Source organism: Mus caroli, unplaced genomic scaffold (assembly GCF_978045245.1).
Source record: "Mus caroli unplaced genomic scaffold, Mus_caroli_1 scaffold_8, whole genome shotgun sequence".
NCBI classification, from domain to species: Eukaryota; Metazoa; Chordata; class Mammalia; order Rodentia; family Muridae; genus Mus; species Mus caroli.
In genome coordinates, this window is record NW_028227263.1 from 43,165,412 (window position 1) to 43,237,500 (window position 72,089).

General features: G+C 40.0%; 3 protein-coding genes across 3 annotated transcripts; 1 reads left to right on the top strand and 2 right to left on the bottom strand.

Annotated features, from left to right (window-relative positions):
• Window positions 1-32,144: 32,144 nt before the first annotated feature.
• On the top strand, window positions 32,145-37,017 carry LOC110298882 (ubiquitin carboxyl-terminal hydrolase 17-like protein A). The gene is made up of 4 exons (XM_021168408.2): window positions 32,145-32,172; window positions 33,674-33,680; window positions 34,621-34,724; window positions 35,522-37,017. Exons 1-4 carry the CDS (start codon window positions 32,145-32,147, stop codon window positions 37,015-37,017), a joined length of 1,635 nt encoding a protein of 544 aa, XP_021024067.2.
• A 24,149-nt stretch (window positions 37,018-61,166) lies between these two features.
• Window positions 61,167-62,102, bottom strand: LOC110298487 (olfactory receptor 52E2-like). Its single transcript, XM_021167777.2, has one exon. It carries the CDS (start codon window positions 62,100-62,102, stop codon window positions 61,167-61,169), a length of 936 nt encoding a protein of 311 aa, XP_021023436.1.
• Window positions 62,103-69,023: 6,921 nt separating this feature from the next.
• On the bottom strand, window positions 69,024-70,007 carry LOC110299414 (olfactory receptor 52D1-like). Its single transcript, XM_021169100.1, has one exon. It carries the CDS (start codon window positions 70,005-70,007, stop codon window positions 69,024-69,026), a length of 984 nt encoding a protein of 327 aa, XP_021024759.1.
• Between the last annotated feature and the right edge of the window lie 2,082 nt (window positions 70,008-72,089).

The following is a 72,089-nucleotide window of genomic DNA, read 5'->3' on the forward strand; positions in this document are numbered from 1 at the left end:
CTTTGATGGCAGCAGTGGCGCTGAGGTTCTGGCTTCTGCAGGCACGGCAGAAGCAGAGGCTGTCTGTGCCCCGAGTTGTGAGATGCTGGTGAGGCGAGTGCGGCGGCCTGCCGGTTCCGCCTGGCGCCCTGGACTAGCCATGAAGCCTGCCACAGCTGGGGAGGGGCCAACTGTGGCCGCCGTCCCTCCTTTGGCTTCGCCCTGGAATCTGCCCGCACTCCCTTGTGTCTGCGCGCCCGCCGTGGGGCGCACAGAGAAGTTCCCCCGCCCTGCCGCGCAGGCGCCTTGCGTTTCCAAAGCTCGGGAGGCCGCCGTTGCCTCCGGCCAAGAGAGCTCCGTGGATGCCTGTGTGTGTGGGGTGGCGGACGCCGCCGCCTCAGGGGGCTCAAGCCATGCCGGAAAATAAGTGGTTAAATTGCCCCTCATTTGGCTCCTCCCGGGGTCTGCGCACAGGTGCCCGCCCACACTCCCTCCCTTGTGTCCGCCGCTCGAGCCGCCGCTGCTGCCCCCACCGCAGCCGCTGCCGCCCCGACCGGCGGCGGGGCCGTTTCACAGGAGGAGGCTGCTGTCTGCGCTCCGCCAGGCCCACCGCCGCCTCCGGGCCATGCGGGAGGACAGTACGGAGAGTAACAAGTGGTCCCCCTCCCTGCCAGTGTTTGTTTGCCACTCCCACATTTCGCCGTGGCGCGCGGCGGAGACTCGGCGTTTGGCTCCTCCCTGTCCATTCGCCGTTACTGAGAAAATCCTGGTTAGTTTCTTTTCCTCCGCTGACTAGTATGCTTGAGTTCAGCGGGTTGCCGCGTCTGATCTGAGGACGCCACAAGGTTCCCTGGTTGCTTCTCATTTCCCTGTCCCCTGTATCCTGTCTCTTGCTAACTGTTAATAGAAAAAATTGTGTTCATTTTGAAATATCAGTGGTCTGGTGTAGCTAGATGTGAAAACTGCACTCCCTTCTCTGCCCCATGTGTTTTCTCTTCTCAGGCACTGCCCTGAGTTGCTGGCAGTAAGTCTGTTCTGGGCTCCGGTGAGGGAGACATACAAGGTAAGGAGCACCTATGGGTCTAACTGCCAGGCTCTGATGAGGTCTCGTCTCTGTGGGACTATAAAGTGCCCCGACAATCTGACCTAACAGTAAAAAGAGGTGAACTATGAAAAAAGTTAAGTGACAGAATATAGATGTAATAATTAGATAACATTCAAAGTAAGCAAAGACAAGAAAGAGATATATATAGATAGAGAGATAAATGACAAAGACTAGAACTTAGCAAAGTGACACTTGCTAATAATACTAGCACTTAGAGATGATCTGTAAGAAATAGGGAGCCAGAAAATTTTCAAAAAAGATAAGAAAAATGAAATGCTGGTCACAAACGTCAGGGAGACTAGAAAACTTAGTACCTGGCAACAAAAAAAAAAAGAAAGCTTTTGGCTAAGGATCAGAGTGTTTGCTGTTGAAAAAGAAGAGCACTGGGTGAGAGACTGTCCTAACAAAAAGAAGAGGAGCCCCCCCTCCCCAAGACAAAACCCTTCACCTGCTCGTGGCTAAAAGTAAGGAAATAGCAGAAGGGGTGCTAACACAGAAGCTGAGTCCTTAAAAGAGACCGGTGGTCTACCTGTTGAAGCAGCTAAAAAGAGACTGTGTTTTCATATTCCTCCACTGACCAATGCAAAGCAAGTTTAAAAGGTCCCTGGACACTACAGGTCTTTGCAGACTGTGGATTCCAGGTTTTGCTGCGTTAAAAAGATAAACAGCCCTTCGTATAAGAAATAAAGAACAACCTTGGATGGCCTTAGATGCTATTGAGACTGCCCTAATGTTGTCCCCAACTTTGGGACTCCTAAATGTGACTGAGAACAAAAGTATTGCCAAAGAGGTTCTTACTCAGAAATTGGGACCCTAAAAGACCAGTGGCACTTGAAAAATTAGACCTGGTGACTGAGGGATGGCCTGCTTGTCTGCACATAGTGGCTTCTGGTCAGGGACACATGATTCAATTGTTTCCCTGGCTGATGGACACATTATTAGAGCTTTTTGTTGACAGAACAAGTGACCTTCGCTTCCCCTGCTAACCTGCTGAGTCTTCACCTACTCATCACTGACATTTTGGCAGAAGGAACTTCGGCTCAGAAGGCTGAACTCTTGGCGCTAACCCAAGCCCTGCGGTTGGCTGAAGGCAGAGACATCAAAGACAAAGAAGAAATTCTGGCCCTCCTAGAAGCTCCTGAATGAACTGGGTGAGTTGGGGTACCGGGTATCGGCTAAGAAAGCTCAGCTATGTCTCAAAGCGGTGGCTCACCGAAGCCAAGAAAAAGACTGTGATGCTGATCCCAACCCCCACCACCCCGCGCCAAGTACGTGAGTTTCTGGGAACGGTGGGCTTTTACAGACTCTGGACTAAAGAAAAAGTCCCATTCACCTGGACTGAGGAACACCAAAAAAGCCTTTGACAGCATAAAGGCAGCCTTGCTTGCAGCCCCCGCTCTGGCTTTGCCAGATCTGACTAAGCCTTTTACCCTACACGGATGGCAGTAGCCTCATGGTTAAAGGTAAGCGGAAGGCAGGGACAGCAGTGCAGCAGTGGACAAAAAGCAGGTGATCTAGGCCAGCAGCCTCCCTAAAGAGACTTCAGCCCAGAAAGCTGAATTTGTGGTTTTGATACAAGCTTTATAAATGACACTGACAGCAGGTATGCTTTTGCCACTGTATGGAACAATATGCAGACAAAGAAAGCTGTTGACATCTGCAGAAAAAGACGTTCTCAATATGGATAAATGATACTGCTCACATAGTCATCAAGAAGACTATTAAAGGAAATTTTTTCCAAGGTTCAGAGTGCCAAAAGCAATAGTTGCCCAGGTAAGTCAGGGTGTGGCCAAGCATTTAGAGGTCAAATAAAAATTACATTGTGTGTATAGACCTCAGAGCTCAGGATAGATAAAAATTAGTTTAAAACTCTAAGACAGACCTTGACAAAATTAATCGTGGAGACTGGCATGGACTTGGTGTTCCTTCCCTATGCCCTATTTCTTGATTCAGTTTTACTCTGTTTAAGATCCTTTATGAGACTCCTATGCCCATTATAGTCTTAAATGATGTGTTTAAACCTATGCTGTTATAATAATGATTTGTATGCTAAGTTAAAAGGCTTGCAGGTGGTCTGGTCACAACTGGAAAGAATTGGACTGAGTACGCGGACGACATCGCGCCAGGGATCCCAACAGCCGAGACAGTGAACGAGCTGGGTGCCCCAAGGACATCTCACCAGTTCCAGCCAGAGATCTGATCTACGTGCACCTGCGTCATGCCCAGACCCTAACTAAATTAGTTATTGAGACTGGCGGTAAAGACTGGGTGACCCTCCTTCCCTTTGCGCTTCTCAGAGTCCGAAACACACCTGGACGTTTTACTTCTTTGACTGAGTCTAGCAGGATATTGGATCCCTGTGTTGACTCTTCCTCACCCTCTGCTCTGTTTACCCATTTAAAGGCCTTGGAGGTTGTCAGAACACAGATCTGGGACCAGATCAAAGAAGCTCATGCACCTGGGACTACAGCAGTTCGGTCCTTGTCAGATGACATCGCACCGGCACTCTTGAGCCTCGGTGGAAAGGACCATATCTGGTACGGTTAACAACTCCACGCCTCCCACGTCAAGAAGGCTCCTAGCCAGGGTAGAGGCAACCATGAAGACAACTGGACGGTGGCAACTACTGACAATCCTCTTAAACTTCGCTTGTGTCGTGGGGGCCACCCTAAGCCTAGGGAACGACAACCCTCTTGCCCCGATTCAACAGTCATGGGAAGTGCTTAATGGGGAGGGAAACATTGTATGGGCAATCACTGCAGTACATCCCCCTTGGACTTGGTGGCCTGATCTCACACCTGACATTTGTAAGTTAGTAGCAGGATCTCCCAATTGGGACCTCCCTGACCATACTGATCTTAGTAACCCACCCCCTGAACAGCGGTGTGTTCCAGGTGGAATAGGGAACACGTATGGGTGTTCAGGGCAGTTCTACCGAGCTAATCTTAGAGCTGCACAGTTTTATGTTTGCCCTGGTCAGGGTCAAAACAAAGAGCTTCAACAAAAATGTGGGGGGGCATCAGATTATTTCTGTGGCAAATGGACATGTGAAACGACAGGGGATGCCTACTGGAAGCCTTCCTCTGACTGGGACCTAATCACGGTAAAACGAGGTAGTGGTTATGATAAGCCATATCAAGGAGAAAGAGATCCCCATAAATATCCAAACGATGGCGACCTCCATCCAGATGAGGCCGCCATAGGAGCTTATGGGTGTGCTACTGAAAACAGCCCCCCAGGACCATGCAAAGGTAAATACTGCAACCCCCTACTTATAAAATTCACTGAAAAAGGAAAACAAAATCGTTTAAGTTGGCTTAAAGGAAATAAGTGGGGTTGGCGTGTATCCAGTCCACCGAGAGACCCTGGGTTCATTTTTACAATCAGGCTGACTGTGACAGAACAGGGTCCCCCAATAGTACCAGCTCCCCCACAAGTCCCGGCTGTACCAGCTCCACCAACTCCACAGCCCAGAACAGTGAGACCTTCCCTACCGACCTTAGTTTCCCCACCGCACCTAGATACAGAAAGCCGTCTGGTCAGTCTAGTTCAAGGAGCTTTTTTGGTGTTGAATAGGACTAATCCTAATATGACTCAATCATGTTGGTTATGCTATGCCTCTAGGCCCCCTTATTATGAAGGAATTGCTCAGATCAGGACTTATAATACTACTTCAGATCATTCTCAATGCCTTTGGGGAGAAAACAGAAAGCTGACTCTGGAAGCAGTTTCAGGAAGTGGACTCTGTTTAGGCCAGGCGCCTCAGGATAAACGGCACCTTTGTAATCAGACCCAGAACATCCAGCCTAGCAAAAGTGGTCAGTATCTGGTGCCCCCCATAGACACAGTATGGGCTTGTAATACCGGTCTCACTCCTTGTGTATCTATATCTGTTTTTAATAGTTCCAAAGACTTCTGCATTTTAGTTCAGCTTATTCCTAGACTCCTGTATCATGATGATAGCTCCTTTTTAGATAAGTTTGATCATCGGGTCCGTTGGAGAAGAGAGCCCATTACCTTAACCCTGGCAGTACTTTTGGGATTGGGAGTAGCAGCGGGAGTAGGTACAGGGACCGCTGCCTTAATTCAGACCCCCCAATACTATGAAGAATTACGTACAGCTATGGACATTGATCTTAGAACTATAGAACAGTCTATAACTAAATTAGAAGAATCTTTAACTTCCCTATCTGAAGTAGTGCTGCAAAATAGGAGAGGATTGGACTTATTATTCCTTGAAGAAGGAGGACTTTGTGCTGCCCTAAAAGAAGAATGTTGTTTTTATGTTGATCATTCAGGAGTAATCAAAGACTCTATGGCCAGACTTAGAGAACGCCTAGATATGCGTAAAAGAGAGAGAGAAAGCCAACAAGGATGGTTCGAAAGCTGGTTTAATAAGTCCCCTTGGCTTACCACTCTCCTCTCCTCCATAGCAGGACCCTTAATTACACTTATGCTTTTGCTCACTCTCGGCCCCTGCATTCTTAATAAGTTAGTGGCTTTTATCAGAGAAAGAATAAATGCAGTGCAAGTTATGGTATTAAGGCAACAATATCGGGTCCTTCAGGAAGCCGGTACCCAGCTCTAAGATTAGAGCTTGTCACTAAAAGAAGGGGGGAATGAAAGAAGGAAAGCTGAACTCTCCATGAACTCTTCAGTTCAGGGTCCTCTTACCCCTCCCATCCAGAGACTGTTCCCGGAGCACTCCTGAACTTTTTACCCCAAGGTACCCCCTCCCAATTGGAAACTGCTTCAGGAACATTTTTTAGATAAGGGGTCTCCTGGAAAAAACCTAGTCCTACCCCTCCTAACTGAAGACTATGCCAAGAACATTTTTGAGATAGGGGCCTCCTGGTACTATCCCGGAATGTTCCAATAGATCGAGTACATTGCCAAAATATAGGACACGACCCCTTGGTTATGTAAAGCCCCTTGGCAGAACACCTTGGTGACGTAAAACTTGTACTTTTCCCCTTACCCTTTTTCTATAAAAGCCTGTGAAAATTTGGGCTAGTTGCCGAATCTCCTCTGCACCTTGCTGGCTGCATGAGTTTCGACCCCAGATATCTGGTATATGTGCTTTTTATGTTCTTTCTTGTCATTGCTGTATTAAATCTTACTCTCTATACATCTTAAGTCCGGTCTCAGTGTCTTCTTGGGTGCGCGGCTGTCCCGAGGCTTGAGTAAGTGCCTCCCTTTGGGAGTTTTGGAGTCTTTCAATACCAGGTACCAAAGTTAAATCAGGATCAAGTTAATGATCTAAACAGTCCCATATCTCCTAAAGAAATAGAAGCAGTCATTAATAGCCTCCCAGCCAAAAAAGCCCAGGACCAGATGGGTTTAGTGCACAGTTCTATCAGACCTTCAAAGAAGATCTAATTCCAGTTATGCACAAACTATTCCACAAAAAAAGAAGTAGAAGGTACTCTACCCAACTCATTCTCTGAAGCCACAATTACTCTGTTACCTTAACCACACAAAGATCCAACAAAGATAGAGAACTTCAGACCAATTTCCCTTATGAATATCGATGCAAAAATACTCAATAAAATTCTCACTAACCGAATCCAAGAACACATTAAAACGATCATACATCCTGACCAAGTAGGTTTTATTCCAGGGATGCAGGGATGGTTTAATATACGGAAATCCATCAATGTAATCCATTCTATAAACAAACTCAAAGTCAAAAACCACATGATCATCTCGTTAGATGCTGAGAAAGCATTTGACAAAATCCAACACCCGTTCATGATAAAAGTCTTGAAAAGATCAGGAATTCAAGCCCATACCTAACCATGATAAAAGCAATCTACAGCAAACCAGTAGCCAACATCAAAGTAAATGGTGAGAAGCTGGAAGCAATCCCACTAAAATCAGGGAGTAGACAAGGCTGCCCACTTTCTCCCTACCTATTCAACATTGTACTTGAAGTCCTAGCCAGAGCAATTTGACAACAAAAGGAGATCAAGGGGATACAAATTGGAAAAGAAGTCAAAATATCACGTTTTGCAGATGATATGATAGTATATATAAGTGACCCTAAAAATTCCACCAGAGAAATCCTAAACCTGATAAACAGCTTCGGTGAAGTAGCTGGATATAAAATTAACTCAAACAAGTCAATGGCCTTTCTCTACACAAAGAAGAAACAGGCTGAGAAAGAAATTAGGAAAACAATATCCTTCTCAATAGGCGCAAATAATATAAAATATCTTGGCATGACTCTTACTAAGGAAGTGAAAGATCTGTATGATAAGAACTTCAACTCTCTGAAAAAAGAAATTAAAGAAGATCACAGAAGAAGGAAATATCTCCCATGCTCATGGATTGGCAGGATCAACATTGTAAAAATGGCTATCTTGCCAAAATCAATCTACAGATTCAATGCAATCCCCATCAAAATTCCAAATCAATTCTTCAACGAATTAGAAAGTGCAATCTGCAAATTCATCTGGAATAACTAAAAACCTAGGATAGCAAAAACTCTTCTCAATGATAAAAGAACCTCTGGTGGAATCACCATGCCGGACCTAAAGCTCTACTACAGAGCAATTGTGATAAAAACTGCATGGTACTGGTATAGTGACAGACAAATAGACCAATGGAATAGAATTGAAGACCCAGAAATGAACCCACACACCTATGGTCACTTGATCTTCGACAAGGGAGCTAAAACCATCCAGTGGAAGAAAGACAGCATTTTCAACAAATGGTGCTGGCACAACTGGTGGTTATCACGTAGAAGAATGCGAATTGATCCTTTCCTATCTCCTTGTACTAAGGTCAAATCTAAGTGGATCAAGGAACTCCACATAAAACCAGAGACACTGAAACTTATAGAGGAGAAAGTGGGGGAAACCTCGAAGATATGGGCACAGGAAAAAAATTCCTGAATAGCACAGCAATGGCTTGTGCTGTAAGATCCAGAATTAACAAATGGGACCTCATGAAATTGCAAAGCTTCTGTAAAGCAAAAGAAACCGTCAATAAGACAAAAAGGCCACCAACAGATTGGGAAAGGATCTTTACCTATCCTAAATCAGATAGGGGACTAATATCCAATATATATATAAAGAACTCAAGAATGTAGACTCCAGAAAATCACATAACCCCATTAAAAAATGGGGCTCAGAGCTAAACAAAGAATTCTCACCTGAGGAATACCGAATGGCTGAGAAGCACCTGAAAAAATGTTCAGCATACTTAATCATATGAGAAATGCAAATCAAAACAACCCTGAGATTCCACCTCACACCAGTCAGAATGACTAAGATCAAAATTTCAGGTGACAGCAGATACTGGCGAGGATGTGGAGAAAGAGGAACACTCCTCCATTGTTGGTGGGATTGCAAGCTTGTACAACCACTGTGGAAATCAGTCTGGAGGTTCCTCAGAAAAATGGACATAGTACTACCGGGGGATCCTGAAATACCTCTCGCAGGCATATATCCAGAAGATGTTCCAACTAGTAAGAAATACACATCCTCCACTATGTTCATAACAGCCTTATTTATAATAGCCAGAAGCTGGAAAGAACCCAGATGCCCCTCAACAGAGGAATGGATACAAAAAATGTGGTACATTTACACAATGGACTACTACTCAGCTATTAAAAAGAATGAATATATGAAATTCCTAGGCAAATGGTTGGACCTGGAGGGCATCATCCTGAGTGAGGTAACACAATCCCAAAAGAACTCAAATGATATGTACTCATTGATAAGTGGATATTAGCCCAGAAACTTAGTATACCCAAGATATAAGATAAAATTTGCAAAACACATGAAACTGAGGAAGAACGGAGACCAAAGTGTGGACACTTTGCCCCTTTTTAGAATTCAGAACAAAACACCCATGGAAGGAGTTACAGAGACAAAGTTTGGAGCTGAGACAAAAGGATGGACCATCTAGAGACTGCCATATCCAGGGATCCATCCCATAATCTGCCTCCAAACGATGACACCATTGCATACACTAGCAAGAGTTTGCTGAAAGGACCCAGATATAGCTGTCTCTTGTGAGACTATGCCGGGGCCTAGCAATCACAGAAGTGCATGCTCACAGTCAGCTATTTGATGGACCACAGGGCCCCTAGTAGAGGAGCTAGAGAAAATACCCAAAGAGCTAAAGGGATCTGCAACCCAATAGGTGGAACAACAATATGAACTAACCAGTACCCCCCGGAGCTCGTGTCTCTAGCTGCATATGTATCAGAAGATGGCCTAGTCGGCCATCACTGGAAAGAGAGACCCATTGGACATGCAAACTTTATATGCTCCAGTACAGGGGAACACCAGGGCCAAAAAGTGGGAATGGGTGGGTAGGGAAGTGGGGGTTAGGTATGGGGGACTTTTGGGATAGCATTTGAAATGTAATTGAGGAAAATACCTAATAAAAAAAAAAGAAATTTGTTCTACAAAAATAGTTCTAAATCACTCCTTTAAAAAAAAAAGAAAGAAAGAAATGAATACACATACATAGTATTAGGGACACCATAAAAGTGGTTCTAAGTGGTAAGTTCAAAGCACTAAGTGCCTAGATATTAACATTGACAATTTCTCACTCTAGTAACTGAGCAGTATACCTCAAAGTTCAAAAGAAATATACAGTAAGAAATGATTAAACTCATGCCTTAAATCAATAAAATAGAAACAACAAGAAAACAATACAAACAATCAACGAATAAAAGAGTTGGTTCTTTGAGAAAAATCAATAAGAATAGCAATATTTTCAAAGAATAGTTAATGTCCATACCCTCTAAATTATTCTACAAAATAGAAACAGAAGGAATACTGCCTAAATCATTTTACAAATCTACAGTCACACTGATACCAAAGATAACATAAAGACAAAGCAAAGAAAGAAAATTATGGACCAATTTCTCTTATGAACATAGATACAAAAATATTCAATAAATACTTATGAACACATACCAAAAAGTCCATCTATCACAATCAAGTAGCCCTCATCCCATACACACAAGGATGGTTCAACATATGTAAATCAATAAATACAATCAATTATATAAACAAACTGAAAGAGAAGACACTACCTTAAAAGGGTCCAAATAAATTTATACTTAATCACCCTGAACAAAACTCAACACCAAATAAAAGAGCTCAATGTATAACAAGATACAATAATCCTGATAAAAAAGAAAATAGGGACTAGCTTTGAATTTTTTGGCACAGGAAGAGACATTCTGAACAGAGCATTATTAGCACAGACACTAATATCATCAGTTAATTATTTGGGCATCATGAAAAGGAAAACTTTCTGCATGGCAAAGGGTCATTTGGACTTAGCAGCAGCAGCCTATAGAGTGGTCTTTTTTTTTTTTTTTTTACTACACCAACTACATCTCCAATACAGGACTCATATGAGAAATACATAAGGTACTAAAAAGTTAAATATTGAGAAACAAATGACTCAGTTTTAAAAATTGCATACAGGAGGATATTATTGGACTGTATAAAAAGATTAAAGAATAATAATAATAATTTTTAAAATTCCATACAGATCTAAACAGAAAATTCTCAAAAGAGGAATCTCAAGTGGCTGATAAACACTTAAAGAGATGTGCAACATCCCTAGTCATTAGGGAAATACAAATCAAAAGTACTTTGAGATTTCAACTTACACCCATCAGAATTACAAAAATCAGTAACACAAGTGACAGCTTATGCTCACAAAGATATTGAGGAAAGGGAACCCTCATTCATTGCTGATGGGTATACAAACTTGTACATCCACTGTGGAAATTAGTTTGGCAGTTCCTCAGGAATACAGGAATCAATCTACGTCAAGATCAACTATACCACCTCTAGACAAAGGCTCAAATGACACTTAATCCCACCTCAAAAGCCCTTGCTCAACCATGTTTGTTGATGCTCTACTCACAATAGCCAGAAATTGGAAAAAACCTAATGGCCTTCAACTGAAATGGATTTTTAAAATGTGGTACAGTTACACAATGGAGCATTACCTAGCCATTAAGAAAGAAGAAGAATTGTGAAATCCAGGGAAGTTTATGGAAGTAGAAAAAAAAATCATCCTGTGTGAGGTAAAGCATATCCAGAAAAAAAAAAGACAAATATGGTATATAGTCACCTATGTATGGATATTAGTTGTTCAGTCAATGAAAACCAACCTATAATCCATAGCACCACAGATGCTAGGTGTTTGTTTAGTAAGGGACTAGGCAAGACAGATTGTTCTTCCTAGAAAAGGAATAAAATAGTTATTGATGTATAAAGAAGACTAGATAGAACACGAGAATTAAGTGGACAGAGGTAGAGAAGAGGGAAATGAGGGAGGTAATATGTAGACAGCTACAATTAATAACCTTTTGAAAAGTATTTTGGAAACCTGATACAGTAAAAAAAAAAACCTCTCCCTTTATTTTGAAAATTTTCTATTAAATTATTTTATTTATTTATATTCCAAAAGTTGACCCTTTCCTGGTCCCTCTCCCTGAATTCTTCACCCATCCTCTGCCTTTGAAAGGGTGCTCCCCTACCCTCCCACCAAACCCCATCTCACCTCCACCAGCCTCTCTCTTCCCTAGGGCATCAAATTTCCACAGGACTAAGCACATCCTCTCCCACTGAGGCCAAATAAGCTTTTCCTCTACTATATGGGTGCTTTGGGCCATGAACAAGCCAGCTTATGCACCTTGGGTTTTCTTTCTTTGTTTTTGTTTGTTTGTTTGTTTGTTTGTTTTTCTTTTTCTATTTATTTTTTTATTATGTATTTTCCTCAATTACATTTCCAATGCTATCCCAAAAGTCCCCCATACCCTCCCCCCGACTTCCCTACCCACCCATTCCCATTTTTTTTTTTTTTTTGGCCCTGGTGTTCCCCTGTACTGGGGCATATAAAGTTTGCATGTCCAATGAGCCTCTCTTTCCAGTGATGGCCGACTAGGCCATCTTTTGATACATATGCAGCTAGAGTCAAGAGCTCCAGGGTAATGGTTAGTTCATAATGTTGTTGCACCTACATGGTTGCAGATCTCTTTAGCTCCTTGGATACTTTCTCTAGCTCCTCCATTGGGGGCCCTGTGATCCATCCAATAGCTGACTGTGAGCATCCACTTATGTGTTTGCTAGGCCCCGGCCTAGTCTCACAAGAGACAGCTATATCTGGGTCCTTTCAGCAAACGCTTGCTAGTGTATGCAATGGTGTCATCCTTTGGAGGCTAATTATGGGATGGATCCCTGGATATGGCAGTCTCTAGATGGTCCATCCTTTTGTCTCAGCTCCAAACTTTGTCTCTGTAACTCCTTCCATGGGTGTTTTGTTCTGAATTCTAAAAAGGGGCAAAGTGTCTACACTTTGGTTTTCATTCTTCTTCTGTTTCATGTTGGGTTTTCATTCTTCTTCTGTTTCATGTTGGGGAGGATAGGGGATTTTCGGTGGGGAAACTAGGAAAGGGGATAACATTTGAAATGTAAATAAAGAAAATATCTATTAAAAAAAGAAAAAAACATCTTTAAGGACTTGTAACTCTTTAGCAGTGTTCTTAAAGATGTTTTTCTTTTTTTAATAGATATTTTCTTTATTTACATTTCAAATGTTATCCCGTTTCCTAGTTTCCCCTCCGAAAATCCCCTATCCTCCCCAACTCCTTCCCCTGCTTTCTAACCCACCAACTCCCATTCCTGGTCCCTAGTATTACCCTATACTGGGGCATAGAGCCTTCACAGGACAAAGGACCTCTCCTCCCAGTGATGACTGACTAAGCCATCCTTGGTTACACATACAGCTAGAGTCACAAGTTCCACCATGTGTTTTCTTTGATTGGTGGTATAGTTCCAAGGAGTTCTGGGTGTACTGGTTAGTTCATAATGATGTTCCTACTATGGGGCTCCAGACCCTTCACCTCCCTGGGTACTTTCTCTAGCTCCATCATTGGGTACCTTTTGCTCCATCCAATGGATGACTGTGAGCATCCACTTCTGTATTTGCCAGGCACTGGCAAGGCCCCACATGAGACAGTTACATCAGGCTCCTGTCAGGAGGCTCTTGTTGGCATCTGCCTAGTGTCTGGGTTTGGTGGCTGTTTTTTGGGATGGATCCCCAAGTGGGTCAGTCTCTAGATGGTCCTCAGATGGTCCTCAAAAGAGAAATGGATACAGAAAATGTGGTACATTTACACAATGGAGTACTACTCAGCTATTAAAAACAATGAATTTAAGAAAATTCCTTAGACAAATGGATAGATCTAGAGGATATCATCTTGAGTAAGGTAACCAAATCACAAAAGAACACACATGATATGCACTCACTGATAAGTGGATATTAGCCTAGAAGCTCAGAATCCTTTTTAGAAGGGGAAACCCAATGGCCATGGAAGGAGTTACAGAGACAATGTTCAGAGCAGAGCCTGAAGGAAATACCATCTAGAGACTGCTCCTTGTTTTTTGAATTAGTGTCTGGGAGTTCTGAGGGATCCAAGTTAGTTGACACTATTGTTCTTCCTATGGGATTGGAGTCCCCTTCAGCTCTTTCAGTCCTTCTAATTCTTCCATATTATTCCTCGTCCTCAATATCTTGGCTGCAATTATATGTATTTGTCTCAGTCAGTTTCTGGTAGAGCTTCTAAGATGACATCCATGCCAGGCTGCAGTAGAAGTTTCTTGTTGATTTTCTCAAAATAAATAAATAAATAAAAATTAAAATTAAAAAAAAAAACAAAACAGCTCCTGGTTTGGTAGATTCTTTGAATAGTTCTTTTGTTTCCACTTGGTTGATTTCAGCCTTGAATTTGATTATTTCCTGCTCTCTACTCCTCTTGGGTAAATTTGCTTCCTTTAGTTCCTTTAAGGTGTGCTGTCGAGCTGCTAGTGTATGCTCTCTCTAGTTTCTTTTTGGAGGCCATCAGAGCTATGAGTTTTCCTGTTAGGAATTCTTTCATTGTTTTTCATAAGTTTGGGTATGTTGTGGCTTCATTTTCATTAAACTCTAAAAAGTCTTTAATTTCTTTCTTTATTTCTTCCTTGACCAAGTTATCATTGAGTAGAGTGTTGTTCAGCTTCCACATGAATGTTGGCTTTCTATTATTTATGTTGTTATTGAAGATCAGCCTTAGTCCATGGTGATCTGATAGGATGCATGGGACAATTTCAATATTTTTGTATCTGTTGAGGCTTGTTTTGTGACCAATTATATGGTCAATTTTGGAGAAGGTACCGTGAGGTGCTGAGAAGAAGATACATCCTTTTGTTTTAGGATAAAATGTTCTATAAATATCTGTTAAATCCATTTGTTTCATAACTTCTTTTAGTTCCAGTGTGTCTCCATTTAGTTTTTGTTTCCAGGTTCTGTCCATTGATGAGAATGTGGTGTTGAAGTCTACCACTATTATTATGTGAGGTACAATATGTGCTTTGAATTTTAATAGTTTCCTTAATCAATGTGGATGCCCTTGCATTTAGAGCATAGATATTCAGAATTGAGTTAATCTTGGAAGATTTTACTTTTGTTGAATATGAAGTTCCCCTCCTTGTCTTTTTTATAACTTTGGGTTGGAAGTCAATTTTATTCAATATTAGAATGGCTACTCCAGCTTGTTTCTTTGGACCATTTGCTTGGAAAATTGTTTTCCAGCCTTTTATTCTGAGGTGATGTCTGTTTTTTTCCCTGAGGTGGGTTTCCTGTATGCACCAAAATGTTGGGTCTTGTTTATGTAGCCAGTCTGTTAGTCTATGTCTTTTTATTGAGAAATTGAGTCCATTGATATTAAGAGATATTAAGGAAAATTGATTGTTGCATCCTGTTATTTTTGCTGTTAGAGTTGGGATTCTATTCTTGAGGCTATCTGCTTTTAGGTTTGTTGAAGTATTACTTTCTTGCTTTTTCTAGGCCATAATTTCCCTACCTATGTTGGGTTTTTCCATGTATTATCCTTTGAAGGACTGGATTCATGGAAAGATATTGTGTGAATTTGGTTTTCTCATGGAATACTTTGGTTTCTCCATCTATGTTAATTGTGAGTTTTGCTGGGTATTGTAGCTTGGGCTGGCTTTTTTTGTCCTCTTATGGTCTGTATAACATCTGTCCAGGATCCTCAGGCTTTCATAGTCTCTGGTGAGAAGTCTGGTATAATTCTAATAGTTTTGCGTTTATATATTACTTGACCTTTCCCCTCACTGCTTTTAATATTATCTTTTTTTAGTACATTTGTTGTTCTGATTATTATGTGTTAGGAGGAATTTTTTTCTGGTTTAATCTATTTGGAGTTCTGTAGGCATCTTGAACACGTTCATGGGCATCTCTTTCTTTCGGTTAGGGAAGTTTTTTGTTTTTTTGTTTTTCTTTTATAATTTTGTTAAAGATATTTACTGGCCCTTTAATTTGAAAAATCTTCATTCTCATCTACTCCTATTATCCTTAGGTTTGGTCTTCTCATTGTGTCCTGAATTTCCTGGATGTTTTGAGTTAGGATCTCTTTGCATTTTGCATTTTCTCTGATTGTTCTATCTACGTTTTCTATGGAATCTTCTGCACCAAAGATTCTCTCTTCCATCTCTTGTATCCTGTTGCTGATGCTCACATCTATGGTTCCTGATTTCTTTTCTAGGATTTCTATCTCCAGAGTTGTCTCCTTTGGGTTTTCTTTATTGTTTCTACTTCCATTTTAAATCTTGGATGGTTTTGTTCAATTCCATCACCTGTTTGGTAGTGTTTTCTTTAAGGGATTTTTGTGTTTCCTCTTTAAGAACTTCTACCTGTTTAGCAGTGTTTTCCTTTAATTCTTTGATGGATTTTTAAGGCATTTTTTAAAGATATTTTCTTCATTTACATTTCAAATGCTATCCCCAAAGCCCCCTATACACTGCCCCTGACCTGCTCCCCAACCCACCCACTCCTGCTTACTGGCCCTGCCCTGGCATTCCCCTGTACTGGGGCATATAATCTTTGCAATCCAAGGGCCTCTCCTCCCACTGATAGATGACTAGGCCATCCTCTGCTGCATATGCAACTAGAAACACAGCTCTGGGGTAGTGGTTTGTTCATATTGTTGTTCCTCCTATAGGTACTTTTGAGGGATTTTTGTGCTTCCTCTTTAAGGACTTCTACAGGTTTAATCCTGTTCTCCTATATTTCTTTAAGTGAGTTATAAATTCTCTTCTTAAAATCCTCTACCAGCATAAGGAGATGTGATTTTAAATCCGAATCTTGCTTTTCAGGTGTCTTGGGGTATCCAGGACTCGCTAGGGAGGGCATACTGGGTTCTGATGATGCCGAGTAGTCTTGATTTCTGTTAGTAAGATTCTTGCATTTGCTTTTCACCATCTGGTAATCTCTGGTGTTAAATGTTCTAGCTGTCTCTGGCTGAAGCTTGTTCCTCCTATGAGTCTGTCAGCCTCTGTCAGCACTCCTGGGAGTCCAACTCTCTCCAGAGTTGGTCCCTGTGGTGAGAGTATTCTTTGCAGGCAAGCTCTCCTGTTGCAGGGAAGGTGCACAGGGGTCTAGAGCTCAGACATGCCTCCTGGGTGATGATGAAGGCCAGAAGGGACCCTCTCCAAGAAGCTTTCTTGTTTCTGTGGCCCTTATGCTCTCCTGTGCAAACTGGCCTCTGAGAGACCCTGGATACAAGATGGTGCTCTCACCTGAGTCCTGGGTCAGAGCCCTCTCTGGAGATCAACTCTCCTCAGTGATTCTAAGATCCTGGGTGTGCTAGGGAGCCTGCAGCATGTAAATCCTCTGAGGACCGTGGGACAGTCCACTGAGTTTGCTCCCAAAGTAGAGAGGGGCTGGCACATACCAGATGCTGGTCAAGTGGGTTTCCTGTGTCCCTGTTCCTGCTGGCACAGGCCCCTCTCAGTTGTTTTGGAGCAGATGTTGTGTTCCTCTCACCACTGATTCCAAGATCCTGGGTGTGTTAGGGAACCTGTTGCTCAGAGAGTCCTCCGCGGAACATGGGACCATCCGCCAAGTTCACCTAGTTTGCGGATCTGATGCTGACCAGAATGAGGCAAAAAATCTTTATCAGCCAGATGAGTTAATTTGGAGTATAGCCTCTACTATTTCCTGAGAAGTAACAGTTTTTTCTGTTGATTCTCAAAGCCACCTCCCCCACACCAGAAGGCCAGGCCTTGTATCTGATCATTGCTAATTTACAACTGAATTGAGTGCTTGGGACATCCACACAGACAACCTTAATCCTGTTGCTTTTAACTTTAGACTTTGTATTTTAAACAGATTGGTTACCTTCATACAGGCTTACCTTCAGCAAAGCTCACATATGGCAGTTATTCATAAATTATGAATTCATAAATTATTAAAATATATTTTGAATAAATGCATTGAGTGCATAATGCAGCTTTGGTCTGAATGGGAAAAATGTGTGCTATAAAGGATGGCAGCCAAAAACAGGCCACTGATATTCTATGCCTCTTATGAACCTAAGACAGAGGCATGTGCCAAGAGGCTGGGTTTGTTCATAATAAACTGAGAAAGGCTGTGTTTATACAAATAAGCAAAAGCAAGCTTTGCATGTCCTCTGGGATGAATAAGAGAGAATATAGAATCAGTCCATAGCCAGGCATTGCTGCCAGCCACCATAGTTCCCAGGAAGGACCATGAAGCATACGTAAATTTTATGCCCCAGTCCTGCTTATTTTTAATAAATAAAAAGGGAAGAACTGTGCCCTAACCCCAGCCTTAAATGGGCCGAGTCAGACCTTGTTTTTGCCACAGTCTGCTAGCTCTCCTAGGGTGGACTCTTCCTATCTAGGTGAAGTCTATTGTCCTGCCACAACTGCAGCTTCTTGCAAGAAGCCACTATATGCTGAGCAGCTGAGCTTCTCTTCCTGAGGAGATCCTGGCAAAGTGGGTTTTTCCCCTTTAAACTCAGACTTAGGAATTAAACATTGAGCCTTGATCAGAGAACTTTGTCTTGGCTCATTATTTCTCTTGCTGTCCTTCCCATCCATCCCCAGCTTTCCTTTCAGGAACCCACTTCTCCATGACCACCGGTGGCTACAGTTATTACACATCAAAACATTTCTATCACAAAACATCCAGGAAACTTGGGACACTATGAAAGAAACCAAACCTATGAATAATAGGAATAGAAGAAGAAGAAGATTCCCAGTTCAACGGTTCAGAAAATATCTTCAACAAAACCATAGAAGAAAACTTCCCTAACATAAAAAAAAAAAGATGCCTATAAATGTACAAGATGTACAAGAAACTTACAGAACACCAAATAGATTGGACCAGATTAGAAAACCCTCCTGTCACATACTAATCAAAATAGTAACTGTAACAAAAAGAGACTATTAAAAATTGCAAGGGAAAAATGCCAACATATAAAGGCAGATTTATTAGAATTACAACTGATTTCTCAACAGAGACTCTAAAAGCCAGAAGGTTCTGGACAGATATCTTGTAGATCCTAAAAGACCACAGATGTCCCCCAGACTATTTTACCCAGCAAAACTTTCAATTACCATAGATGGAGAAACACAAAAATTCCATTACAAAATCAGACTTAAACAATATCTTTCTCCTAATCCATTCCTACTCAGGCTACTAGAAGGAAAACTCCAACACGAGGAGGAAAATATGGAGAAAATTCATATTGCTAAGTGCCTCTATGAAGAAATTACAGAGATCTCATATTAGCAACTTAACAGCTGTACTGGCTGGTATTGTGTGTCAACTTGACACAGCTGGAGTCTCACAGAGAAAGGAGCTTCAGTTGGGGAAGTATCCTCATGAGATCCAGCTGTAAGGCATTTTCTCAATTAGTGATCAAGGGAGAAGAGCCCATTGTGGATGGGACCATCCCTGAGTTGGTAGTCTTGGGTTCTATAAGAGAGCAGGCTGAGCAAGCCAGGGGAAGTAAGCCAGTAAGTAACTTCCCTCCATCACCTCTGAATCAGCTCCTGCTTTCTGAGCTCCCAGAAAGCTCCCCTTTGAGTTCCAGTCTTGATTCCATTGGTGATGAGCAGTAACATCAAAGTGTAAGCTGAGTAAACCCTTTACTCCACAATTGCTTCTTGGTCATGACCTTTGTGCAGGAATAGAAACCCTAAGACAACAGCACACTTGAAAGTTGTAGAAAAAACAAGAAAGAAACTCATCTAAGAGTGGTAGACTGAGAAATAGTCAAACTCGGGGCTAAAATAAATTAATTAGAAACAAAGAGTTCAATACAAAGTATTAACAAAGCCATGAACTGGTTCTTTGAGAAAATCAACGAAATAGACAAACTCATAGCCAAACTACCTAAAAGTCGGGGGGGGGGGGGGAGAATTCAAATTAACAAAATCAAAAATGAAAAAGGGAGACATAAAAACAAAAACTGGAGAAATTAAAAATAATCATTACTTCAAAAGCCTGTTCTCCACAAAATTGGAAAATATAAATGAAATGAAAGATTTTTCTAGACAGATAATATTTACCAAAGTTAACTCAAGATCAGGTAAACTACCTAAATCATCTTATAACCTTTTAGGAAATAGTCACTAAAAGACTCACAACCAAAAAAAAAGCCTTTGAAACTTTACCTGATATGAACACTCCTAATACTAATTTACAAAATAGAAACAGAAGTAACAGTGCAAAACTCATTCTATGGGACCACAGTCATCCTGATATGTAAAACACAAAGATTCAACAAAGAAAAAATTTCAGACCAATTTCTCTTATGAATACTGATGCAAAAATATTGATAAAATACTCACAAATCAAATCCAAGAAAACATCAATAACATCATTTCACCATGGTCAAGTAGGCTTCATCCCAGGGATGTGGGGATGGTTCAATATTCAATAATCAATTAACATACACCATATAAAAAACTGAAAGAAAAAAATCATATGTTTATCCCACTAGATGCTGAAAAGCCTTTGACAAAATCCAACACCCCTTCATGTTAAAATTCTTGGGGTGATCAGAGATACAAGGCATATATAACTAACCATAAAGCACCATACAGGAAGGCAATAGCCAACATCAAATAAAGTGAGGAGAAACTTAAAGCAATTACACTGAAATCAGGGATAGATAAGGCTGTACACTTTCCCCATGTCTTTAACATAGAACTTGAATAAGACAAGTAAAGGAGATTAAGGAAAACACCAATTAGAAAGGAAGAAGTCAAAGTATCTCTGTTTGTGAATGATATGACAGCATCCATAGCAATACACAATACTATCAGAGCACTCCTACAGCTGATAGACAACTTTAGTAAAGTGGCTGGATACAAAAACTAACTCAAAGAAATTAGTATCTTTCCTTTATACAAAAATAAACTGGCTGAGAAAGAAATTAGAGAAACAGCACCCTTTGTAATAGCCACAAGTAACCTAAAATATCTTAGTGTAACTCTAACCAAGCAAGTGAAAGACCACTTAGGCAAGAATTTCTAGTCTCTGAAGAAGGAAATTGAAGAAGAAATCAGACGACAGAAAGATTTCCCATACTTATGGATCCATAAGATTAACATAGTGAAAATGGCCATCTTATCAAAAGCAATCTACAGACTCAATGAAATTCCCATCAAAATACCAATACAACCCTCTATAGACCTTGAATGAACAATTTTCACCTTCGTATGGTAAGACAGAAAAAGGCAGGATAGCTAAAACAGTACTGATCAGTAACATAAAGGAACTTCTGGAAGAACCATCATCCCTGACCTCAAGCTATACTACAGAGCAACTGTGGAGAAAACAAAACAAAACCTACATAGCATTGATATAAAAACAGACTGGTTGATCAATGGGATTAAACTGAAGACCCAGAAATAAACCCACACACCTATAGACACTTGATTTTTAACAAAGAAGGCAAAATCATACAATGGAAAAAAAGAAAGTATATTGACCAAATGGTCCTTGTTTAACTGTATGTCTGCATATAAAAGAATTCATATAGATGCATATTTTATCAGTCTGCACAAAACTCAAGTCCAAGTGAATCAAATACCTCAACAGAAAACTGAATACATTGAATCTGATAAAACAGAAAGTGGGAAATAGCCTTGAGTTCATTGGTTCAGAAAACAATTTCTTTAACTTAATACCAGTGGCTCAGGCTCTAAGATAACAGTTGATAAAGTTGATAAACTACAAAGCTTCTGTAATCCAAAGGACACTGTCAATAAAAAAACAAATGGCAGAGTGAGAATCTTTAGTAAACCTACATCTGACAGAGGGCTAATACCCAAAATAAATAAAGAACCCAAGAAGTTAGACACAAACAAATCAAATAATCCAACTTAAAAATGGGGTACAGAGTTAAACAGAATTCTCAACAAAGGAATCTTGTATGGCCAGGAATCACTAAAAGAAAGGTTCGATGTTTTTAGTCATCACGGAAATGCAAATCAAAATGACCCTGAGATTCCATCCTGCACCAATAAGAATGACTAAGTAATTAGTGGAATCACTAAAATGTAGGCTATAATATCAATGCAGAAATGGACTTGTTACCAAGGTAAGGTTAAGCAGGCAAAGAGCAAAAATCTTCCTTTTTCCCTGTCGTTGTCTAGTAGCAGGTGTTGCCTAGATTAGATCTGGATTCAAGATTTGGATTCAAGGTTTGTCTTCTCCCTTCCAGATCCGGATTAAGGTGTGTCTTCCTCAAAGATTCAGATCAGAAGTTTATTCTCCCTCTTCAATTTAAAAAAACAAAAGAAAAACTACAGGTGTGCCCTCCATTTTTTGCTTTTTAGTTATCACCAGATGTAGTCAAATTGACCACCAAGAGTAGCCGTCACAGTCCCCAATAATCTTTGGAAAAAAATTACCCACCTGAAGGGAATGCTGCTTCAGGGTACTTTCTTACTCCACCATGAAAGCTAGTTCAAGAACAGAATTGTGTCCCACACTCTCATGTGAGGTGCTGGCTAACACAAAAATTAACCAGCCTGATTCCATTTTAAGATCAGAAGTGAAGAGGCCAGTTCAGGACCTTTGGAAAATCCCACCAGACCCCTTCTCTCCTGGAAGGGAAAGGTCATAGAGCACTCAGGCGCCCCTCTGGAAGGGAAAGGCTAATTACATTCCTCAGACCACAGGGTGGGTGGGGTGACCATCAGCCCCCTGTGGGTTGGGGAGGCCCAGAGCATGTAGACACATACTGCAGGGTGGACAGACTGTTGGCCACCTAAAGACAATTGTTGGCCACCTCATTCCCTAAAGACCAATCAGTTTAAAAGTCACACTGTTCTATCAATCATATTGTGCCTAATGGATGCTGCTCTGAAAACTGTATAAAACTCAGTGAACAAGCGGCCCACAGTCATTATCTCCCCTTAGAGTGCAGGGCGACTCCCCGCATGCTGGAACAACAAAATTCCTCTTGCTTTAGCATCAATCCTCCACTCCACATTGTTCATTCAGGGGGACTCTGGTAAGTTAGGGCTTGTCAGAGTCTTACAGAAGCTTTTTATAATGTAAAAGAAAGTTTTTCTGTTGGTTATAAAACTTAAGTTTTTATTTCTTGGAATTTGAACTGATATTAACTTTAAGAGGCTGGAGTTAGACTGACTCCATGGCAGGCTGCAAAATGCCAATTCAAGACTAGATCTAAAATTCTGTTTCCCAGAACAGAATAAACCAGTTCCAGAAAAAAACAAAAACAAAACAAAAAACAAAAATCCCATAGTCTAAGGTCAGTCAATCAAGAGCTGCCTAGTCATCTGGCCTGAGGTAAAAATAGTCAGGAAGAGTCAGCAATGGATTCTAGGCTCCCCCTGGAAAATCCCTAGAGCCCTAGCCAATCTCAGAGACACCCATACCCCTGGAAATAAGGCCTATCAATCAGGATAAAAGTTACTTATTCCTCACTGGAATTCCCTTAACTGGCTTTAAATTGAGCCTACAAAGATCACACCTCTGTTCCCATCCTAGTGAATGGTAGACACTTATATGCTGGATTTCTGCAGAGTAAATGCTCTTTGCTTTTGAGTACTTTTAAAGTCTGGGGTATTTTCTTCAGTGCTTCTTGGACCCTTACACCTTGAACCTTTCTGGAGTGCAACTAGATCCCTGTGATCTTCACCCTGACTCCATCTTGACATATGGCAAACCCATAAGACATTCTGCCAAATCATCACTAAATTATTTGCTTTTGTACTTTACTTGCCAAGTTTTAATGTTGCAAATTTCTTTAAAAAAAAAATAAATAAAAACACAGATTTTGCCCTATAAAAAGGGCCTAGAAAGTTTATTCCCTGATGATCTCCTGAGCCCAGGATAAGGAGGAGCCAGCATTCCACTGGCTTTGCTGAGCACAGAAGTAAAGCTTCTTAAATTCAACCTAAATAAAAAAGAAAAAGAAAGAAAGAAATGAGTCCATGGTGGAATCATTCATTGAGTGGGGTTAACAATATGAGGAAAAGTCTTGAATGGCAGGTTTGACATCATTTCTTTATTTTATGTGATTTTGTAAATTAGTTACAAGGAAAACCCAACCTTAAGGCAGACAGAGAAATGGAGCTGAATATATGAAAAAGGGAATATATTGTCCAATATGTGACCTAACAATTTCTGGGTATCACTTTTTGCAGTCATGATTTTCATACATCACATTATTTTTTACTGATTTTCCATAGAAAATCTCAGTTTGCTATACCACACTTTTATCCTTAGAAACTAAAAGACTAAATCTTTTCAGTTCAGAATTCATCTTAAATAATCTGACCTAAGGTTGAACTCATGTTAACTAACAGGCTGGTATCTAGCACCAGTTTCCAGGCTACTTTTCAACAAGACCTATGTCTAACACCAGTCCCCAGGTTACCCCTCAACAAAGCCTGGGTCTAGCACCAGTCTCCAGGTTATTTCCCAACACATCTGTACCCCTAGGATTCAAGCCAGTTCATGGCAGTTCACTTCCTAACAACCACCAATCAGAAGGAAAGCAGAAGTTAAGATTACAGTTTGCCTCCCACCACCAGCCAATTATATTAAAGGCCATAATGCCCCTCCCACCTCCAATCAAATGTATATCAGGCTAGACACCCCTTTCTTGCCTCCATAAATGTTTGCCTAAAACTGGGCTCAGGGTTCCACCTTCCTGCTGTGGCAGGGTTGGCAGGGAGTCTAAGCTCCTGCTTGAATAGAGACCTATGCTGATGCTATTGCTTCAGAATTGGCTCCTTGGTGGTCTTTTGGGGGTCACAGATGTTTCCTGGCACAACAAAACAAACTACCATTGAAAAGGAAACAGAATGTGAAACTGGAGAGATTTTTTAAGTGGAAAATTTCATTTCAAATCCAACAAAAATTATATACCAGTGTTCAGAATATCCTAGAGGAACTGATTAGATACAAGGAAGAGGGAAAGTAAGTAGATTGCTACCCACTGTATGTGCCATTGGATGACTGTGTTTAAATCAGACCCATCATCAGAGGCCACAACAGGAAGGCCACAGGCTTGGCTTTCTTCTCACCCTGTGTGTCTTGCTAGAAGGTGGCAATCTGCAGAACTAGCCACAGACACCAGAACTCTCACATCATCTCCCACTTGCTTCACACTACACCCCACGTGGTTTTACAAGTCTTCTGAAATGCTATGTGAGCAATGATCAATACCTTAGACTGAAAGTATTAATAAGATATTGTCAGGAGTCATCATAAGACAAGCTAATAACTAGCAGGTGATCTTCCTGAGATGACCCCCTTAGATTAAAATCTAAGATGGAACTCTGTTACGCAAGGCCCAGGAGAAATCATTTTAGGAAAGAATCCTGCCATTAAGATGCTTTTCCTGTTATTATTAAACATATGTGACAATCACTAGGTATTAGCCCACTCTTTTGAGCAGATCTCTGTAAAACTATGAAGATGTACCTTCTTGGAATGATGCTATATAGACAGATAGATGACTTCTCAATTCTTTATGATGATCTTATAAGAATTCCTAAAATTATATCACTATTTACTAAGCTCTTTTATAATGGAACTGCTATTAGGTCCTTTTCTGATAGTCAAAACTTCAATAAAATCTATGTCAGTCTCCCACATGTCACCAGTTAATTGCTTCTAGAAGGTTAACAGACTTTCTACTACTCAGAACATATTCAAAAAGACAATAAAACCATTAAACAAAGGTCATAAAAAGGGAACTAAGGATTTATTATAGGTGGTAGGAGAGAAGATAAAATATTGACTGGTTTTATCTATACAAAACTTCAGTAATAACTTAATTATGGCTTTTTTTTTCCGGTTTTTCGAGACAGGGTTTCTCTGTGTAGCCCCAGCTGTCCTGGAACTCACTCTGTAGACCAGGTTGGCCTCGAACTCAGAAATCTGCCTGCCTCTGCCTCCCAAGTGCTGGGATTAAAGGCGTGTGCTACCACGCCCGGCTTTTAAATATGGTTTTTAACTCTCAGTGAACCTGTGGAGCTGTGACAGCTGATCAATGTAACAGGATAATTATTCCTAATGGATATGCATGTAAACATTCTCTGTTGTAAACTTCGTATTCAATTTGTGATTGGAATATATAAACTTGTGATGAACTTTTTACCATGTGATCATGTATTCTGAAAGATGTATAAGTGCTGAGGACAAAGAGAAGAGTCAGAACTGAGCTAAGGAAAAACATTTTTTGATAGTACACTTCTTAAACAAATAGAAAAAATTTCCCTTATCCTCCTTCTTCATTCAATCCATTTTCCCCTTTTACTCAACAAGCTTTCAAAGGAAATGTTTTACAACTTAGTGATAAAGGTTATAATAGAATCACTTTTTAAAGTGTCCTGAAAGTTAGAGCAGAGCAGTTCCTGCTAAGATAGAACAAAGGTCACATTACTTAATTCCACCCCACCCCCACCCCCAACCCCACCCCATCTGCTGTTAGGCTAGAGGTGTCAATTGCTAAGCCAGCAGCTTTTTAACCTCAGAAAGGGCAAGAAAGTTTTTAGGGCTTTTTAAAAGTTATCATCAGCATTTTAGAATAGATAGAGAGCTAGAATGTCTGGAGACCACTAGTCTTTAAAGCTATACCAGAGTCCTACTCTGTATCCCATTTCAACCTGCTCCAGGTCAGGAGGCTCCCAGCATCTAAACTGCTGCCTTAGAACAGGGACTTTGAAGAAGGTAAATCAACACAGATAGGACTCTCAACTGGGTCCTGCAAACCCCTTGGCTTGGGAGTGCATGGTTATTGAGGGTGAGAAATGGGAGTTGATATTGCCTACTGCCATCAACTGTGGCTGATTGGGGCACCATCAGTGCACAGGCTATGCCAGGAGCCATTAGCTCTGACTTTGTTTACTGTTGTGGTTAATAGTAGGTGCCTTCAGCACCTGGTTGGTTTGGTTGGGTAACATCAGTACTTTGGTTAAGCCAGGAGCCATCAGCTCTGACTTTAATTGCCTGCTCCAATCAGCAGAAGTGGATAGTAGGTGCCATCAGCACCTAGTTGCTTTTGTTGGGTATCATCAGTGCCCAGGTTAAGCCAGGAGCCATCAGCTCTGGCTTTAATTGCCTGCTGCCATCAGCAGAGGCTGATATTAGGTGCTATCAGTGCCTAGCTGTTCTGTTGTGAGCTATCAGCACCCATCTTAAGTCAGGATTCATCAGCTCTGGGATGTTTGCATTTTGTGGGTATCTTTCAAGATATGACAACGTGAATCTACAGACAGAGATCTCTTTAGGGATGTTATTAAGCATACTATTAAAGAAAAAGTCATTAAAGTTAGCACTAGCCAGCTGACTGACTTTCTTCAGTTTGTACAAATGGTCAATCCTTGGTTTCTAGGGAGAGAACTGTAGATGTGGATGCATGGGTGAAAGTATGGTTAGATATTAAAAACGTGTTTTCAGAGAATGGAGGATTGGGCTGCCCCTTACAGCGTTTGCTATTTGGAGTGTGCTTAGGAAGGCATCGGTGGATGGCAAAATGGCCATATGTGCTCAGGAGACATTAGTTTCATCTCCTTGTGATGAGATTCCATTATTACAGTCTATCTCAGGATTAAGAACACTGTCTATTTCTCAACAGAAATGTCTGAGAGAAGCAGCTCAGAGGAGGGTAGTAGTGAATCAGAAGAGGAAAATTCAAAATCAGAGGAAGAATCTGGTTTCTGTATTATATTAGCAACCTTTTTGATTTTATATCTACTAGGCAAGCATCTCCAGAAGATAGAAACCAGAAAAACATTTTGAGAAATCTCTTGTTCAGCTTACAGAGGCAAAAAAAAAAAAAAAAAAAAAAAAAAAAAAAGGTTCTTAGCTCTGAAGCAAAATCTATTATTTTAAAGCAAGTGGCCTTTGGGAATGCTATACCCACTTGTCAGTCTCTTCTAAAGACAATTAAAAATCTGAAAATATTTCTGACTTTTTTTAAAGCATGTACCAAGATTACTCACCATATTTTTGAGGTGTGGACATTACAGCAGCTTTACAGAGTCAGACTACAACTCAATTTCTAAATGACCAAGGAAAATGACCAAGCCTGATCAGGCAGACATGACCCAAGAATGTTATTCTTGTGACAAGCCTGGATATATCTGTAGACAATGTCCTAATAGAGCAGAAGGTGCTGTAATTATTTTTTATTTAATTTTATTTTCTTGGATATTTTCATTATTTACATTTCTTGTTTCTTTTCTTTCTTTCTTTCTTTTTCTTTTTTTTTTTTTTTTTTTTTGAGACAGGGCTTCTCTGTGTAGCCCTGGCTATCCTGGGACTCAGGCTGGCCTGGAAATCTGCCTGCCTCTGCCTCCCAAATGCTGGGATTAAAGGTGTGTGTCACCACCCCCAGCCATTATTTACATTTCAAATGTTTTCTCATTTCCAGGTCTCACCTTCAGAAACACCCTATCCATCCCCCTCCCTCTGCCTCTATGAGGATGTTCCTACACACACACACACTACCATCTTCCCGCCCTGGCATTCCCCTACATTGGGGCATTGAACACCCTCAGGCCCAAGGCCATTTCCTCCCAGTGATGTCCAACAAGGCCATCTTCTGCCACATATGTGGCCAGTACCATGTGTATTCTTTGGTTGGTGGTCCAGTCTCTGGGAGCTCCGGGGAGGGGTGGGGAGGGGGGTTGGCTGTTGACATTGTTGTTCTCTCCATGGGGCTGCAGAACCCCTCAGCTCCTTCAGCCCCTTCTCTATCTCCTCCATCAGAGAGCACCCAGCTCAGTCCAATGATGGGCTGCAAGCTTCCTCCTCTGTATTTGTCAGGTTCTGGTAGAGCCTCTCAGGGGACAGCCATATCAGGCTTTTAATGTTCCTAACCCTGCTCAGAACAGGAATCCAGTTTCTCATACTCCATTGAAATCCCCTATAGATCTTAGGAACATGCTAGTATAAAATGAGTTCATCAGACCTTAGAAGATATAAACATCTAAATTACAAAATAAAATTATAATTATTCACCTACTTATAATACTTAGTACAACAATAAATAAGTCCATTTTTATACATTTCTAGCCTAAAATATAATAAAGACCTACTAACTAGATAATAAAAAAGACTTGATGTTTTTCCAGGAGGAGCTCTGTTTATGTATTTACAGGACCCTATAGATTCTAAATTGTGCCAGGTCTTCTCAATGGACAGAGACTTCCACACCTGCCACTTCCTTCAAGCCCACTTCAGCCATTATCACCTGCAGACTCTCCACCCAGGCCAGAGACCCCAGCAAAAGAAGATACTGAAGACAGGGTTCCTAATTGCATCTCTTTGAACTTTTAATTCTATATCCAGGGGATATAGGGATGTAAAATTGTTAAATATCAATCTATATGTATCATCTCCTACCAGAATGTCACTTTACCAATTGTACAACTTCACCATGGGTCATAATGCTTTTTCTCTTTGTATACTAGCTGCCTTATGATTTGTTACCAGTTACTGTCTCACAACCTTGATGTAATGCTTCTGCCTTGTTTGCCTCAGTACATACAGACTGTTAATTCCCCTCCACAACCTAAGAGACTTAGTGTCAAACTCATCTTAGGCATTACAATCTTGGCTGCTATCTTAGGGCTGCTTACAGCTTCTGCTGACTCTTTAGTCCAACAGGTACACACTGCTAATCATGTAAATTCCTTAACGAAAAATATTTCTCTAGCACTGATTACTCAGGATAGGACTGATAGAGGTTTGACAGTCGGCATGACTGCTTTAGAGGAAGGCATCCTTTACATAGGTACTCAGGCTCAAAATATTAAAACATGTTTAACTACTGAGAGGCCAAATCTTTTAAGTTCTGACTCCATTTCAGAGAACCTGACCTAACTTTGAATTCAGATAAACTAACAAGCTGGTACCTAGCATTAGTATCCAATTCCCTCAAGTCCCCTCGACCCAACAAAGCCCAAGCCTAGCTCCAGATTCTAGGCTAACCCTCAACAAGACCAGGGGTCTAGGTTATTCCACCAACAAACTTATACCTCCAGGTTACAAGACCACCCCCTGATTAAGGACCACCAATGCAGAGGGAAGCAGAAATTAAGTTTATGACTCCCAGCACCAGCCAATTATGTTAAAGGTCACAGTAGCTTTCCAATTAGACCCTTGCATACTCACACTCCACTTGCTGCTTACTATAAATAAGGCCTTGCCTGGACAGATATTTGGAGCTCTCTCACCATCAAAACCCACCTTGTATGACATGGTGCAGGGGAGGGCCCTGAGCTAGCTTGAATAAAATAAAGACCCTGCTGAGAGTTGCATCTGATCTGCTCCTGTCTGTTTCTTTGAGGGATCACTAACAATTCTCTGGCACTTTATGACCTCATGTCACGGCAATTATAATTGGATTGGTGTCACCCCTCTGTCCTAAAATGGGTCAGAAATATCCTGGAAACAACACAAGTACATCTGTATGGTGTGTGGTAAAATTCATAACTCACTATCGATATGTAGATTTTACATTCCCAGATCAGTGCTTCAGTCACTCCAGACTGAAAACTTCTTCAGGAGAATTGGCTCATTATGATTCAAGTTCAATAATAAATTTTGTTAAACATACTTCTTTATGGAATTTTCTTATAATTTGGGAATTATTATAGGATTCCTTGCTCTGCTTCTGTTTCATCTTCCAGTCATTTTCAAGCATTTAAAGTCTATTATAAGGTATGCTCAAAGGGAGATTTATGTACTTCACTTATATTATTCAAAAGTAGGCTCCGGCAAATATAATTTCAAAATAATGGAATGATGATTATGACTTAGCACAGAGAAGAATCCTACTAAATTAAGTATTCCTTGAAAATTAAAACCCAGATAATTAGGGGTTTATTAAAGTAGAAAGTATATATCTTACCATGAAAAACACTCGGAAAATTTAGACAAAGCCTGACTGAGACTAAGAATGGAAGGGCACTTTGGGAGTATGACAGAAGTAAATGATTTAGCAGGAATGGGCAAGGCCTAAGATTGCATCATTGACACACAAAACCATATAAAGTAAGAAAAAACTTTCAACTCACTGGATAAAAAACAAAGAGGCAACTAGATCCAGAAACTAGTAAGGATATAACAGGAAATAATGACTAAGACTGTGACATGAAGGTTATTCACTGAGAGTAGAAATGGAGAAAAAAGTATCAGGTTTCACGGCTTCATAAGGAGATACAACACTGACTAAGACAGATTTTGCTAAAGATGTGTGGTTATTTGTTTGAGTGTCTCTGTGTGTGTGTGTTTCTTCTTTTCTTTTCTTTTCTTTTCTTTTCTTTTCTTTTCTTTTCTTTTCTTTTCTTTTCTTCTCTTTTCTTTTCTTTGAGGTAATGAAAGCCTATGGTCATGAGTTGAAGTCATCATAGGGTGATTGATACCAAGCTCAAGGTCAGAATTGAGAATGAGCCACATTGTCTCAAACACATACAGGAAGGGAGGATTTGCCTGGTTTGGTCCACCTAGAGTGAATCTTATTACTCAAGTAAGACTGAATGAGCATAATGAAGCTAACTGGGTGATTGAATCACCTACTCAGCAGTTACACCATTAGAGGCAATGGCACTATAAAAATGTTTTTTGTTGTTGTTGTTTTGTTTTATTTTGTTTTCAGAGACAGGGTTTTTCTGTGTAGCCCTGGTTGTCTTGGACCTCACTCTGTAGACCAGGGTAGCCTCCAACTGAGAAATCTGCCTGCATCTGCTTCCCAAGTGCAGGGATCACAGGGTTGCATAACCACTGTCAGCAAAAATTTTCTTATAAGTGATTAGAAAGTTAGTTGTAGGTAAAACACTTACATCAAAATGCTTTGTACACTTGAGTAATGATAACACACTAAAGAAGCAGAGTGTAGATTCAAGGTCATTTATTTTTTCCTGAGAGAATCAACAGTGTACTTAGTGGACTAGATGACTTCATAGACCATATGACCTTGACTGGAAATGTATCTGCTACAGAGAAATGATCTCCTTACAAATCCATTGTCAATGAAGATGGAAAACAAAACAGAGAAAGAGGAGAGAGAGAGACAGAGAGAGAGGAAAGGAAGGAAAGAAGGAAGGAAGGAGGGAGGGAAGGAAGAAAGAGAGAGAAAGAAAGAAAGAAAGAAAGAAAGAAAGAAAGAAAGAAAGAAAGAGAGAGAGAGAGAGAGAGAAAGAGAGAAAGAAAGAAAGAAAGATAGAAAGAAAGGAAGAAAGAAGAAAGAAAGAAAGAAAGAGAGAGAGAGAGAGAGAGAGAGAGAGAGAAAGAAAGAGAGAGAGAAAAAAGGAAGGAAAACCAGGTCTAGGCTGTTTATACTGGTTCTGTGTGCTTAGCAAGGTAATGGAAACTCTTGTATGGCATGTGTAGTCATCTATTTGACATGATTTTGTAACTTTATTCCAAGTAAAACCCAAGCTTAAGACACCTAGGAAATTGGAGCTAAATTCAGGGAAATGCACTCCAAAGAGATGACATTTCTGAGCTGCTTTGCAGAAACCACACCCAACTTGTGAGAGGCTTGTCTGGGATTGGCTGTCCTTGGAAGATTATAGGCGTGGTCACAAGACTGGAGTATAAAAGACTGAGCATTTGTCCTCACTTGCAGAGATTCTCTGAAGGGGAAAAACGTCCTTCTGCTCCCTTAGAAGACTCCAGCAAGTTATTTGAAGAGGTCTTTGGAGACATGGTGGTTTCTCTTTCCTTCCCAGAAGGTAAGTCTCACTGTAAGGTCTTTATGTCTTGTGTGTCCCCCAGCAGCCTTGTCATCTCTGGCTGCCCTAGACCTGCATAAGGATGAATTGAGTGTGCTGGGACAGACTTTTGTTGACAAAGAGGCTGCTCTGCTCTTCTAAGAAGTTGAGTCTCATCATAAGGTCTTTTGCAGCTTGCATGTGTAGTGCCAGAAAGGAGTAGTTCTCCCCCCAAACCAGACAGGAACTGATGAGATGCAATCACTGTGTGGCCTTTTTGTTTGTTTGTTTGTTTTTTCCAGACAGGGTTTCTCTGTGTAGCCCTGGCTGTCCTGGAACTCACTTTGTAGACCAGGCTGGCCTCGAACTCAGAAATCCACCTGCCTCTGCCTCCCAAGTGCTGGGATTAAAGGCGTGTGCCACCACCGCCCGGCCTGTGTGGCCTTTTTACCAGCTAGCTAGGGCACTACCATGAGCCACTGTTTAGCAGGGAGGCTTTGGGGATGGTGAGCCCTGAATATCTCTCAGGGTAAGAGTTTACAGCAAGCAAAGGGGTGTGGGTGAGTGTGCAAGCATCTAATTGGCTAGTTTTTGTGGCCTGTAACATATTGGTGGGTGCTGGGAGTCATAAGCTAAATGTCTGCTTCCCTCTGCATTGGTGGTTGTTAGGGAGAGGGCAGGTTATGAAACTTGGTTTGAGGATCTGTTGAAGTAATAACGTGGAGACACTGGCCTTGTTGGGGGTGTAACCTAGAGACTGGATTTATGTTCATGTTTGGTTTGGGATGGGTTGTATGTGAATGTTTTCTTTTTGGGGGGAAGGGGTCGGTTAACTTGGAAAGTAATGCTAGGTACTGTCCTCTTAGTTTTCCTGAGGTGAAAGTTAGAAGTAAATGATTTAGCAGGAATGAGCAAAGCCTAGGATTGCATCATTGACACACAAAACCATATAAACTTAGAAAACAACATTGAACTTACTGGATAAAAAACAAAGAGGCCACTAGATCCAGAAACTAGTAAGGATATAACAGGAAATAATGACTAAAACTGTGCCATGAAGGTTATTCACTGAGAGTAGAAATGGAAAAAAAAAAGTATCAGGTTTCACTGCTTTATAAAGAGATACAACACTGACTAAGACAGATTTTGCTAAAGATGTGTGGTTATTTGTTTGAGTGTGTGTGTGTGTGTGTGTGTATGTGTGTGTGTGTGTGTATTTGTTTGTTTTCTTTTCTTTGAGATAATAAAGCCAATTTTTATGAGTTGAAGCCATCATAGTGTGATTGATACCAAGCTCAAGGTCAGAATGGAGAATGGGCCATATTGTTTCAAAAACATACAGGAAGGGAGGATTTGCCTAGTTTGGTCCACCTAGAGTGAATCTTATTACTCAAGTAAGACTGAATGAGCATAATGAAGCTAACTGGGTGATTGAATCACCTACTCAGCAGTTACACCATTAGAGGCAATGGCACTATAAAAATGTTTTTTGTTGTTTTGTTTTGTTTTATTTTGTTTTCAGAGACAGGGTTTTTCTGTGTAGCCCTGGTTGTCTTGGACCTCACTCTGTAGACCAGGGTAGCCTCCAACTGAGAAATCTGCCTGCATCTGCTTCCCAAGTGCAGGGATCACAGGGTTGCATAACCACTGTCAGCAAAAATTTTCTTATAAGTGATTAGAAAGTTAGTTGTAGGTAAAACACATCAAAATGCTTTGTACACTTGAGTACTGATAACACACTAAAGAAGCAGAGTGTAGATTCAAGGTCATTTTTTTTTTTTTTCCTGAGAGAATCAACAGTGTACTTAGTGGACTAGATGACTTCATAGACCATATGACCTTGACTGGAAATGTATCTGCTACAGAGAAATGATCTCCTTACAAATCCATTGTCAATGAAGATGGAAAACAAAACAGAGAAAGAGGAGAGAGAGAGAGACAGAGAGAGAGGAAAGGAAGGAAAGAAGGAAGGAAGGAGGGAGGGAGGGAAGAAAGAGAAAGAAAGAAAGAAAGAAAGAAAGAAAGAAAGAAAGAAAGAAAGAAAGAAAGAAAGAAAGAAAGAGAGAAAGAGAGGAGGAAAGAAAGAAAGAGAGAGAGAGAGAGAGAGAGAGAGAGAGAGAAAGAAAGAGAAAGAGAGAGAGAAAAAAGGAAGGAAAACCAGGCCTAGGCTGTTTATACTGGTTCTGTGTGCTTAGCAAGGTAATGGAAACTCTTGTATGGCATGTGTAGTCATCTATTTGACATGATTTTGTAACTTTATTCCAAGTAAAACCCAAGCTTAAGACACCTAGGAAATTGGAGCTAAATTCAGGGAAATGCACTCCAAAGAGATGACATTTCTGAGCTGCTTTGCAGAAACCACACCCAACTTGGGAGAGGCTTATCTGGGATTGGCTGTCCTTGGAAGATTATAGGCGTGGTCACAAGACTGGAGTATAAAAGACTGAGCATTTGTCCTCACTTGCAGAGATTCTCTGAAGGGGAAAAACGTCCTTCTGCTCCCTTAGAAGACTCCAGCAAGTTATTTGAAGAGGTCTTTGGAGACATGGTGGTTTCTCTTTCCTTCCCAGAAGGTAAGTCTCACTGTAAGGTCACATAAGTCTTGTGTGTCCCCCAACAGCCTTATCATCTCTGGCTGCCCTAGACCTGCATAAGGATGAATTGAGTGTGCAACAGACTTTTGTCGACAAAGGGGCTGCTCTGCCCTTCTAAGAGGTTGAGTCACATCATAAGGTCTTTTGCAGCTTGCATGTGTAGTGCCAGGAAAGAGTAGTCATCCCCCCAAACCAGAACTGATGAGATCCATCAGGAACTGATGAGATGCAATCACTGTGTGGCCTTTTTACCAGCTAGCTAGGGCACTACCATGAGCCACTGTCTAGCAGGAAGGCTTTGGGGATGGTGAGACCCAAATATCTCTCAGGGTAAGAGTTTACAGTAAGCAGCCTGCAGAGGGGTGTGGGTGAGTGTGCAAGCATCTAATTGGCTAGTTTTTGTGGCCTGTAACATATTGGTGGGTATTGGGATTCATAAGGTAAATGTTTGCTTCCCTCTGCATGGGTGGTCATTAGGGAGGGGGCAGGTTATGAACCTGGGGTTGCAGATCTGTTGGAGTAATAACGAGACACTGGTCTTGTTGGGGGTATAATGTAGAGACTGGATTTATGTTCATGTTTGGTTTGGGATGGGTTGTATGTGGGTGTTTTCTTTTTTGGGGAAGGGGGTCGGTTATCTTGGAAAGTAATGCTAGGTACTGTCCTGTTAGTTTCACTGAAGTGAAAGTTAGGTCAGGTTTTCTAGAATGGAGTCTGAAGGTAAAAGATTTGGCCACTGGCATGCCCTAAAGTCACTTTGTGTTCTTGTCCCCTAGCAGATCCAGCCCTATCATCTCCTGGTGCCCCAGAGCTGCATCAGAATGAAGCTCAGGTGGTGGAGGAGCTAACTGCCAATGGAAAGCACAGTCTGAGTTGGGAGAGTCCCCAAGGACCGGGATGCGGGCTCCAGAACACAGGTAACAGCTGTTACCTGAATGCAGCCCTGCAGTGCTTGACACACACACCACCTCTCGCTGACTACATGCTGTCCCGGGAGCACAGTCAAACCTGTTGTTCCCCAGAAGGCTGTAAGATGTGTGCTATGGAAGCCCATGTGACCCAGAGTCTCCTACACTCTCACTCAGGGGATGTCATGAAGCCCTCCCAGATTTTGACCTCTGCCTTCCACAAGCACCAGCAGGAAGATGCCCATGAGTTTCTCATGTTCACCTTGGAAACAATGCATGAATCCTGCCTTCAAGTGCACAGACAATCAGAACCCACCGCTGAGGACAGCTCACCCATTCATGACATATTTGGAGGCTGGTGGAGGTCTCAGATCAAGTGTCTCCATTGCCAGGGTACCTCAGATACCTTCGATCCCTTCCTGGACGTCCCGCTGGATATCAGCTCAGCTCAGAGTGTAAATCAAGCCTTGTGGGATACAGAGAAGTCAGAAGAGCTATGTGGAGAGAATGCCTACGACTGTGGTAGGTGTAGACAGAAGACACCAGCTTCCAAGACCCTGCATGTTCATAGTGCCCCAAAGGTACTCCTGCTAGTGTTAAAGCGCTTCTTGGGCTTCATGGGTAACAAGTTGGACAGAAAAATAAGCTACCCGGAGTTCCTTGACCTGAAGCCATACCTGTCCCAGCCTACTGGAGGACCTTTGCCTTATGCCCTCTATGCCGTCCTGGTCCATGAAGGTGAGACTTGTCACAGTGGACATTACTTCTGTTTTGTCAAAGCTGGCCATGGGAAGTGGTACAAGATGGATGATACTAAAGTCACCAGCTGCGATGTGACTTCTGTCCTGAATGAGAATGCCTATGTGCTCTTCTATGTGCAGCAGACCGACCTCAAACAGGTCAGTATTGACATGCCAGAGGGCAGAATACATGAGGTTCTCGACCCCGAATACCAGCTGAAGAAATCCCGGAGAAAAAAGCATAAGAAGAAAAGCCCTTGCACAGAAGATGCAGGAGAGCCCTGTGAAAACAGGGAGAAGAGAGCAACCGAAGAAGCCTCCTTAGGGGAGGGGAAAGTGCTTCAGGAAAAGAACCACCAGAAAGCTGGGCAGAACCTCAGGAATACTGAAGGTGAACTTGATCTGCCTGCTGATGCAATTGTGATTCACCATCCCAGATCCACAGCCAACTGGGGCTGGGATGCTCCAGACAAGGAGAATCAATCCTTGCACAATGCTGACAGGCTCCTCACCTCTCAGGGCTCTGTGAACACTGGGCAGCTCTGTAGTCAGGGTGGAAGACGAAGATCGAAGAAGGGGAAGAACAAGAACAAGCAAGGGCAGAGGCTTCTGCTTGTTCGCTAGTGCCCACCCACCCACTCACACAGGCTCCCGTGGACACACTGCCGACCCAAGGTGCCTGGTTTGGACCTCTGTCCCAGGCAGGGGCAATGCCTCACCCTTCATGTGGGGTCCACCTATCCTCTGGGCCCTTGCCTGGTTTTGCTGACTGACTCTCTGAGAATGATCATTTGAATGTGGAAAACAATGCCTAGGGTGTTGGTACAGGTTAAAGACAAGAAAGCTGGACACCCGGGGAGATCTGCATAGCCTCTCCTGCAACTCATGGGATCTGAGCAGCATAGAGACTAAATCACCACACTGGAGCTTTCTTTTCTTTCCTTTTTTTTTAATTTATTTTTTGTTATTAGATATTTTCTTCATTTACATTTCAAATGCTATCCCGAAAGTTCCCTATACCCTCCCCCCGCCCTGCCACCCTACCCACCCACTCCCACTTCTTGGCCCTGGAGTTCCCATGTACTGGGGCATATAAAGTTTGCAATACCAAGGGGCCTCTCTTCCCAATGACAGCTGACTAGGCCATCTTCTGCTACATATGCAGCTAGAGACCCTAAGATAACACACTGGAGCTCCTGAGGTTTGGAGTTTTCACTCAGGCAACAAGTTGCTTTTCAACTGCCCTTTCTAACCTCTTACCCAGAAAATGTGTAGTTCACACTGTAGAGATAGATGTTCTTATTCTTTGTGATCAACAGTTCTTTGACCAAATAAATTCTGTTACTTCACAATCTTGTCTGCTTCTTTATTCTGTTTTCTTTTCCTTTGTTATGTTATGTTATGTTCTTATCATGAATGTAAATCAGTATGGTATACTCTTGGAAGAGTGTACTGAACCTGGTTATAACATGGTCTCATAGGTTTAGACAGGAATCATCACTCACAGGTTTTTAAATGAGGATTCTTTTCTCCCAGAGAGTTACCACCTACCCTGTCTGTGGGGGGAGGTCATGGGCACCACTGAACTCCTGGCTTCTAGACTCAGGCTGTGAGATTGAAAGAGAAAGGTTGAGAATCATCACGTGTGTAGCATCAGGTGTTCATCAAAGACAGATGGGAAAATTGAGGTGGGACTTGCAGTGTCTGTGACTGACAAACTTCCTGAGCTCCATCCATGTCTCTGCCAAAGACTCCATCAGCCTCAGTGTGCCTTCTGGTCACCCGGGCCCCAAGTACTTCTTAAGTCTGTTAAGAAGCTGGAAGAAGACTAAATCTGCTATTGGAATGAAAAGGTTGCCTCTTTGAAGGAGAGGTAGCACCACTCTGAACGATATACAGAGTTGGTAATTGGTGCAATGAAAATTGCTTACTAAACACAACTTCATTACTGGTTACACATAATGGAACACATTATGGTGTTCTCAACCTGTAGGCCTCAGCCTCTCTGGGGATGAATGGCTCTTTCACAAGGGTTGCACATCAGATATTCACCTGGAAATTCAACAACAGTGGCAAAGTCACAGTAACAAAGGAGCATGGGAAACAACATTATACTTGGGTGGTGTCACACTATGAAGAAGTGTATTGAAACTTCAGACGACATCAGAGGAAGATTGAGAACCACTGTTCCAGGACCACATAGGAGAGACTTTTAAGTGGAGAAATCCATTTCAAACTCAACATCCATTACATAGCAGTGTTCAGAAGATCCATATGGAACTGATTAGATATGATATGGGAAGAGGGCAAGTAGGTAGAATCCCACCCAATGTGTGCTGTGTTTAAACCAGACCCAGCATGAGAGGCCCCAATATGAAGGCCACAGGCTTGGCTTTCTTTTCACACTGTGTATATTGCTAGAAGATGGCAATCTGCAGAACTGGCCACAGACACCAGAACTCTCGCATCATCTCCCAATTTCTTAACACCATAGCCTGATTGATTTTTCCAAGTTTTCCGAAATGCTATGTGAATAATGATCAATTCCTTATAAGTTTGATAAAATACAATTTCAATATAATGGAGTGATTAGTATTTCTCAGTACACCCAAAGATCTTAGTAACTTGAACATTCTTCTAAAATTAACACCTTGTTCATTTGGGATTAATATATTAGAGAGAAAGCAATTGGCATTCTGTATATATCTTGCCTTCAAGAACAGTCTGACAACTTACACAATTCCTGACTGAATAAGGGAAATGAACTGCAGTTGCGTGGCGGAGGTAAAGAATTTAGAGGCAATGTGCAAGGCCTACATTTGTATCGTTGATATTCAACCATAAAAACCAGAAGATAAATTTGAACTTAAGTGGTAATATTATTAAAACTGTGGTGTGAATTTTGTTCACTCTGTTTCTAAATGAAGAAAAACAAAATCAGGTTTCAGTGCTTCATATGGAGATACAACACTTACCAAGACAAATTTTGTTTCAGATGTAGTTTATTTTGTGTGTGTTTATTGTGTGAAGTGTGTGTGTGTGTTTTGTTTGTGGTTGTGTTTGTGTGTGTGTGTATGTTCGTGTTTGTGTCTATTTGATTCAGGTAATGGCAGCCAACTGAGTGATCATGAGCTGACGCCATCATAGGATGAGACAAAGCTCAAGGTCAATTTGGACCATTTTGTGCAAGGAAAGTTGGTGAACCCCCGAAAGACCACCTAAGAACGATTCCCATGCAATTGCATTGTGATTGCATTATTCAAGCGAGTTTTATAGAGACAAGAGATTGGTATCATTGCACACATCTAACTGGGAAGCCATTAATATAGTTGTCTTTTGTGGCCTTTAATATAGTTGTCTCTTGCTGGGAGCCAAACCATAAACTTAAGTTCTGGTTTTTGTTGTTTGTTTGGTTTTTTGTTGTTGTTGTTGTTGTTTGGTTTTTTGGATTGTTTGTTTGTTTGTTTGTTTATTGATGATTGTTAGGAAGTAAAGTGACAGGGGCAGGATTGATACCTGGGGGTACAGATTTGTTGGGAAATAACCTGAAACTGGTGTTACACCTGGGTATTTTGGGGAGGTAACCTGCTGGAAACTTGTGCTTGACACAGGTCTTATTGGGGTAGCGGGTAACCTGGAAACTGGTAATAGGTACTGGCCTGTTAGTTAACTGGTGTTCAACCTTAGGTCGGGTTCTTTAAGACAGTTTTCTAAGAAATCAAAGGATCTGGACTCTCAAACAGAAATGACCCTTTTCTCAAAAATAAACATAAATGTAGGATTTGCCTGGTATGGTCCACTTAAAAGGTAATCTTATCACACCAGTGGGAGTGTGTCAGCATGATGGAATTAGCAGGGTGACTGAATCACCTGCCAAGTGGATATACAGTCATGGACTGATAAAAACACTATAAAATATCATGATAACTAATTACAGAATTCTTTGTGTAGATTCCCAACAACATAATGCTTGGACCTAAGCCCGTACTGATAAACACTAAAGTAACAGACTGTAGGTTCAAGGTCATTTTTTACCCCAATGTTAACTGCAGTCTATTCAGTAGAATTGATGACATCTTCCATCAAAATACCTTGACTGGTCCATAAGAAAGAGACTGTTTTGAAAAGTGTAGCAATATTAGAAAGGAAAAATATAAAATATATGGTTGAATTACTATAGGGGCACTAGGAAGTGAAATGGAACTGAATCCTATCTTCTAGGAGATAACAGATTAAGGTATTTGGGGGCAAGATCCTACACTGTTAAATTTAGACCCTGGTATGATGGCTGTAGTGGCTATATTCCTGGTTGTCAACTTGACTATATGTGGAATGAACTACAATCCAGCATTGGAAGTCTCACCCTAATCTGGAGGCTGGTAGATAGAAGTTTCTGACCTGGATCTTGGTATGGAGATGTTGAGGCATAGTGGATATGGATTCCAGAAGATTAAGATAGGGAGATCTCTGAGTTCAAGGTCATCTAGGATTAAAGGTGTGGTGGCACACACCTTTAATCGGGGCTACACCTTCTGCTGGAGACCACATAAGGACATTGGAAGAAGAAAGGCTCTCTTTCTCTCTCCTTCACCTGCTTGCTGTATGGGACTGAGCAACTGCTAGATCCTTGGACTTCCATTCACAGCTGTTACTTGACCATTGTTTGGAGTTAGACTGCAGACTATAAGCCATCAATAAATTCCTTTACTATATAAAGACTACCCATAAGTTCTGTGACTCTAGAGAAAACTGACTAATACAGAAGTTGGTAACAGAAGTAGGGTATTGCTGTGATATGCCTGACCATGCTTTTATTTGAAAAAATATGGATTTTGGGACTTTGGATTTGGAACCCAGTGGAATGCTTTAAATGGGGCTTAATGGGTCATCCTAGTAGGAATATGGAAGACTTTGTTGCTGGAAGTAATTTGAACTGTGTTGACCTGGCCCAAGAGATTTCAAAGGAGAAGAATTTCAGAATGTGGCATAAAGATTGTTTTTGTGGTATTGTGATGAAGAATGTGTCTACTTTTTGCCCTTGCCTAAAATGTCTACCTGAGGCTAAGGTGAAGAGACTCAGATTAATTGCACTGACAAAGGAAGTTTCAAAAAAAGCTCAGCAGAGACTTTATTCTCTGGTTAAGTCTTATGAAGAGAAGTTTGAACAAGTATAGCAAGCTTAGAAGGGAAAAATATAACATATATGGTTTGAGTATTAAAGAGTACCAGGAAGTGAAATGGAGCAAAATCCTGTGTTCTAGGAGATAATAGATTAAGGGAATGGGACCTTGGGGCAAGATCCTACACAGCTAAATTTAGATTCAGGTATAGTGGTACACACCTTTAATCCCAGGAGACAAGCATGCTGATCTTGTCAGCATGATCAAGGTCAATCTACAGAGCAAGACCAGGATAGGCAAGCTTAGGCAGTGAAGGATTTGGAAAACAGAAAGCCAGTGACAATATAATAGTACAAGTGTGTCATGTTCTAATTCCTGCAAGCAGCATAACTCAGCAGCTTCAGCCATGTGGCACTAGCTCTAGAGTTAAGAATGGAAAGAACTACTGGGACAATTGATGCTGGTTAGCTGGAGCTAAGAAATTAGCAGTGATTATGAAGAGACCAGCATCACTGAGGTGAAATCTTCTGGAAAGTGTTTTCTGGGAGCACAAAGAAGCTGTGTTCCAGAGATAGCCAAGGTTGTACCTCATGCTGCAGCTGGACTTGGTAATGTGTAAGAATCACCAGATGGTACTGGTTTTGAAGGCATGAAGGGGTCATGAAGAACAGCTGAGGCTTGGCACTGTGAGAGGTCATGGAAGGCCATTGGAGAAGGTATAGCCTCAGCTGTAGTTGGTGACCCAGGACTGAAGGGGTCATGCAAAGGATTTGAGGCTTAGCACCATGAAGAGAACCTATGAGAGGCTATTGGTGAAGCCTAGTTGGAGTGGAATACCCCAGTGTATTGGAGATGTCAGTACCATGGAGTGATCACCAAGAACAGCAGCCGAAGTGGAGTAGAACAACCTGAGCTTAGAGTGCTACAGAGGGCAGAGCTGGAGAAGTGATGCCAGCCCATAGGAGGAGTCCAAAACATCAAGTGGAATACCAGACACTGAAACAAGAAGCTGTAACATTGAAATTGCCTTGGAGACTCAAAGCTTTTAAAGATGCCAGAGCCATGGGATATATGCTGAGGAAAGCTGCTAACAGGGAGTGGAACCAGCCCAGGAGAAAGCAGTTTGTTGCAGTCAACAAAGATGAAAAAGGAGTGGAGATCTGAAGACCGCTTTGACATCATCCATGGAGATGCAGAATTTGGAGTTTGCCCAGCTGGTTTCCTGCCTCGCTTTGGGAGTTACAGTTAATTAGTTGGATGAATCTAAGAAGAGACCTTGAACTTTGGACTTTTAACATTGTTGAGACTGCTATAGACTATGAGGGCTTTGAAAGTTGGACTAAATGCATTTTGCATTATGCTATGTTTAAGGATGGTCCCCATAGACTCATGTTTTTGAACAAGTCTATGGGGACCAGGGAGTGGAATGTGATGGTTTGTATATCCTTGGACCAGGGAGTGGCACCATCTGGAGGTGTGGCCTTTTTGGAATATGTGTGACCTGGTTGGAATGGGTGTGTCACTGTGGTTGTGGGCATAAGATCCTCACCCTAGTTGCCTGGAAGTCAGTCTTCCACTAGCAGCCTTTGGATGAAGATGTAGAACTCTCAGCTCTGACTGTGCCTTGCCTGCCTGGATACTGCCATGCTCCCACCTTGATGATAATGGACTGAACCTCTGAACCTGTAAGCCAGCCCCAATTAAATGTTGTCCTTTATAAGACCTGCCTTGGTCATGGTGTCTGTACACAGCAGTAAAACCCTAACTAAGACATCACCTCTCAAACAATATACCCTGACCACGGTTTTCCATCCCTTCAGTCCTCCCTACTACCTCTCTCCTTCCCTTTTCCCCAGATCCACTTTCCCTTGATTTCCTCTTGAGAAAAGAACAGTCATCCAAGATATGACTCCCTGACAGGACCAAACATGATATAATAAAACAAGGTAAAAGCCCTCATATTGAGACTGGACAAGGCAACCTAATACAAGGAAAAGAGTCACAGGAATAGGAAAAAGAGTCAGAGACACACCTGGTCCCACTGGTTGGAGTCCCACAAACCCCCTAAGCTAATAGCCATAACATATACAGAGAGCCTAGTACAGACCCATGTAGGCCATGCTTGCTGCTTCCGTCTCTGTGAGCTCATGTGAGCCCTGCTTAATTGTAATGGTGGGCCATGTTTTTCCAGTGTTCTCTATTCCCTCTTACTCCTCCAGTTTTTCATCTTCCTCTTCTATATGGTCCCCTAATCTCAGATAGGAGGTCCCTAATGGAGAGCTTCAATTTAGACTCTCTGTATATAATGTCTGCATGTGGGTTTCAGCACCCACTCCATCTGCTGCCAGATAAAGCCTCTCTGATGATGACTGTATGAGACAGCCATCTAGAGAGTGTCATTAAGAATCATTTCATTGTTTGCTTGATTGGTTTTTTGTTGGTGGTGGGTTTTTTTTTTTTTTTTTTTGCTGTTTGTTTATTTTGTTTTGTTTTGTTTTTTTTGCCATGTATGTTTAGTTGTACCCTAGGTCTCTGGGCTATCTAGTCTCTGGTTACTGGCCATTCAGGCAGTGTAAGGTATGAACTCCTTCCTCCTAGCATAGGCTCAAATTAAACTAAACTTTGGTTGGCTGCTCCTACAATTTCTATGCTGCCGTTATCCAAGCACATTTTGTACTTAGGACAGACTGTAGGCAGAGGATTTTATGGCTGTATTAGTATTCTGGTTTCTTTCTGTACCTTCTGTACCATACCTTCTCCAAAATTGACCACATAATTGGTCACAAAACAAGCCTCAATATATACAAAAATATTGAAATTGTCCCATGCACCCTATCAGATCACCATGGACTAAGACTGATCGTCAATAACAAAATAAATAATAGAAAGCCAACACACACGTGGAAACTAAACAACACTCTTCTCAATGATACCTTGGTCAAGGAAGGAATAAAGAAAGAAATTAAGGACTTTCTGGGAGTTTAATGAAAATGAAGCCACAACATACCCAAACTTATGGGACACACTGAAAGCATTTCTAAGAGGAAAACTCATAGCTCTGAGTGCCTCCAAAAAGAAACTAGAGAGAGCACACATTAGCAGCTTGACAACACACCTAAAAGCTCTAGAATGAAAAGAAGCAAATTCACCAAAGAGGAGTAGACGGCAAGAAATAATCAAACTCAGGGGTGAAATCAACCAAGTGGAAACAAGAAGAACAATTCAAAGAATCAAACAAACGAGGAGCTGGTTCTTTAAGAAAATCAACAAGATAGATAAACCCTTAGCCAGACTCACTACAGGGCATAGGGAAAGTACTCTAATTAACAAAATCAGAAATGAAAAGGGAGACATAACAACAGACCCTGAAGAAATCCAAAACACCATCAGATCATTCTACAAAAGGCTATACTCAACAAAACTGGAGATCCTGGATGAAATGGACAAGTTTCTAGACAGATACCAGGTACCAAAGCTAAATCAAGATCAGGTTAATGATCTAAACAGTCCCATATCCCCTAAAGAAATAGAAGCAGTCATTAATAGTCTCCCAACCAAGAAAAGCCCAGGACCAGATGGGTTTAGTACAGAGTTCTATCAAACCTTCAAAGAAGAACTAATCCCAGTTCTTCACAAACTATTCCACAAAATAGAATCAGAAGGTACTAACCCAACTCATTCTATGAAGCCACAATTACTCTGATACCTAAACCACATAAAGACCCAACAAAAATAGAGAACTTCAGACCAATTTCCCTTATGAATATTGATGCAAAAATCCTCAATAAAGTTCTCGCTAACCGAATTCAAGAACACATCAAAACAATCATCCATCCTGACCAAGTAGGATTCATCCCAGGGATGCAAGGATGGTTCAATATACAAAAATCCATCAATGTAATCCATTATATAAACAAACCCAAAGACAAAAACCACATGATCATCTCGTTAGATGCTGAAAAAGCATTTGACAAAATCCAACACCCATTCATGATAAAAGTCTTGGAAAGATCAGGAATTCAAGGCCCATACCTAACCATGATAAAAGCAATCTACAGCAAACCAGTAGCCAACATCAAAGTAAATGGTGAGAAGCTGGAAGCAATCCCACTAAAATCAGGGACTAGACAAGGCTGCCCACTCTCTCCCTACCTATTCAACATTGTACTTGAAGTCCTAGCCAGAGCAATTAGACAACAAAAGGAGATCAAGGGGATACAAATCGGAAAAGAAGAAGTCAAAATATTGCTTTTTGCAGATGATATGATAGTATACATAAGTGACCCTAAAAATTCCACCAGAGAACTCCTAAGCCTGATAAATAGCTTCGGTGAAGTAGCTGGATATAAAATTAACTCAAGCAAGTCAATGGCCTTTCTGTACACAAAGGATAAACAAGCAGAGAAGAAATTAGGGAATCAACACCCTTCTCAATAGTCACAAACAATATAAAATACCTTGGCGTGACTCTAACTAAGGAAGTGAAAGATCTATATGACAAGAACTTCAAGTCCCTGAAGAAAGAAATTAAAGAAGATCTCAGAAGATGGAAAAACCGCCCATGCTCATGGATTGGCAGGATCAACATTGTAAAAATGTCTATCTTGCCAAAAGCAATCTACAGATTCAATGCAATCCCCATCAAAATTCCAACTCAATTCTTCAACGAATTGGAAAGGGCAATCTGCAAATTCATCTGGAACAACAAAAAACCTAGGATAGCAAAAACTCTTCTCAAGGATAAAAGAACCATTGGAGGAATCACCATGCCTGACCTAAAGCTGTACTACAGAGCAATTGTGATAAAAACTGCATGGTACTGGTATAACGACAGCCAAGTAGACCAATGGAACAGAATTGAAGACCCTGAGATCAACCCACATACCTATGGTCACTTGATCTTTGACAAGGGAGCAAAAACCATCCAGTGGAAAAAAGACAGCATTTTCAACAAATGGTGCTGGCACAACTGGTGGTTATCATGTAGAAGAATGCGAATTGATCCATTCCTATCTCCTTGTACCAAGGTCAAATCTAAGTGGATTAAGGAACTCCACATAAAACCAGAGACACTGAAACTTATAGAGGAGAAAGTAGGGAAAAGCCTCGAAGATATGGGTACAGGGGAAAAATTCCTGAATAGAACAGCAAAGGCTTGCGCTGTAAGATCGAGAATCGATAAATGGGACCTCATAAAGATGCAAAGCTTCTGCAAGGCAAAAGACACCGTCAATAAGACAAAAAGACCACCAACAGATTGGGAAAGGATCTTTACCTATCCTAAATCAGATAGGGGACTAATATCCAATATATATAAGGAACTCAAGAAGGTGGACTCCAGAAAATCAAATAACCCCGTTAAAAAATGGGGCTCAGAACTGAACAAAGAATTCTTACCTGAGGAATACCGAATGGCAGAGAAGCACCTGAAAAAATGTTCAACATCCTTAATCATCAGGGAAATGCAAATCAAAACAACCCTGAGATTCCACCTCACACCAGTCAGAATGGCTAAGATCAAAAATTCAGGTGACAGCAGATGCTGTCGAGGATGTGGAGAAAGAGGAACACTCCTTCATTGTTGGTGGGATTGCAAACTGGTACAACCACTCTGGAAATCAGTTTGGCGGTTCCTCAGAAAATTTGACATAATACTACCAGAGGGTCCAGCAATACCTCTCCTGGGCATATATCTAGAAGATGTTCCAACCAGTAAGAAGGACACATGCTCTACTATGTTCATAGCAGCCTTATTTATAATAGCCAGAAGCTGGAAAGAAGTCAGATGCCCCTCAATAGAGGAATGGATACAGAAAATGTGGTACATTTACACAATGGAGTACTACTCAGCTATTAAAAGGAATGAATTTATGAAATTCCTAGGCAAATGGATGGATCTGGAGGGCATCATTCTGAGTGAGGTAACATATTCACAAAGGAACTCACACAATATGTACTCACTGATAAGTGGATATTAGCCCAAAAACTTAGGATACCCAAGATATAAGATACAATTTGTTAAAAGCATGAAACTCAAGAAGAACGAAGACCAAAGTGTGGACACTGTGCCCCTTCTTGGAATTGGGAACAAAACACCCATGGAAAGAGTTACAGAGATAAAGTTTGGAGCTGTGAAGAAAGGATGGACCATCTAAAGACTGCCATCTCCAGGGTTCCATCCCATAATCAGCTTCCAAACGCTGACACCACTGCATACACTAGCAAGATTTTGCTGAAAGGACCCAGATATAGCTGTCTCTTGTGAGACAATGCCGGGGCCTAGCAAACACAGAAGTGGATGCTCACAGTCAGCTATTGGATGGATCACAGGGCCCCCAATGGAGGAGCTAGAGAAAGTACCCAAGGAGCTAAAGGGAACTGCAACCCCATAGGTGGATCATTATTATGAACTAACCAGTACCCCAGAGCTCTTGTCTCTAGCTGCATTTGTATCAAAAGATGGCCTAGTAGGCCATCACTGGAAAGAGAGGCCCATTGGACTTGCCAACTTTATATGCCCCAGTACAGGGGAATGCCAGGGCCAAGGGGTGGGGGTGGGTGGGTGGGGGACTGGGGGGGGAGTGTATTGGGGACTTTTTGGATAGCATTGGAAATGTAAATGAGGAAATTACCTAATTAAAAAAAAAGAAACTTTGGAAGTAACAATTGCTGTAATATATAACCTTTCTGAGAATTGAATATGTTTTAATTTTCTCTATCTTAGGAAAAATTTTCATACTGACTAGTGGAGATTGCACTAAATGATTTATGGCTTGAAACCCTATTGAGGGAAGCTAATAAGTAAATATATAACACTATATGATCAAAATTAAGGTAGTTTATATTTCGGTTAGAAAATTTATACTTGTTTTGAATATACTTGATATAGTCGAGTGGATGTTAGCAATTGATTTTGTGATGGATTACTGAAAATAGCACAAGAAAGGTGAAATTAGGAGCTTGGTTCATCACAGGTAAAAATAATTAGCTCCAGCTTAAATTCAGATGAATATGTGAAATCTTAATTAAATTATTTTATGTGCTGTTTCCATTTTGAAGGTGTGTCAGGAGGTTTTAACTCACAGAAAGATTAAAAGTATGTTGAGAATGCATATATATGCCTATATACATATATGTACATGTGTATATGTTTATGTGTATGTATGTTCAATAAAATTTCTATTTGACATTCTGCGATAAGAGTATCTGACATTAATTTCTGTCCTGCCTCCCCCATGCTCAGCCACTCACCTTGACAGTTTTCCCTCTTTTTATTAACTGACACATTCATTACACATTTGAATTCTTACACTCTAAGTGTAAGAATTCTCTTCTATATCTCACCCCAACATTTCCTGGCCCACTTACTGCTTTCTTCTTTTGCTTTTCTAAACAGGTCCCTGCCCTCTATAGTGTGCAGAACTTGTCAGAAAAATTACATATTTTCTAATAACTCCACCTTTTTTTGTTTTTACAAAATATCTGAATTCCCTATCAAATTGCTGCCCATTTTTTCCATTGTCTTATCTCTTCACCTACCTATCAGAAATGCCTATTTAAAACTCAGTTCAGAAACTCCACACAATCTTTTCTTCTAAATTTTCTAATTTCTAAGAAAATGTTACAAACTGAAATCCTGTGAAACGTCTATGGGATCACCTGAACTATGAATGTCTTTCCTGTGCCATGTAGCTTCTTTCTAGATTTCTTTTGTAGGTAGCTAAATTTGCACTTTTCTCATGTTATAATTGAGTTATACACTTCATTCCTAAATTTTAGTATATTTTCATTCTATTTACTACAATATAAAATAAGCAATATGAATGTCTTTAAACACTTATATTTCGTTTTGGTTCATATTTGAGCCTGAAACTGTAATATGTATTCATAATACTTGAAAGATGTAGATATCACACTTTATTCTCTTTGTCTCTCTCCCTCTGTCTCTCTGTGTTTCTTTGTCTCTCTCTCTCTGTTTGTCTGTCTCTCTGTTTCTGTCTCTCCCAGCCTCTTTTTGTCTCTGTCAGTCTGTCTATGTTTCTATCTCTCTGACTCTCTCTCACACACACACACACACACACACACACACACACACACACACACACACGCACAAATACACACACTTCTTCTGTGGCTAAGCTTACTCTAATTTGAAAAAAAATCAATATTCTAAAATTTTTGCCCACAATGTTTCAGTGCATTGCTTCCCCTACACTCACAAAATGGGTTATAAAGACATATTTTCTCTCTCTTTTTTTTAATTAGATATTTTCTTTATTTACATTTCAAATGCTACCACAAAAGTTCCCTATACCCTCCCCCAGCCCTGTTCCCCTAACCACCCACTCCCACTTCTTGGCCCTGGTGTTCCCCTGTACTGGGGCATATAAAGTTTGCAAGACCAAGAGGCCTCTCTTCCTAATGATGGCTGATTAGGCCATCTTCTGCTACATATGCAGCTAGAGATATGAGCTCTGGGGGTACTGGTTAGTTCGTATTGTTGTTCCTCCTATAGGGTTGCAGACCCCTTCAGCTCCTTTGGTACTTTCTCTAGCTCTTCCATTTGGGGCCCTGTGTTCCATCCTATAGATGACTATGAGCATCCACTTCTGTATTTGCCAGGCATTGCCCTAGCCTCACTCGAGACAGCTATATCAGGGTCCTGAAAGCAAAATCTTGCTCGCATATGCAATGGTGTCTGGGTTTGTTGGCTGATTATGGGATGGATCCCCGGTTGGGGTAGTCTCTGGATGGTCCATCCTTTCGTCTTAGCTCCAAACTTTGTCTCTGTACCTCCTTCCATGGGTGTTTTGTTCCCCCTTCTAAGAAGGATTGAAGTATCCACACTTTGGTTTTCACTCTTCTTGATTTTTTTGTTTTGCAAATTGTATCTTGGGTATTCTAAGTTTCTGGGCTAATATCCACTTATCAGTGAGTGCATATCAAGTGACTTCTTTTGTGACTGGGTTACCTCACTCAGGATGATATCCTCCAGATGCATCCATTTGCCCAAGAATTTCATAAATTGATTGTTTTTAATAGCTGAGTAGAACTCCATTGTGTAAATGTACCACATTTTCTGTATCCATTCCTCTTTTGAGGGACATCTGGGTTCTTTCCAGCTTCTGGCTATTATAAATAAGGCTGCTATGAACATAGTGGAGCATGTGTCCTTATTACCAGTTGGAACATCTTCTTGGTATATGCCCAGGAGAAGTATTGCTGGACCTTCCGGTAGTACTATGTCCAATTTTCTGAGGAACCTCCACACTGATTTCCAGAGTGGTTGTACAAGCTTGCAATCCTACCAGCAATGGAGGAGTGTTCCTCTTTCTCCACATCCTCGCCAGTATCTGCTGTCACCTGAACTTTTGATCTTAGCCATTCTGACTGGAGTGAGGTGGAATCTCAAGGTTGTTTTGATTTGCATTTCCCTGATGATTAAGGATGTTAAACATATTATTGGCTTCTGCTTGAAACCAGGCTCTGATTGGTCAATGACATTAATTCCATCACACTGTCCAAGACCTTGACTATAATTCCCCTTTACTTTTGTGGTATTCTTAAAACAATAGATATTTTTGGATATTTTTTATTCTCAGATTCCTGAATTACTATAGTCACTACAGTCACTTTCTTTGGGTACTAACACTTACTAGAGATATGCTGTAATGAAATTTAGGTGTAAAATGTGATATTATTATTAATAGACACAATGTTTAACATTATATTCTCTGAACTTGTTATACTTTTACTCATGCACATTAATTAGCAGTTTTTCTTTTCTTTGCCTCTTAGGCTATTCTATTGTTTGTTTCTATATGTTTGGTGATTTTACATACCCGATACCTAAGGATCATGTATAATTCATCCCTCCCAGACTGGTTCATATCACTTAGTATAGTGAAACATGGTCCATCCTTACTGCTACATATTTTGCCAGTTGTAGGATTTCTGCTTCTTTACATCTAAATAATTTTGAGTTTACAATAAACATTCTATTTTATTGCATTTTATATGTTCCTATTGTTGAACATTCACTGTGCTTAAGCATCTTGGCAATTGTTTGCAGCACTGTGATATTAATAGGCTTGCTAATGGTTATTTTAGCAAAAGATGCTATTTTGTGTCCTCTGTATCAGACAATTTTTTTCAATTCTTTTTTAATATATGCTCAGGAATGCTAGATCATATGTCACTTCTGTTCTGTTTTGGAAGAGCTTCCATAATACACATAATTGTTTGCACCATTTTCTTATCCCTACACATGTACCATGATTCCTACTTATCTAGATATATATTAATATTTATTCTTATTCTTTTTTAAAATATGGTCATCCTTACAAGAGTAAGGCGGTAGTTTGAGTGTGAATGTCTTTTCCCCACCATCAATGATCCTGAGCACTATGCCATACATCTTTTAGTTACAATTTCATTTTCTTTAGAAAACATATTTATTCAAGTATTTTAAAATCAAATGGTAGAGGCCTTAATTAATCAAATGTAGAGAGATTTTCCTTTATATTTGTGGAGTCCACCTATCAAATGTGTGTAAAATAATAGTGTAATATATTAAATAATTACCTTTTATGTACTTTAAGTCATTAGTTGATTTAGCTTTATAGAAACTATCTAAACTATACTTAATGCACATAGTAAACTAGGAAATAAACACACTCTAGGTCTCTTGTTCTTGGTAGTATCTGATATACTTTTGGGGCTTAAATCATTTTCTGAATTTTCAACAGTATGGACTAAATGTTTGTAACAGAAAATGTACAATGTTTGTTCTATTTCATCTCTATAATCTTGATAAAGATAGAACTATGGAATATATTGAAAAGGAGGGTGAGGTTCAAGGGAGCGACACAACCACTCTCTAACTTAGGAACTATCAAAATATGGAACAGAAGTTCAAAGATCATGATTGCAGTAATATCCTATGTTGAAGTATTTAAGAAATAGCAATGAAAGTATCATCAGAGTAGGACGTGGTGAAACTAAGTTGTGGAGTGAAAAATCAAAATAATAGAAACTTGAATACAGGAAATACTACAGGCCCAAAGCACAAAAAGAGAGACAAACTATATTTTCCATATGATACCAAGAAATTAACTATTTTGTTCATCATTTTCCCTCATTTTTATGTCCACATTCCACTCCATTTCTTTATTTAAAGATTCCAAATCTAATAGAGAATGGCAGAACTGAAATTAAAATTAACTAGTCATTCTTGGCAGTTGGGAAGAGAGGTGGGCCAGGATGCTGATTCAAGAATCATAAAGGGACTGAGGATGAATATAAAAACGATTTTAATGTTCTAAGCCACAGTGAGGTGATTGGGTTGACAATAAATAATTATTTCAAAGCAGCTACAGAAAAGGTTTTAATTATATCCAATAACAAGAACTGATCAACATGTGAATTGATGGTATCCCAATTATTCTAATCTGATCATTACACATTGTCTATACTTATTGTCATACTATAACTCATAAATATGTACAATTGTGTATGTTAATTAACATGTTCAAAAAATCATTTATAAAATTTATCACAATATGCAAAGTGATAAAGTAAGTGAATGAAAAATTTAGAGACACTGTGTGCATACAGTCCCATATCCTTTATACAAGTGTTTAATAACAAGATTTATAAAGGCTTCATCAGTGTAGACTGAGTCCTTGTAAATGATCAACTTGTCACATTCTTGTCTCACAGATACAAGATTCCATGGTCAGTTAGCGTTTCTTTTTCATTCCTTTCCTGTCATGCATTTTTATCCCCCAAACTAAAGCTCAGTAAATGGCCACAATGAAACAATGCCTTAGGAAAAAGCCAGACTTTAGCAAAGCTTTCTAGATGAGCTGGTTCACCTGACCCAGGAGAGTCCTATTCCCACCAAATCTAGATGAGTTGGGAGTTTTATGTGGTAAGCATTGTCCTTAAAATGCATCACACAAACATCTGAACTTCTTGGGGACCAAAACCTCTCAGAGGCACTGAGAAATATGTCTCATAAGTAGAAAAAAATAGTATCACTGGGAACAAAGAAACCTGTCCTGATTTTTTATGTAAATGACTAATGATTTATTTTCTTATCTCTAAGCAACACAGGCTATGAGAAGGGCATGCTCGCATGCCCTCACTGCAAGGTGTCTCTAGTTCTAGATTCCCTCTCATAAGACCTGAGTACAGGTAATTCCTGGCCAAATTCTATAAATGCTTATTTCCATTCTCTCTGGATCCCAGCACTAACCAAAATTCAACTTGAGATAAAATCAAAAGTTGACAGTATTATAGTTGACAGTAATGATGCTCAACTATAATCCCAGTTGGAGTTTGTAACAAGTTGAAGATTATACATTAAAATAATGGCAAGATATTTAAAACACAAATCCCAATTTTTTCAATTTCTTATCGATAGTAATACAGGACTTCTAAATTTACTATGCAAAAGACAAATACCTGGAAAAATATGAGGCACAGGAAAATAACAGAGAGAAGAAGTTGAATTTTCATCTGGCCTGTTGAATGCATATATGAATAAGGGCAAGAACTTTAAACTGTATCTCAATTAATTATTATGTCTGGCTCACTCTCAATGCTTTTCATAACATAAGGTAGAAATGTCAATTTTGTAAATGTTTGTTGATAATCGTCTGAACTAGGATATGGAATTTCACAGATTTCAGTTACCATGGAGATGTTTCTTAGAACTCTGTAGTTATGTTAATAACACTCTGCTATTTCCATAAGTTTATGTATTTAATGAATGAGAAACATAAATCAAGTAAACATCTTCTGGAATACCAGTTCAATGCTATATTAAAACTGTATATTTAGGAAGTTTCCACTGTATTAGATCCCATACTACCCCTTAAATGCCACTTAATGTTAGCTATCTATCCTGTATTTCTTCCTACAATACCCTTCCCCATTCTTCTCTAAGTGTAATCCTCCTGTTCCAGTTCCGCTCCACACATCTATTTTATTTTCCTTTCCTAATGAGAAATATCTATTATCTCTATCCTCTTACTTTATATCTACTCTCTCTGATTCTGTGAATTATAGCTTGGTTTTCATTGTCTTAGATAAAATTCATTCACATATGCAAACCATATTCATCTTTCTGACTCTGGGATACCTCATTCAGGATTTTTTTTCTAGTTCCACCCACTTTCTTACAAATTTCCTGATGTCATGTTTTCTATCAGCTGTGTAATATTCCACAGTCAGGCATTATGCAGAGAATGAGAAACCTTGGAAGAGTTGGCCCTAAATGGGATGTCCCTGTCAAGTCCTTCATTTCCGAGCTCAAGGAACACAGGCAGGTGTACACATCTGAATACTCCTTGTTGACATTCAGTGCATTTCTTTGTATTCCTTTGCCGGTAGTCTTCTGTTATAGTTTCAACTAATGATTAAAATACTTGCTATCTGTACTGGCTGGTTTTGTGTCAACTTGACACAGCTGGAGTTATCACAGAGAAAGGAGCTTCAGTTGAGGAAATGCCTCCATGAGATCCAGCTGTAAGGCATTTTCTCAATTAGTGATCAAGGGGGAAAGGCCCCTTGTGGGTGGGACCATCCCTGGGCTGGCAGTCTTGGGTTCTATAAGAGAGCAGGCTGAGCAAGCCAGGGGAGGCAAGCCAGTAAAGAACATCCCTCCATGGCCTCTGCATCAGCTCCTGCTCCCTGACCTGTTTGAGTTCCAGTCCTGACTTCCTTTGGTGATGAACAGCAGCATGGAAGTGTAAGCTGAATAAACCCTTTCCTCCCCAACTTGCTTCTTGGTCATGATGTTTGTGCAGGAATAGAAACCCTGACTAAGACACTATCTTATAGTGCATTTCTTCTTTCTGTGTCTTGGTCTGGGATTTAATCACTAAATGATAGTGCTTCAGTAAGAAACATTTTGTATTTTAGATAAATTGCTTTATTTTGAAATATTTGTAGAGTACAAGATGCTTGTTTTTTTTCTTTTGTAATATTCTTCAAAATTTTCTAAACTTGAATACATGTTTCTTGATCATATTTACTCCCATTCAGCCATCACTTTAACCCTCTCAACAATCTCCTATCACAAAATCATCCTCTCAATCTCATGTCTTTTCAGATTTTGTTTTTTATTTATTTAATCCACTGTATCCAATTTACCATGTTTATATATGCATGTTTGTGGGATATCTGGTGGGCATGAACAACCTACCATTGACTATATTCCTGAAAAAAGTTTACTCTCTCCTCCAGCAACCACGAACTGCCAATAGCTCCTAAACTATTTGTGGGGACTCAGGAACTCAATCTCATTCCATGAAGGATTTTTTTTATTTCCTTAATTTCTGTATTATAAAATAATTATATCATCCACCTCTTCTATTTCTTCTACCCATATTTTCCCAGACACTCCTCCTTTCTCTCTTCCAAATTTATGACCTAGTTTTGCTTTGGAATCTTTTAGCATTGGAATTTTAAGGAATAAAGTGAAATGCATTTTCATAATTCACAAAAAAGTATATAATTCACAAAAGATTAGAAACATATTGGTTGGAAATTTTTAAAACATAAATGATATTATATTTTTAAAAGTATTATTTAATAATTTAAACATTTTTATGCTTGCATTAGAGGCAAAACTGAATAAATCTTAGTTCAATAGAGAACACTATTTCTAAGAAATCTGTCATAAGCATCACAGACCTATGATACAAAGAAATCACTAAATAGCATTTATTCAGTTCAATGTATTTTCCAAAGTGATCTTCCAGTTTCATAAATCATAGATGTAAAGTAGAAATTCTACAACTCATTCTATAAGAAGAATGGATAAAGAAAATGTGGTATATTTACACAATGGTGTGCTTCTCAGCTGTTAGGGGAAAAGAGACATCATGTAATTTGTAGGCAAATGGATGGAACTCAAAAAAAAAAATTTTACTGAGTGAGGTAGCCCAGTCCTAGAAAGAAAAACCTGGTATATGCTCACTTATAAGTTGACATTAGCTGTAATAGATAACCATGCTATAATCATAAACACAGAGAAACTAAATAACAAAGAAGACTTAAAGGTGATGCATGGCTCTTCCTGAGAAAGGAAAATAGAATAGATTTTGTGGGTGTTGGAGGGAGATCAGGACAAGAACAGGAGGGTTCAGATTGGGGAGGGAGGGACAGACGGAGAGAGTATAGGAAGAGGCTACTGAAATTGAAGGGGCACGTGGGAGTAGGGTAAATGTAGAATCCAAGTGTAGTTAAAACTTCTGGAAAGAACTCAGATGCCCCTTAACAGAGGAATGGATACAGAAAATGTGGTACATTTACACAATGGAGTACTACTCAGCTATTAAAAAGAATGAATTTATGAAATTCCTAGGCAAATGGATGGACCTGGAGGACATCATCCTGAGTGAGGTAACTCAATCACAAAGGAACTCACATGACAAGTGGATATTAACCCAGAAACTTAGAATACCCAATATATAAGATACAATTTGCTAAACACATGAAACTCAAGAAGAACGAAGACCAAAGTGTGGACACTTTGCCCCTTCTTAGAATTGGGAACAAAACACCCATGGAAAGAGTTACAGAGACAAAGTTTGGAGCTAAGACAAAAGGATGGACCATCTAGAGACTGCCATACCCGGGGATCCATCCCATAATCAGCTTCCAAATGCTGACACCATTGCATACACTAGCAATATTTTGCTGAAAGGACCCTGATATAGCTGTCTCAGGTGAGACTATGCCGGGGCCTAGCAAACACAGAAGTGGATGCTCACAGTCAGCTATTGGATGGATCACAGGGTCCCCAATGGAGGAGCTAGAGAAAGTACCCAAGGAGCTAAAGGGATCTGCAACCCTATAGGTAGAACAACAATATGAACTAACTAGTACCCCCTGGAGCTTGTGTCTCTAGCTGCGTATGTATCAGAAGATGGCCTAGTAGGCCCTCAGTGGAAAGAGAGGCCCATTGATCTTGCAAGCTTTATATGCCTCAGTACAGGGGAACACCAGGGCCAAGAAGTGGGAGTGGGTGGGTAGGGGAGCGGGGAGGGTATGGGGGACTTTTGGGATAGCATTGGAAATGTAAGTGAAGAAAATACCAAATTAAAAAGAAAAAAAACTGAAAAAAAAAAACTTCCTAAAACCTATGAGGGTAACCCTAATGAGGACTCTTAGTAATGGAAGATATGGAGCCTGAACCAACCATCTTCTGTAACCATACAAGACATTCAGTGATGAGCCTCGAATAGCAGCCCAGCCAAATACATTCCACTTACAACCTGTCCTGTCTGCAAGATGTGGGAGGAGCTTTTGGGAGTGACCAACCAATGACTGGCCTAACTTGACACTAGAGGGAGAATGCCAAACCCTGCCTTCATGGCCAGGAACTGGAATCTGGATGGCCTAGACTTCATATAGACACAAACACAACGAGAAAAAACAACCTCAATGAAATGATTTCTAATGATATTCTGTTATATTCATATATGAGTGCCTAGCCCAATTATCAGAAGGAGGTTTCCTTGAAGTGGGAACTTCTAGTTTCTTTAGGAACTCAATTATGTCAAATGATGTTTTGCTGGGCTAAAAGAATATTTTGCTAAAGCAGATGCTCTCTAGTGAGGGAGTTTGAATATTTACTTAGAACACACTTTAAAAAAAGATTATGGAAAACTAACAAAATATAACTTTTAGTTTGAAGATATGTATAGTATAGCATTTAAAGAATAGAGTGTGTTTTGATATTACAGAAGGATCAATACAATTATGTAGTAAATAAGTAAATTAATTTTTTACCCTTTTATATCAAGGATAATACTGGAATGATATCTTTCAAGATTGATAAAGGTTAAGAAAAAAAAAAAAGCTATTTTAAAGAAATGTTGTACCAGTTTGCAATCCCACCAGCAATGGAGGAATGTTCCTCTTTCTCCACATTCACATCAACATGTGCTGTCACCTGAGACTTTTATCATAGCCATTCTGATTGGTGTAAGGTGGAATCTCAGGGTTGTTTTGATTTGCATTTTCCTGACCACTAAGAACTTTGAATATTTCTTTTAGTGCTTCTCAGCCTTTCAAGATTCCTCTGTTGTAAATTCTCTGTTTAGTTCTATATCCTTTTTTTTTAATTGGGTTGTTTGGTTTTTTGGGGGCTTAGCTTCTTGAGTTCTTTATATATTTTGGATATTAGCCCTGGATTGGATGTAGGGTTAGTGACCATTTATTTCCAATCTGTAGGTTGCTGATCTGTCCTATTGACAGTGTCCTTTATCTTACAGAAGCTTTCCAGCTTCATGAGGTCCCATTTATTAATTCTTGATCTTAGAGCTTAAGCCATTGGAGTTCTGTTTAGGAAATTTCCCCTTGTGCCAAGGAGTTCAAGGCTCCTTCACACTTTCTCTTCTATTAGACTCAGTGTATCTGGTTTTATGTTGAGTCCTTGATCCACTTGGACTTGAGCTTTGTGTCAATCATGGATCTTAATCATGGACCACAAAAATAACCAACTTTGAAGCCTGCCTTACAGACTTTGATTTATTGTTGCATGAGATTATATTTTGTTATAGTTTACATAAATGTAATCCATATGACTTTTATTTGCCACCTGAGAAATTTTTGCCAGGATAATGAGGATAAATATCTTAAAGATTACTATTATATAATATTAAAATTACTTGGCACAAACTATACCATTTACACTTATTTTGCATGAATAAATTTTATGTTGAAAAGACACACCCTAGCCCAATTCATTAACATGCTAAATGCCTTTAAAATTTACTCATTTGTGAGTGGGAATGTGGGTTACTTGGGAGACTGTCTGACATTGATAAATACCTGGGCTCAGTCTCTACCCCCACATAAATCAAGCCTGGTGATAATAAAATGTCAGCACTCAGAAGGCTAAGGAGAGAACTTGGGATGCTCAGTGTCATGATCAACTACATAGAAGATATGAAAGCCATATTCTCACAAGCTCAGTGTTAGAGAGCAACTCTATAGCCTGTAAGCATATTGTTCTAATTATAACTCGAGATACTAATATGTGGGACATCGTTCTGATATAAATATGTCTTTTGAGAAAAAATGTTTAAAGAGCAAATAAAAAATGCCAGTGCCAGAACAAATATCATGAGTTACATAGGTATATTGGTATTATAAAAGTTTTTTTTTAAGGAATTAGCTTGTAGCTACAAAATAAGAGAAATATTAAAAGTATTGAGCAAATTGAAGTCAAATGAACCCTAAGACATGGAGAATGAGGCAAATGACAAAGCAGCATGCAACAACTTCTAGGACCTTCTTTGGTTGCATTACAACTTCAGAAGATATTAATAGAAGGAAAGCTCACTAGTGTAGAAAAGAAACAAAGAAAATGGATAGTGTCTTAGTCAGGGTTTCTATTCCTGCACAAACATCATGACCAAGAAGCAAGTTGGGGAAGAAAGGGTTTATTCGGCTTACACTTCCATACTGCTGTTCATCACCAAAGGAAGTCAGGACTGGAACTCAAGCAGGTCAGGAAGCAGGAGCTGATGCAGAGGCCATGAAGGGATGTTCTTTACTGGCTTGCCTCCCCTGGATTGCTCAGCCTACTCTCTTATAGAACCCAAGACTACCTACCAGCCCAGGGATGGTCCCACCCACAAGGGGCCTTTCCCCCTTGATCACTAATTGAGAAAATGCCTTACAGTTGGATCTCATGGAGGCATTTCCTCAACTAAAGCTCCTTTCTCTGTGATAACTCCAGCTGTGTCAAGTTGACACAAAAATAGCCAGTACAGATAGTATAAGTAGTGATGCCAGCAGCTGCCAAAATTGATCTGTATTAAAGCAATTATAATGTCAATAGAACATTTTGCATTAAATCCCTCATGCTTTGATTGTAGAGATGGCTTCTGGGTTAAGAGTAATTGTTTCTCTAGAAGGGGATCAGGTTAGAGTCCTAAAGTTTCCAGCATCCCCTTGGAGGATAACATCTGTAATTCTAGTTCCAGGGAATCTGATGACCTCTCCTGGCATTCATTGATACTGTCTGCATGTAACGCAGAGACAAACATGCAGGGAAAATGCCCTTAGTCATAAAATATAAAATAAATAAATAAATTGTTTAAATCACTCACAATTAATCTATGACAAAGTAGTCAAGACTACATTTGTAAAATAAATTACTGAGAAAAATTAAAATATATATTAAAGAAAGAACATGATGATATGCAATCTTTCTTTAAATATAAAAGGCATGTGAGCAATGTTGGGACACAGGGTAAAATAACTACAGAATTTAATTTTAATTTTAGAATAAGATGAGAACAAATAGATGAGTAAAAAATGTAAGCAGCTTTTGCAGATCATGAAGAACTCCCTTAATTATATGTAAATAATGTGTGTCCAGTCCATGAAAACCAGTATATATTTGTGCATGAGTTGACATATATGAATACATTTACCATATGAATTGGACAATAATGCTTGGTGTATACAAACTCAACACACAGTCTAAACTCAAAATCACACAAGAGAACAAAACTTTCTATCAAAAATATTTACACAATACAACAAGTTGCCCCTCTGTCATGTCATCTGACAAGTACTTTATACATATATATATATATATATATATATATATATATATATTTCTCATTTTTGTAAAAATATTTTCTTCACACGGTCATAGATTTGTTTGGTTCTTACCCCATATATGACAGGATTAAGCATTGGTGGCACTACAACATAAAGGTTGGCCAGAAGTATATGTATATAGCGAGGCACATTCCTACCAAAGCGGTGTGTCATAAAGGAAAAGAGGGCTGGTGTGTAGAAGGCAAGGATGACACAGACATGAGAACCACAAGTGCTGAGGGACTTGATTCGGGCTTCCCGAGAAGGGAGACGGAAAACTGCACGGAGTATCTGTGCATATGAAAGAGAGATGGCTATAATGTCAAAAACCAGGATTGAAATAGCACCCAGACCATAGATTATATTGACCTTGATATTGGCACAAGACAGACGAGCAAGACCCATGTGCTCACAGTAGGTGTGAGGAATGACATTATTCCCACAGAAGGGCAACCGTAGTATGAGAAATACAAATGGGATAACAGAAAGAAATGATCTCACTAGCACACCCAGACCAATCATGAAAACAGCCTTGTTGGTGAGGATGGTGCTATATCGAAGTGGGTTGCAGATGGCCACATAACGGTCATAAGCCATTGCCAAGAGGACTGCTGACTCCATGCCTGTGAAGTTGTGGATAAAAAACATCTGTGTGAGGCAGGCACCAAAGAGTATTACCCTGAAGCTAAACCAGAAGATCCCAAGCATCTTAGGGATGGTTGCTGTTGAAAGGCCCAAGTCAATGGTGGCTAGCATGGCCAGAAAGTAGAACATGGGCTGGTGGAGGCTGCTCTCAGTCTTAATCACCAACAAGATAGTGAAGTTTCCAAGGAGAGCAATCAGATACACTGCACAGAAGGGAAAGCCAATCCAGGTGTGGTGAGACTCTAGTCCTGGGATCCCCAGCAATAGGAAAGAAGAAGGGTGAAACTGGGTATCATTGGAAAGAAGCATCCTGCTTCGTCATACCTAAGTCCATGGTCCTTAGAAACAAACATGCATAGTCTTCAGGGTTGTAGGTCAAAATCTGTAGAGTTAGAGACCTCATGTAAGAACATTATACTAACTGTACATATTCTGTTCTTCAATATAAACATACAATTCAAAGCATCTATGTAAAGAACAATATATAAGAGTAAATGTTTGGTGACTTCAACAGAGGTTATGCCATGAATCAAGATAAAAATTGTCATAATATATTTATTTTAGTGCCTTTCTCTATTAATTTGCATCGGCTTTGGTATTGATGTTGAGGTAATGGCTTGGTTTAGCAGACTCCCATTATATATTCTGTCATCACAGTCAACAGAATTTTTTTCCACTTTGACAAGGAAGATTCTCTAGTAAGCATCAATTCCTATATGTTAACACAGACAAAATTATGTTCTCAATACAGTTTATTGAAATGTATCCTCAACCATTAAAAAATCATTTAACAGCTTAGAATTGACTCATTTGTCAGCTTATGTTTATTATAATTTCAAAATTATGGTGTAATATAGTCAAAGCAATTGTACCAACTAACCTTATTGAGGTAGTGTGTACCATATAAAGTGTTATTCAAAACCTGTACAAATAACACAATTCTTATAAATTCATATAGTTAGACTTACCTTTTATAAAGGAAATAAATATCACATTATCTCAGATTTTCAAATGTTCAGTGTCTATAGTTTTTAGCTAGGGGAAAATGAGGAAAAAGTGAATTAAAATAGAGAATAAAAGGAAGCAATAATTATCACACTGTATTAATTGTATCACATTATGAACCCTTCCCACAAATGTGTATATATATACATATATACACTTTTTATACATATACATATATTTTAAGCTGTGCCTATTCAAATAATAAGTATAAGTGAATTTCCCCTAAATCCAAGACAATCAATATTTTAAGAACTGTCCACAATATATCAAACAATTTTCAAAGACTGAATACAAAGAAAAATGTGTTCTGTATAGTTACTATCTATGTGCATCTCCAGCTGCCTGAGGCTATCTTCTTATTTTCTACTTTCATGCACCTTACTTATGACACTATCAGGGACTGTTTTCAAAGCCTTTGATCATTTGTTATGCTGATGCTTTCTCAGTAAGAAGTAGCCCTTGTTCCTGTGTATCTTTGCAAGATTCTAGAGGAACAAAACAATTCTAACCAAGACTCACTATCAGGATAAGAACCAAGGTAATACCTAGAAGACACAGAGAAGAGAAATGGTCTCATTTGGTGGGTTGGTAAATAAATCCTTCATAAATAGGTGACTACTGAGCAATATGACAAGGGTAGGGAAATGGGGGACTCCTTCCTAGAAAACTAAACACTTCAACAGAAGAAAAACCTGGGACAAGGGATATTGGTTGTATTGAACTCACTAAAATTTCCATCAGATAGATTTCTTTCCATATGGCTGGACTTATAATGGGATAGAGAACACTTTTTAAAGGCATGACATTTGTTACATAGGATCTAAAGCAGGATTCTACCAGCAAAGTGAAATCTACTTATTTATTATGTATTTACAATGATGTAATTTATAAAATAAAACTTTCTGTACATTTAAACCACACTGGTGACAACAAAAGGACAGCTAATAGGCTCTAAAAGCTAACTTTTCCCTTTGCTGTTGTACCCACTTATAAAAGAATATCAGTAAATAAGAAAATTGATTCTTCTAATATACATGATAATAATGTACATGATTTATTTTTATTTAATTTTAATGGTAAAGGATACATAGAAATCATTGGAGTACTGATAATTTACAAAAATGTTACTGTAAAATATGTAAAAACTTGCATATACACATAGAAATTTATATTCAATGGTATAATACTACCTAAGAAGTTGATTTAGTAGACAGTACACCAAAGAGATATAACTTGAAGACATATACAGAATGGTGAGATTCAACAGCTGTCTCAAACTGCTATTATTCAGTGGACTAACCAGGTCAGAAGTCTAAGCAACAGTGTTCTTTGTCCTCATACATCTTAGAGAATACAAGTAATGTCCCAGGGCATTTAAGAACAATGCACTTATCTCTACACAGATGGGGCTAGGTAAAACCATTAATATATTGTGTTGAAATCCTATTTCCTGACAAGTTGAAAGAAATATAAACTGTCAACCATGAAATTTGCACTATCTTTTTATTTTTGTCTCCCTTTCCTGTATAATATTGAAATAACAAGGAAGAATGTCTCTAAATGGCTACAGTGATTATTTTAATACATCTGAAAATATGTTCAGTCGTCTATCATTCTTTAGATATTAAGAGCTAAATTTTTGTAAAATATACATAGAAAGGATTTATGCTGGAATACAAATGACTTTGAAAATATATGATAATTCCCTCTATCTTTTGTCTCCTAAACCTCTCTCTCTCTCTCTCTCTCTCTCTCTCTCTCTCTCTCTCTCTCTCTCTCTCTCTCTCTCTCTCTCGCTCTGTGTGTGTGTGTCTGTGTGTCTGTGTCTGAGTGTGTATGTTTGTGTCTGTGTGTCAGTCAGATCATTCCCACTTCTATAGAACCCATCTGAGAGGTGGAAAACAAGGCACACTTACCAGGTTTGGCAACAGGACAGAGCCCTGTTTCTTTTCTTTACTCACTGACCTCCATCTTTATTAAGAATCTGCTCTTTCCAGGAGAGACAATTACACTGAGATATTCTCCAGAGATGATGTTGTAAAGGACAGAGGGTCTCTTAGGAGTCTATTTTCTAGCCTTGTTCTTACACAGGAGGATGCTTACATTGTTTAGATTGAAGAGCAGAACATGTACAATTGGACAGTTCTAGCTTAGCAAAATCAAGTCAGAAAAAAGAAGATTATGTCAGCAATGTCAGCAATATAGCAGAACAGAATGTTTCTGGATCTCTTTTACAACAGAAACATCTATTTAAAAACTACTATGGACAAAACTCTTCTAAGAGAATGCTAATTTACCTGGATTTTATAGTAACCTTGTGAGGCACAATGTAAGAACACCAAATGAAAAGTTTCAATACTATCTGACCATCATAAGAAAGATATCTTAGCCCCTGAGTTGTCTCATAGAAAATAGAAGGAGCAAAGAAAATGTAATTAAGCTTTTCAAAGGAGTCTAGTCATATGTGACAACTGGTTAAACTTTTAGAATATTGTGTTCACATAAGTAGTTCAGGAATAAAACATTAATTCTTTCTAGTCACACATATGAAATAAAAATATGAAATCATTTAGAACATACAGGCATAAAGAAAAATAGTGCTTACAAAAGGCTGGATCCTGAAATATAAAAAGAAATGATTTTTTTAATTATGAGAAATATGAATATTTTTATTTTTGCATTATCAATATGCTGAATGTTAGCTGCAGAGAAATGCTTTTGTATATGGCACACTGATTTTAGTTACAGTTACTTGCCTGAGCTTAGGTGGGAAATTATTCAGCAGACCAAGGGCAAGTTATTTATGATACATAAATGAAGAAAGTCACCCCTCTCAAAGAGTATTAACTGCAAATATTCCTTCTATGAGATATGTGGGTCTCATGGTCATCTCCTTTATTCATAATAAAATGTTGATGGGTCTATTGTTTATTTTCAACCTGGCCAGGGGGGAATTTCCTCTCTCTCTACTCCTCCAGGCCCCTCCATTACACCTCATCTCCCACCCCACATCTAACCCCCATCTACCCATCCTTTGTTTCTATTCAGAAAAAGCAGGGCTGCCATGGATATCAACCAGTCATGAAATATCAGGTTACAGTAAGACTAGGTACCTTCTCTATTATTAAGGATGGCTGAGGTAACTCAGTAGGAGAAAAGTATCCCAAAGGCAGAGTCATGAAACAGTCAGAGTCAGCCTCCATTTTCACTGTTAGGAGTGCCACAAGAATCAACCTACCCAGCTGTAACAAGTGCCTAGGGCCTAGGCCAGTCAAATGCAGCAAGTTCAGTCTCTGAATACATATGAGCCCAGGTTAGTTGATTCTGTAGGTTTCTTGTGGTGTGTTTTGATTCCTCTGGCTCTTAAAATCTTCCCTCCGCTTCTTCTTCAGGATTTCCCAAGTTCTGCCTTATGACTATGGGTCTATGAATCTTCTGCATCTGTTTCCATCCGTTGCTGGGCCAAGCTGCTCTGATGACAATTAATTAGGCTAGGCACCAATTTGTGAGAATAGAATACCATTAGGAATCATTTTGTTGACATCTATCTATCTATCTATCTATCTATCTATCTATCTATCCACCCACCTATCTATCTATCTATCTATCCATCTATCTATCTATCTATCTATCTATCTATCTATCTATCTATCTATCTATCTATCTATCTATCTATCTATCTACACATCTAACTATCTGAGCTCTCCAGCCTGTACATTCTTGCCATCCAGGCAGTTTCAGGATTGGACTCCCTCTCATGACATAGATCTCAAGCTGGAGTTATTTGTTGGCTATTCCCACAATTTCTACACCACTTTTACCCCAGCACATCTTGTAGGAAAGACAAACTGTAGGTCAAAGATTTTGTGACTGCTGTAGTCTCTCAATCCTCTTCTGGAAGTCTTGTCTGGGTACAAAAGATGGGCAGTTCAGGCTGCATATCCCCCACTGCTATGAGTCTTAACTAGGGTCACCCTCATAGATCCTGAGAGTTTCCATTGCACGAGGTTTCTAGCTAAACTCAGGGATGCTGCCTCCACCTAACCACAGTTCCAGCTGTCTCTCCCAGTACTCTCTCCCTTCATCTGGGTTCAAACCAGGGTAGCAATAAGTTCATTATTGCAACAAGGATATCAAATTGAGAAGATATCATGATATGTTGCACATATCCACATCTTGGCTTTTATCTTTACTCTGTCTCCTCTTCCACATTATTCCCTGTCTGTGGGCAGAGTCTTACATCTATCATACCACCATCACCAGTTCTCAGCTCTTTGGCCAGTTATATGTTTAGCCACTGACTAATGCAGTAAGAAACATCTTGGTAGAGGCCGCATTGAGTGCTAACCTTTGGACATAAAGTAAGAATTTAGAAGGAAGTTTCACAACATATTCTTGCCTACTTAGCAAAACAATTAGTAGTCTTCCCCCTTAGAACCAGTGGTTCTTAACCTGCAGCCAGTAGCTTTTAACCAAATTTATAAGACCATCTATGAGTTCCCTCTTGTGGAGTAATCAGATTGCAAATCCAATAAGAAGGCAGCTGTTTAACCCCATAATAACTATGCCATTATAAGTCTAGAGGTCACCTCTTGCCTATTAGGTCATTCATTATTATAGCTCTCACAGTTCTGTCCCAATCAGAACTGAATAATAACATTAATGCCTTTTTCCCCAAGCAACTGGAATAGCATCTTCTGGAGCTGTGAAGAACAGCTGGTGTGGAAGAGTTTTCCAGGTCAACACATGCTTGTTTTCTCTATGACCTGTGACAATATGGTGTGGTATGATCAGCAATAGGAGCATATCAGCAAGCTCTCATGAACAACTAAGATTAATGGAGGGAACCCATACTGTTTGGGAGGGTTTTGAGAACTACCCGACCAACAACTCAAATAGAGGTTCTCACACTGAGCATTGCTATTTTTTCTATAAGCCATGGCAGAAGAAGTAGACACAAACCCCATTCCTAACCCAGAAGCTATCTCCAATTGATAACAAAGTCTTACTGGGAATACAAATTACATTTAGAGTGATATATATATATATATATATATATATATATATATATATCACTTTTACATTTATTCTTTTATACAAAACATCTCAAAAGCACCAAAAGCTGACATTATTAACAATACTCTGTTATGCTTATAGACAGGAGCCTAGCATAAATGTCCTCTGAGAAGCTCTACCTAGCATGTAACTAAAACAGATTCAGGTACCCAGAGCCAAACATTGGACAGAGGACAGGGAGCCTTATGGAAGAGTTGGGGGAAAGATTGAAGGCCCTGTAGGGGATGAGAATACCATAGAAAGACCAACAAAGTCAACTAACCTGGACCCCTGGGAGCTCTCAGAGACTGAGCCACCAACATACTTGGGCTGGAATGAGATCTGTGACATATATGTAGCAGATGTGCAGCTCAGTCTCCATGTGGGTCCCCCAACCACTGGAGCAGGATCTCTCCCTAAAGCTGTAGTCTAACTGATATCTGTTCTCTAGCCAGGCTGCCTTGTCTGGCCTCAGTGTGAGAAGCTGTGCTTATTCTGACAGCCTTGATGCTCCAGGTAGGAACAATACCCAGAGTGGGGTCCACCCTCTCAGAGGAGAAACAGAGGACAGATAAAGGAGTGAATCTGTGAAGGGGGAACTAGGAGGAGGGGCAACATTTGACATAAAAATAAATATAAACAAATAGAATGGATGATAAATAAATTCCTCTCAAAAAGAGGAGTGACAGAATAATACTGAGCAAATGAGAAATAACCACAACAGAGTATGAATAGCTAAAGAGGGTTGCAAAATGGGCAATGAAAATTACACTCAGCATAAGATCTCTTTATAGTTTTCTGCTTCTCAATAAACCCAATTTCTACACAAATACAGACTTATTTCTTATAGTGAGAATGCAGGCATTATGATAAATGAACCATTTAAGTACTGTATATTGCACTCATAGTAACTGAATTTAAATAACTATTTATAAGAGAATAGTGAGAGTATCATTATAGAATAACTCTTTCTTTTTTGGGAAACAGGTATGAAATCCACAGGAAAAACTGCAATTTTATCTATTTTTTAGCAAACAATTATGTTCTTTAAGACACTTTCAACTGAACCCATTTGAATCTTATAAAAATATTTTAAAGTGAAGAAAATAAACTCATGTCCTAAATTAGGTAAAAGAACATACCTAGATTTCATTTTACAACAGAATGAATTCAATTTGTGTGCTTTGAAAACCTGAAAACTTTGAGGAATCTGTTTCGTATTTTCTTTGTCCTCACACCATAAATAATGGGGTTGACCATGGGTGGCACAAGAAGATAGATGTTGGCCACAAATATATGCACTTGGGGAGCCACTTTGTGCCCAAACCTATGGGTGAGGAAGGAGAAGAAGGCTGGGGTGTAGGACACTAAGATGACACAGACATGTGAGCCACAGGTGCCCAGAGTCTTGAGTCTGGCATCCTTGGTAGGAAGGTGGAAAACTGTGTTGAGTATGAGGACATAAGAGCAAATGATCAATATGAAGTCCACCCCACCTGTGAGGAAGGCAACAATGAGGCTGTAAGCTCTGCGGATGCTTGTCTCAGCACAGGCAATCTTGATGAGGGCCATGAACTCACAGTAAGTGTGGGAAATTATATTTGTCTTGCAGTAGGGAAGCCAGCGGAGCAAGAAAGGGTGAGGACTGAGAAGGGCTATTCCCCGAATGACAACAGCTAGACCTATCCCTCCAGTTACAGTGTGTGTCAAAATAGCTGAGTGTCTTAATGGGTTACAAATTGCTACATAACGGTCAAAGGCCATGGCCAAGAAAAAGCCAGACTCCATGGTTGAGCAAGAGTGAATCAGGAAGATCTGAGTGAGGCAAGCTTCAAAGCGAATCTCTCCATCGTGAAACCAGAAGAGACTGAGAAGTTTGGGAACAGCTGTAGTGCACACCACAAGGTCAGCCACTGCCAACATGCAGAGGAAGAGGTACATTGGCTCATGGAGGCTGGCATCTGTCTTGATGATGAAAAGAAGTGAGCTGTTTCCCATCAATGCTAAAACATAGACCATGCAAAAGGGAATAGAGATCCATATGTGTGCTGCCTCCAAGCCAGGAATGCCAATGAGGATGAAGGTTGAGGGATGGACATCAGACTTATTGTAGATAGACATAACAATTGTTAAATGTCTTAGCTTCCTCTTCATGGATATTTCCTATAAAAGGATCAAAAATAATTTCTACATTTGAAATATCTTCTTTGTTAAAGGTACAGGAAATACCTTTTATGCTGGATAAGTTATTGTACCTTTAAATGTATAGTAGATATCTTCTTGTCAAATAAAACAATCAGCTATAATTACAGAATTACACTGCTTTGATAAGTCACCACTCAGATTAAAAAATAGTTGATATCTGTTATGAGTTCTGGAGGCCTTTCATTCTAGTGGGATGCACTGAACAAAGAGTTCGGTTCTCCTCAACCACACAGACAACTTTCATACTTTATATTTATGTATTAACAATGCTTTTTACATTGCTATATATATTTCTGCTTTATAATATGATTGATGTATAGATGCAAATGAGGAAGACATGTAAGTACAAAACCACAGCTTGACATGATTAGAAATTCTATTGTCTTCCATTGAAAAGAATGTGATACTTATTGAAAATTGAAGAATGTGTAAGGCCTATGGTATAAGGGAGCAAACAGTTTCAGTAAGGAAAGCCTTCTATGAGTGACTACATAGAGTATTTGTTTTTCTTCCTTTCTTTCTTTTAAAAAATAAATATTATCATTAATAGTGTTAGGAATTGGTGCATGCCCATGGGAAGGTTCTTAAGTTGGACCTGTTACTGGTTGGCTATTCTCTCATTCTCTGCTCCATCCCCCCATGCCTGTACTTATTGTAGAAAGGATAAATTTTAGGTGGAAAGTTTTGTGAGGGAGTTATGTCCCACTGGGATTCCTGCCTGGCTACAGGATGTTCTTCTAACTAAGCTGCCTTGTCTGGCTTACATGGGAAAGGATATCCCTAGCTTCACAGAGATTTGATGCACCTGAATGAGGGGATACCACCCACCCCCAACTTGCTCAGAGAAGAAGGGGAAGGAGAAGGGGAAGGGGATTGGGGAAAGGATTGTGGGACTGGGAGGGGGCACTAAGTAGTATGTAAAGTGAATGGCTGAGAAGCACCTAAAAAAATGTTCAGCATCCTTAATCATCAGGAAAATGCAAATCAAAACAACCCTGAGATTCCACCTCACACCAGTCAGAATGGCTAAGATCAAAAATTCAGGTGACAGCAGATGCTGGCAAGGATGTGGAGAAAGAGGAACACTCCTCCATTGTTGGGGGGGTTGCAAGCTTGTACAACCACTCTGGAAATCAGTCTGACGGTTCCTCAGAAAATTGGACATAGTACTGCCAGAGGATCCCAAAATACCTCTCCTGAGCATATATCCAGAAGATGTTCCAACTGGTAAGAAAGACACATGCTCCACTATGTTCATAGCAGCCTTATTTATAATAGCCAGAAGCTGGAAAGAACCCAGATGCCCCTCAACAGAAGAATGGATACAGAAAATGTGGTACATTTACACAATGGAGTACTACTCAGCTATTAAAAGGAATAAATTTATGAAATTTCTAGGCAAATGGATGGACCTGGAGGGCATCATCCTGAGTGAGGTAACCCTGTCACAAAAGAACTCACATGATATGCACTCACTAATAAGTGGATATTAGCCCAGAAACTTAGAATACCCAAGATTTAAGATACAATTTGCGAAACACATGAAACTCAAGAAGAAAGAAGACCAAAGTGTGGAAACTTTGCCCCTTCTAAGAATTGGGAACAAAACATCCATGGAAGGAGTTACAGAGACAAAGTTTGGAGCTGAGACAAAAGGATGGACCATCTAGAGACTGCCATATCCGGGGATCTATCTCATTATCAGCCTCCAAAGGCTGACACCATTACACTAGCAAAATTTTTCTGAAAAGACTCTGATAGAGCTGTCTCTTGCTAGACCATGCTGGGGCCTAGCAAACACAGAAGTGGATGCTCACAGTCAGCCATTGGATGGATCACAGGGCCCCCAATGGAGGAGCTAGAGAAAGTACCCAAGGAGTTAAAGGGGTCTGCAACCCAATAGGTGGAACAACAATATGAACTAACCAGTACTCCCCGGAGCTCGTGTCTCTAGCTGCATATGTATCAGAAGATGGCCTAGTCAGCCATCAGTGGAAAGAGAGGCCCATTGGTCTTGCAAACTGTATATGC

Bases quoted from the DNA above. Each gene is read 5' to 3' on its own strand.
- LOC110298487 (XM_021167777.2), bottom strand. From the start codon at position 62,102: ATGCTTCTTTCCAATGATACCCAGTTTCACCCTTCTTCTTTCCTATTG.
- LOC110298882 (XM_021168408.2), top strand. From the start codon at position 32,145: ATGGTGGTTTCTCTTTCCTTCCCAGAAG. The intron at 34,725-35,521 runs GTAAGTCTCACT...CTTGTCCCCTAG, and splicing joins TTCTCTTTCCTTCCCAGAAG to CAGATCCAGCCCTATCATCT.
- LOC110299414 (XM_021169100.1), bottom strand. From the start codon at position 70,007: ATGAAGAGGAAGCTAAGACATTTAACAATTGTTATGTCTATCTACAAT.